Source organism: Bufo bufo, chromosome 6 (genome assembly GCF_905171765.1).
Source record: "Bufo bufo chromosome 6, aBufBuf1.1, whole genome shotgun sequence".
NCBI lineage: Eukaryota > Metazoa > Chordata > Amphibia > Anura > Bufonidae > Bufo > Bufo bufo.
In genome coordinates this window covers 295,798,407-295,870,495 of record NC_053394.1, presented here as the reverse complement: position 1 = coordinate 295,870,495, position 72,089 = coordinate 295,798,407, and the positions used below count along the sequence as shown (strand labels likewise).

The following is a 72,089-nucleotide window of genomic DNA, read 5'->3' as shown; positions in this document are numbered from 1 at the left end:
CCGATAAAAAAGGGAAGAGCCTCCCCCAGCAGCCCTTTTCGGGGACGCCCCAGACAGGAAAAGAAGGGCGGAGGTCGTCCTGGGCAGCAGTCTAGGCGCAGAGATTGGGGGGGGCCGTCTCGTAAATATCCGAGACGCCCCCGCAAACCCACCAGGGAGGCAAAACCCTCCTGACTATGGGCCTCCTCGAGGCTCTTGGATAAGCCCTGCTGCCCCTGCAGTGTCTCCTCTAGATTTTCCCGTACCCCTCCCCCAGATTCCCGTGGGGGGCCGTCTTACCCATTTCAAAGACTCTTGGAGCCGGTTGATTGCAGACCCCTGGGTCCAGGACATAGTTTCCGCCGGGTACCGGGTAGATCTTATCTCTCTCCCCCCAGAGAGATTCATCGCCACACGAAACTTCGGGTCTGCCAAACAGGTGGTCCTAGAATCTTACATTCAGGACTATATTTCCAAGGGAGCCCTAGAGGAAGTACCGGCAGGGGAGAGGGGCCTAGGGATTTATTCACCAGTGTTCCTGGTTCCCAAGAAGACAGGAGATCTCCGGATGATCATCGATTTGAGATTCCTCAATCGATTTATAAGGAAAACAAGGTTTCGCATGGAAACCATAAGGTCAGTCAGCCATATCCTCAATCCTGGGGACGTCATGGCTACTCTGGACCTCAAGGATGCGTACCTTCACATTCCGATCCATTCCGCTTACCGGAAACTCCTCAGGATCGCGGTCCAGATTTCAGGGGTTTGCAGGCACTTTCAGTTCGCCGTGCTTCCCTTCGGAATCTCTTCTGCCCCCCTTATCTTCACCAAGGTGGTGGTTTCGGTGGTGGCAGCTTTGAGACTCCAAGGACTGACTATTATTCCTTATCTGGACGATTGGCTTTTCATAGCCTCTTCAGTTCCGATCCTTACCCACCATCTTCAGGTCGCAATCTCTTTTCTCTTCCGCCTAGGCTGGATTATCAACTGGCAGAAGTCGAATGTGAGCCCATCGACTTCAATCCATTACTTAGGATTCGTGGTCGACTCTGTGGAGATGTCCCTCCGGTTGACTCCAGAAAGGAGAGCGCGGATTCAGGACCTGGCAAAGGTCCTTTATGTCCCTCGTCGAGTCTCTATCCGGACTCTCATGAAGATGCTGGGGCTCATGTCAGCGGCTGCGGATGCGGTCCCTTGGGCGCTATGGCACCTCCGTCCTCTTCAGTCGGAGGTCTTACACCTATGGAACGGCAGCCCTGCGGGGCTAGATTCCCTGTGCTCCCTGTCCGGTCAAACCCGAAATTCCCTCAGATGGTGGTTTCAGCTACCAGCAGGGAAGTCTATGACCCAACCAGCTTGGGTCATATTGACTACAGACGCGTCCCTTGTAGGCTGGGGCGCTCACCTGGACGGATCCCCAATTCAGGGATCTTGGTCTCCTCTGGAGCGGCATCTTTCCTCCAATCTTTGCGAAATGCAAGCTATCCGGCTAGCCCTCCTTCACTTTGCGCCTCAGATCTGGGGCAAAGCAGTGAAAGTCCAGTCAGACAATATGACTGCAGTTCTCTATATAAACAAACAGGGAGGCACAAGATCATTGCCCCTTCTGTCAGAGATCGGGGTGATTCTTCGGTGGGCAGAGACGAACCTTTCCCATCTATCTGCCGTTCATATTCGAGGCTCCCTCAATATGATAGCGGACCGCTTAAGTCGAGGATTACCGACCATGGAGTGGTCTCTGCATCCGGAGATCTTCAGGCAGCTAGTTCACAGATGGGGTATGCCAGAAGTGGATCTCATGGCAACCAGGTTCAACGCCAAAGTGATGAGGTTCTGTTCCCTTTACAGGGAAGACAACCCCCTGGCGATAGATGCTCTGTCAATACCGTGGAGGTTCAGGCTGGCTTACATCTTCCCTCCCTTTTCCATGATACCGAGGGTATTGATGAAAATCCATCAGGATCAGGCCTCGGTAATAGCCATCATACCGTTTTGGCCCAGAAGATCCTGTTTTACCCAGCTCATTCAGATGAGTCGGGGACAATACTGGAGACTCCCCCCGGAGCAGACCCTGGTGTCGTGGGACACTCACCTCTGCCTAGATCTGCACAGGTTCAACCTGACAGCCTGGAGGTTGATCAGTCCCTTCCCAACATAGAAGGGCTTTCCGAGTCGGTCCTGAGAACTTTGTCGCATTCCCGAGCAGAGTCTACAAAGAAGGCCTACTCCAGGATCATGAGAATCTTCGAGGCATGGTGTGATTCCAGACAGGTGGCGTCTGCAGATCCGCCCCTTCCTGCGATACTTCAATTTCTTCAGGATGGATTAGATAGAGGCCTATCTCCAGCTACCTTGAAGGTACAGGTTTATGCCATCTCGGCCTGTCTCAACAGGCCACATTCTCGGGACCCACTCATCAAACGCTTCCTGAAGGGAGCTGAAAGACTAAAGCCTACTATACTGAAACCTATCCCCCAGTGGGATCTTTCAGTAGTGCTCAGGGGGCTAGCATCTCCCCCCTTCGAGCCCTTGGAGGAGGTAAATTTTAAATTTTTGACTTTAAAGATGGTCTTTCTTCTGGCTATAGCTTCAGCCAAAAGAGTTTCTGAATTGCAGGCTTTTTCCGCGATTCACCCGTACATTATTTTTCTACAGGATAGAGTACTCCTGAAGTTTTTACCTTACTTCAGACCTAAGGTGCCTACTTTCCAGAACATCAATCAGGTAATATCTTTACCAGTTTTGTTTACAGCCTCCTCCTCTGATACTCCAGCTAGAGACCCGCTGGATATTTCAAGATGCCTCCAGATCTATGTGGATAGATCTAGTGAGTTCAGGATAGATGAGAATCTTCTTATCCTGTTTGCCGGTAAGTCTAAAGGCCGTAAAGCGTCTAAAGCCACCATTAGTCGCTGGATCAAGGAGGCCATTATGGAAGCTTTCGTCTCCCAATCCTTAGATCCTCCTGAGTTTGTGAGAGCCCATTCTACTAGGGCGGTCTCCACCTCGGTTGCGGAGAGAAGACTCCTCCCCTTAGAGTTGATCTGTAAGGCGGCCTCCTGGAGCTCTGAGTCAACCTTCATCTTCCATTATAGGATAGATGCTAGGATGGCAGAGTTTTCGGCTTTTGGGCAGACTGTTCTTAGTTCTGCCAGGCATGAGGACCCTCCCTAGGGGATTCTTCTTGCTATCTCCCCATCTGTGCTGCTGTTGAGGACGTAAGGGAATCGTTAATTTCTAACGATAATTTGTTTTCCCTTAGTCCTAACAGCAGCACACAAATATCCCACCCTAAATATATTATGCTTGTTAAAAACACGGTGGGCTGGGGGGTGATCTCCTCCCTTTCAGGGAGCTGAAGATCGTTTATTGGTTCTTGGGCTCATTAAAATTCCGCCGGTCCTACCAGTCCACAGGGGCAGTTAACCCCATCTGTGCTGCTGTTAGGACTAAGGGAAAACAAATTATCGTTAGAAATTAACGATTTTTGTTTGTGCTCAATTTGTATACTGACATTAAGGGGTATGGTGAACCGCTCTCTAGACATGTCCAGGCATGCATTATTCAGATTTGGGAGGGGGGTGAAGGGAGGTGGGGGACCTGTCAAGAGGACGGAAGGGGCGTGTTGACGAGAGGGTTTTTTGTAAACAATAAAAGGGGCGTGGTACCTGTCACTTTTTGATGACTAATATGTACGCTTCCTACTGCCTTGTATTGACTTTCTCTACATGATAAATGCCAATTGCTGAAGTCAGACAACCCCTTTAAGGGTGGATTCACACTAGCGTTATGGAGTCCTTTATGGCTTTCCGTTATAACATGGTTATAACGAAAAATAACGGAAGGACATATTATTATTATTTTTTGCTACCTATAGACTTGCATTATGACGGATTGCAAAACGGAAGCCTTTAAAAGGCATTCCATTTGCTCTCCGTCCTAATAGAAGTCTATGAGAAAGGATAACGGATCCTTCTGGGTCCCATTATGCAAGACGGAAAACAAAGTCCTGTCGACAGACGGTTCCGTTATGTTTTCCCATAGACTTCTATTAGGTCGGAGCAAAATGGTATGCCACTTAAAGGCTTCCGTTTTGCATTCCATCCTATGGATTCCGTTATTTTCTGTTATAACCAAACGGAAAGCCATAACGGAATCCCTAACGCTAGTGCTACACTTAATAGGGTTAGGCATAAGTGTCTTGGTGTGTGCATTGCGTGTTTCCTATGTGTGATTAGTGTGTGCTATATATGTTCTATGTATCAGTGGTGTATGTACAGTATGTGACATATGCATCAGTGGCATGTGAGCCATGTATAAGTTTCTTGTGTGCCACATGTGTCCAATGAGGTGCGCTGCATGTGTTTTGTTTATGACTGACTTCAAGGGGTTCTGCAGTTTGTTTAAACTGATGATATATCCTCTGGATAGATCATCAGCATCTGACCGGCGGGGTCCGACAACCGAATATTCAAATCGCGAATTTTAATTGCGAATATCACCACTTTGAGAATTTGCGAAGATTTAGAATATAAAACTATATATTCGTATTCTCGAATATTCTAGATTTTTTTTTCATCTGGACCCATGATCCCTCCCTGCTTCTTGCTTGTGGGCCAATGAGAAGGCTACAATGTCTTTGTCAGAGCTTAGCAACATCCCTAGCAACCAATAAGAAAGTTGCCTACCTCTTACTATATAAGAACCTCCCCAGCAGCCATTTTCTGCAGTATTTTGCAGTTCTGAGAGAGACAGCAGTGTCATTACTGTGCTCTGTTCTTTGCTGTGTCATCACATTAGATAGTTAGTTAGTTAGTTAGTTAGTTAGTTAGTTAGTTAGTTAGTTAGCTTATACACTATATATAATACAGATAGTTAGTGGGAAATAGTCAGTGTAGGTTATATCCTGATACAGTGTAGCTGTTAGGTAGTGTGATAGGTTCTGCTGTCCATACATACATGCTACAGACATAGTGCTGTGATATCACAAGTTCACAACAATACATAGTGCACCAATCAGTAATATGTAGTCAGACCTGCTAAAATGTGAAGTTGCACGTATTGCGTCAAAATATGCGCATCATTAGTTGCCGATTTGCGCAATCGCGAATATTTTGGAGAACTCTATCTGCATATAAAGCTATTGTAATATTATGCCGTGCCAACCATTTTCTCCAATCTCAGGAAACTTCTAGCAGCTTGGAAAATGTAGCAAAAGTGACCCACGCCTGTATTGCGTGCGCTACACACGCATATTACATTGCCTATTTTCGCAATCAAGAAAATAATGGCGAATTCTCAAATTCACAAATTTATGATGAATATTCGCCCAAATATTCACGAAATATCGCAAATTCGAATATTGCCTCACACCAAAAATGGGAATATGTCACCGTCTGCACTAACACACAGTCAGATTAACTATATTAATTTCCCTGTCACATATGCAGTGCACGTGTATCTCACACCAAAAAATGGGTATATGTCACCGGCCGAACTAACAGTCAGATTAACCATATTAATTTCCCTGTCACATATAAAGTACACGTGTATCTCAGAGCAAAAATGGGTATATGTAACCCATCGAACTAACAGACGGATTAACTATTATATTTTTGTGTCAGGGGTACAAAGATGGTGCATTGCACCCACAAAAAATCGCTATAGGTCACCCACAGAATTATCAGCCAGATTTATTATTATATTTCTGTGTCAGGGGTGCAAAGCTGGTGTATTGCACCCACAAAAAATAATTATAGGTCACCCAGAAAACAAATAGCCAGATTCCTAACACTCTCCCTCGCTTCAGCTGCCTGCTTCCTGTCCCTGCACTACTCAGAGCTGATGGGCGGTGCTACACGTGATCCAGCTTGTATAGTACATGATGCACCGGCCAATCACAGCCATGCCATTACTAGGCATGGCTGTAATGGCTTCTAAGTGCCCACAGCTCAAAAGCTTGTTCATTTCAAAAGCTTTATTAAATGCCCAAAGACCGAAGTTCGGGTTTGGGGCTGGGTAACGAACTCGCAAAGTTCGGTACGGACCCGAACTTTACAGTTCGGGTGCGCTCAAGTCAACACTATTAGTTACCCAACAGCTTACCACCTTTATCTCACTTAGGACAGATTTAAAAAACCTGCTAAACACATCCTCCCCAAAGTATTTTCTGTCATCACAACAGAAATTCTTCGCTCATGGTAACAAGGCTTCTAAGTTCATAATGAACAGAATCAAGAAACGTAGACACTCTAACTTTGTCCCTTTCTTCACTTCTCCTCGAACAACGTCTTTATGATTCTAAGACCATAGCGGAACAATTCAAACTCTTCTATAAGTCTCTTTATAATCTACAACCTGACACCCCAGACTCATGGATAAGTTCCTTGATAGCCTATGTCTACCTGCCCTATCCCCAGTGCAAATAGACGCCCTATCTAAACCTTTCACAATGGTTGAACTCAATTCTGCTATTAAACGTACTCCAAGAGGCAAATGCCCCGGTCCAGATAGACTACCTATTACTTATTACACCACATTTAAAGATGTTTTCCTGCCCCATCTCCTCCCTGTTTATAACCTCACACTACATAATGTAGCCTTATCTATAGTCATGACACGTGAAGAGACCCCTCCTTATGCACAAATTACAGCCTCATATCGTTGCTAAACATAGACCTTAAACTTCTAGTTAAAATGTTAGCAACAAGACTACAATCTTTCCTACTGGGACTGATCCATCCTGATAAAGTGGGCTTCGTACAGGAGAGGGAGGGAAAGGACAACACCACCAAAGTCTTAGAAGCCATGTTCTATGCCTCGCATAAAAACACCCCACTGGTCCTTCAAGCTTTTGACAGGGTGTATTGGCTATTTATTAAAAAGGTAATGCATAAATTTCAGATTTTAATTCCGTTTATCAATGCTACCTTTACAATGTATACTAACTCCTCAGCCTCTGTAGCAGTTAATAACACCATCTCCCCTCCATTCCTGATCCAGAATGGTACTAGACAGGGGTGCCCCCTATCCCCCTGATCTTCATCCTGGTGATGGAAACCCTTATGCAAGCAATAAGACAGGAATCAGCTATTAAGGGCATTGATATTGGAGGTCAGGAACATAAGCTAGCCACTTTTGCGGACGACCTATTTATCCTGATGACTAATTCCTTACAGGAGATGCCTTTGGTCACTGATTTACTTCAATCTTTTGGTTACATATCTCGCTTTAGGGTGAACCCACAAAAATCCCAGATTCTCCATTTTGGCCTCCCAACCTCCCATGTATCAGCACTTTCATTAGATTCCCCATTAAATTGGTCCACTCAATAACTGACTTACCTGGGCATTAAGCTCTCCCCTCACCTCCATGACTTATTTGCTCTTAACTTTAAACTTTTACTTCACTCTAATATCTCTCAGTTGGAGACACTGGACCTACCGTATCTATCCTGGTTTAGTAGGTTTGTCATGTCCCTGGTTTCCCCAGACTCACTAATCTTATACAGGCACTTTCTATTCCTAGCCAAAGGTCATACTTCCTCTCCTTGAATGGTTGCATCCGCAGATTCATTTTTGCAAGGGAAAAAGAGCCGCATCGCCTTCCAAACCCTGTGGCGAAATACAGCTCCAGTTTACATAGATTCGCTCCTGCACCTCATGTATAATCCCAAGTTTAATAAGGGATTTTCTAGGAATATATGAATTTTGCTTAAGCAATTTAGCACTAGGCATCATCTAACTTGGAAATATAATAATTGTTAAAATGTCATGTTTCAACAGGTTGTAGATTAGCAAATGATAACTCATTTACCTATCAGTAGAATTGAGCGAACACCTGGATGTTCGGGTTCGAGAAGTTCGGCCGAACTTCCCGAAAATGTTCGGGTTCGGGATCCGAACTCGACCCGAACTTCGCCCCGAACCCGAACCCCATTGAAGTCAATGGGGACCCAAACTTTTTGGCACTAAAAAGGCTGTAAAATAGCCCAGGAAAGGGCTAGAGGGCTTCAAAAGGCAGCAAAATGTAGGTAAATCCCCTGCAAACAAATGTGGATAGGGAAATGAATTTTAAAAAAATAATAATAAAAAAAATTAACCAATATCAATTGGAGAGAGGTCCCATAGCAGAGAATCAAGCTTCATGTCACCCACAACTGAAACAGGCCTCTGTCAGATATTTAGGCCCCGGCACCCAGACAGAGGAGAGAGGTCCCATAGCAGAGATTCAGGCTTCATGTCATAGCAGAGAATCAGGCTTCATGTCACCCACCACTGGAACAGGCCACTGTTCAGATATTTTTAGTCCCAGGAACCCAGACAGAGGAGAGAGTCCCCATAGCAGAGAATCAGGCTTCATGTCACAGCAGAGAATCAGACTTCATGTCACCCACCACTGGAACAGGCCACTGTTCAGATATTTTTAGTCCCAGGAACCCAGACAGAGGAGAGAGTCCCCATAGCAGAGAATCAGGCTTCATGTAACAGCAGAGAATCAGGCTTCATGTCACCCACCACTGGAACAGGCCACTGTTCAGATATTTTTAGTCCCCGGAACCCAGACAGAGGAGAGAGGCCCCATAGCAGAGATTCAGGCTTCATGTCATAGCAGAGAATCAGGCTACATGTCACCCAACACTGGAACAGGCCACTGTCAGATATTTTTAGGCCCCGGCACCCAGACAGAGGAGAGAGGTGCCATAGCAGAGAATCAGGCTTCATGTCATAGCAGAGAATCAGGCTTCATGTCACCCACCACTGGAACAGGCCACTGTTCAGATATTTTTAGTCCCCGGAACCCAGACAGAGGAGAGAGGCCCCATAGCAGAGATTCAGGCTTCATGTCATAGCAGAGAATCAGGCTTCATGTCACCCACCACTGGAACAGGCCATTGTCAGATATTTTTAGGCCCCGGCACCCAGACAGAGGAGAGAGGTCCCATAGCAGAGAATCAGGCTTCATGTCATAGCAGAGAATCAGGCTTCATGTCACCCACCACTGGAACAGGCCACTGTTCAGATATTTTTAGTCCCTGGAACCCAGACAGAGAAGAGAGGCCCCATAGATTCAGGCTTCATGTCATAGCAGAGAATCAGGCTTCATGTCACCCACCACTGGAACAGGCCACTGTCAGATATTTGTAGGCCCCGGCACCCAGACAGAGGAGAGGTCCCATAGCAGAGAATCAGGCTTCATGTCATAGCAGAGAATCAGGCTTCACGTCACCCACCACTGGAACAGGCCACTGTCAGATATTTTTAGGCCCCGGCACCCAGACAGAGGAGAGAGGTCCCATAGCAGAGAATCAGGCTTCATGTCATAGCAGAGAATCAGGCTTCACGTCACCCACCACTGGAACAGGCCATTGTCAGATATTTTTAGGCCCCGGCACCCAGACAGAGGAGAGGTTCATTCAACTTTGGGTTGCCCCGCTATATAATGGTAAAATTAAAAAAAGAGGATTGAATGAGGAAGTGCCCTGGTGTACATGAATATATGGTTAAGGGAAGGTAGTTATAAATGTATAATCTGCACAAGGGATGGACAGGTCCTGTGGGATCCATGCCTGGTTCATTTTTATGAACGTCAACTTGTCCACATTGGCTGTAGACAGGCGGCTGAGTTTGTCTGTAATGACGCCCCCTGCTGTGCTGAATACACGTTCAGACAAAACGCTGGCCGCCGGGCAGGCCAGCACCTCCAAGGCGTAAAAGGCTAGCTCTGGCCACGTGGACAATTTGGAGACCCAGAAGTTGAATGGGGCCGAACCATCAGTCAGTACGTAGAGGGGTGTGCACACGTACTGTTCCACCATGTTAGTGAAATGTTGCCTCCTGCTAACACGTTCCGTATCAGGTGGTGGTGCAGTTAGCTGTGGCGTGGTGACAAAACTTTTCCACATCTCTGCCATGCTAACCCTGCCCTCAGAGGAGCTGGCCGTGACACAGCTGCGTTGGCGACCTCTTGCTCCTCCTCTGCCTTCATCTTGGGCTTCCACTTGTTCCCCTGTGACATTTGGGAATGCTCTCAGTAGCGCGTCTACCAACGTGCGCTTGTACTCGCGCATCTTCCTATTACGCTCAAGTGCAAGAAGTAAGGTGGGCACATTGTCTTTGTCCCGGGGATCCAGCTGAGTGGCAACCCAGTAGTCCGCACACCAGTGATGGGCCCGAGCTGCGTTGGGTGCCACCCCGCTGTGAACATGCTTCATCCTCCTCCTCCTCCACCTCCTCCTCATCCTCGTCCTCCAGTAGTGGGCCCTGTCTGGCCACATTTGTACCTGGCCTCTGCTGTTGCAAAAAACCTCCCTCTGAGTCACTTCTAAGAGACTAGCTTGAAAGTGCTAAAAATGACCCCTCTTCCTCCTCCTCCTCCTCCTGGGCCACCTCCTCTTCCATCATCGCCCTAAGTGTTTTGTCAAGGAGACATAGAAGTGGTATTGTAACGCTGATAACGGCGTCATCGCCACTGGCCATGTTGGTGGAGTACTCGAAACAGCGCAACAGGGCACACAGGTCTCGCATGGAGGCCCAGTCATTGGTGGTGAAGTGGTGCTGTTCCGCAGTGCGACTGACCCGTGCGTGCTGCAGCTGAAAGTCCACTATAGCCTGCTGCTTCTCGCACAGTCTGTCCAGCATATGCAAGGTGGAGTTACACCTGGTGGGCACGTTGCATATGAGGCGATGAGCGAGAAGGCCGAAGTTACGCTGTAGCGCAGACAGGCGAGCAGCGACAGGATGTGAACGCCGGAAGCGCACAGACGGCCCGCACTTTATGCAGCAGCTCTGACATGTCGGGGTAGTTGTGAATGAACTTCTGCACCACCAAATTCAGCACATGCGCCAGGCAAGGGATGTGCGTCAAACCGGCTAGTCCCAGAGCTGCGACGAGATTTCGCCCATTATCGCACACCACCAGGCCGGGCTTGAGGCTCACTCGTCGGTCTGTTGTTCAATACCCCGCCACAACTCCTGCGCGGTGTGGGGCCTGTCCCCCAACAATATGAGTTTCAGAATGGCCTGCTGACGTTTACCCCGGGCTGTGCTGAAGTTGGTGGTGAAGGTGTGTGGCTGACTGGATGAGCAGGTGGAAGAAGAGTAGGAGGAAGCCGAGTAGGAGGCTACAGGAGGCAAAGAATGTTGCCCTGCGATCCTTGGCAGCGGAAGGACGTGCGCCAAACAGCTGTCCGCCTGGGGCCCAGCCGCCACTACATTTACCCAGTGTGCAGTTAGGGAGATATAGCGTCCCTGGCCGAGCTTACTTGTCCACGTATCTGTGGTTAGGTGGACCTTGCCACAAATAGCGTTGCGCAGTGCACACTTGATTTTATCGGATACTTGGTTGTGCAGGGAAGGCACGGCTCTCTTGGAGAAGTAGTGGCGGCTGGGAACAACATACTGTGGGACAGCAAGCGACATGAGCTGTTTGAAGCTGTCTGTGTCCACCAGCCTGAATGACAGCATTTCATAGGCCAGTAGTTTAGAAATGCTGGCATTCAGGGCCAGGGATCGAGGGTGGCTAGGTGGGAATTTACGCTTTCTCTCAAATGTTTGTGAGATGGAGAGCTGAACGCTGCCGTGTGACATGGTGGAGATGCTTGGTGACGGAGGTGGTGGTGTTGGTGGTACATCCTCTGTTTGCTGGGCGGCAGGTGCCAACGTTCCTCCCAAGGCGGAGGAAGAGGCCGAGGCGGCAGCAGCAGAAGAGGTAGCAGGGGGAGCCTGAGTGAGTTCCTTGTTTTTAAGGTGTTTACTCCACTGCAGTTCATGCTTTGCATGCAGATGCCTGGTCATGCAGGTTGTGCTAAGGTTCAGAACGTTAATGCCTCGCTTCAGGCTCTGATGGCACAGCTTGCAAACCACTCGGGTCTTGTCGTCAGCACATTGTTTGAAGAACTGCCTCGCCAGGGAACTCCTTAAAGCTGCCTTTGGGGTGCTCGGTCCCAGGTGGCGGTGGCCAGTAGCAGGCGAACTCTCTTGGCGGCAGGTGTTCTGCTTTTGCCCCCTGCTCCCTCTTTTGCTACGCTATTGGCTCGGTCTCACCACTGCCTCTTCTTCTGAACTCTGAAAGTCAGTGGCACGACCTTCATTCCATGTGGGGTCTATGACCTCATCGTCCCCTGCATCATCTTCCACCCAGTCTTCCTCCCTGTCCTCCTGTTCAGTCTGCACACTGCAGAAAGACGCAGCAGTTGGCACCTGTGTTTCATCATCATCAGAGACGTGCTGAGGTGGTATTCCCATGTCCTCATCATCAGGAAACATAAGTGGTTGTGCGTCAGTGCATTCTATGTCTATGGGGAAGGGCTAGGTGGATGCCCTTGGGAAACCCTGCCAGCAGAGTCTTCAAACAGCATAAGAGACTGCTGCATAACTTGAGGCTCAGACAGTTTCCCTGATATGCATGGGGGTGATGTGACAGACTGATGGGCTTGGTTTTCAGGCACCATCTGTGCGCTTTCTGCAGAAGACTGGGTGGGAGATAGTGTGAACGTGCTGGATCCACTGTCGGCCACCCAATTGACTAATGCCTGTACCTGCTCAGGCCTTACTATGCTTAGAACGGCATTGGGCCCCACCAAATATCGCTGTAAATTCTGGCGGCTACTGGGACCTGAGGTAGTTGGTTCACTTGGACGTGTGGCTGTGGCAGAACGGCCACGTCCTCTCCTAGCACCAGAGGGTCCACTAACACCACCACGACCATGTCCGCATCCGCGTCCCTTACTAGATGTTTTCCTCATTGTTACCGTTCACCACAATAAGAAAAAAATTATTTGGCCCAATGTATTGAATTCAAATTCAGGCCTTTTTTTTACAGGCACCTAACACTATCTGGCTATCTATTTAGGTACCGTATTACACTAATACAGGCACAGCAGTAACCACAGATTTAGCTGAATATAAATTGTAGGCCTAGTATTTAGGCCCTGGATGACAGGTATCCCTTTTACGGACAGAATTAGACTTGGAAATGCACGGTAGCGTGTGAAGTTATTGAGGATGACCCTATCAGCACCTTCAATGTAATATACCCTTTTATGGATAGATTTAAACTTGGCCTGCTACAGCAGAAACCACAGATTTAGGGAATTGCTAATTTGGGAATTGTATTTCAACCCAGAAAAAAATATATCCTTTGCCAGACAGCAGACAGTATTACAATTGGCTAGCCACAGCTGAAACACCAGATTTAGGGTACTGCTATTTTGGCAATTGTATTTCACCCCTCAATAAAATAGCAAGCACAGCCAAGCCCCTGATGTAGGATATAGCAACAAAAAAAACACACTATTGATGGTTAAATGGACTTGGTGGCAGCTTGTGCTGGCACACCACAAGACACAAAATGGCCGCCGATCACCCCAGAAAAAAGTCACAGAAAAACGCTCTGGGCAGCCTAAAAACAATGAGCAATTAACTAGCAGAAGTTGAATGATACACAGCTGTAGATGGATCACTTCAGTAAGTGTTTTTGATGAGTAAATCCCTGCCTAATCTGGCCCTAACAGCAGCAGCTGCATCCTATCCCTACACTGATCAGAGCAAAGTCACGTGCGGCGCTACGTGAATCCAGCTTAAGAGGCTGGGTCACATGCTGCACTGGCCAATCACAGCCATGCCAATAGTAGGCATGGCTGTGATGGCCTCTTGGGGTAAGTAGTATGACGCTTGTTGATTGGCTGCTTTGCAGCCTTTCAAAAAGTGGCAAGAAAGCGCCGAACACTGAACCCGAACCCAGACTTTTACGTAAATGTTCGGGTTTGGGTCCGTGTCACGAACACCCCAAAATTTGGTACGAACCCGAACTATACAGTTTGGGTTAGCTCATCCCTACCTATTAGTTACTTAAATCCTTGCATACATCGCATCTAAACCCTTTATAAGGGGTGTCCACCTTGTACAATCCCTTTTTATTCGAAGGCTTGCCCAAAGATAGATTACACAGTGTCTTGCTGCTCCATAGTGTTCAGCTGTAACCTATGGGGTGAACCATAAACCTCGTACTTGGTTTCCCTCTAGTGCCTCCACCACAGGAAAGTATTTTATGATTGCCATCAGAACCAATGGCTGTCCATTTAATGCACGACTTGCCATGTCAGGGAGATTTAGAAATTCTATTTATAGCAGACACCGCCCTCTGCTCTAGTTAAATGATGATGGTGGGAAGTGAGGGATTCCCATTTCAAGGAGGTAGGAGATGAGTCTAAATCCATATTAGATGGTTACCACAATAGCTTTTCTTTAATTTATTCAGATGAAAAGTAAGACTGTTAACATAACATATAGCAGAATATAGATATGCTAAAGTTAGCTTTAACACATAGGCTCCAGGCATAAATTCATTCAAGCCAAAGTGTGATTTCTAATAAGAATTTGTTTATTGAGTCTTATTAACCCTCACAATTATTTATTGCATGGTTGTAACCTAGAGTGATATGACTAAGTTATTATTGACCCTGACTCATGGTGGAAGATCTTTCTGACAGGTCTTTTTACATTAACATGTGAGAATAGTCAGCATGGTGCAGGTGGAAAACTATGGCTGTGAATGACTATTCAGAATGAGACATGTATTTATTCACCTTACTAATACATTATTTCATGTACTGTGCAGTGCCATCAGCTCCGTTCCCCCAGTGCCTTCAGCTCTCCCCCACCCCAGTGCCATCAGCTCCGTTCCCCCAGTGCCTTCAGCTCTCGGCCACCCCAGTGCCATCAACTCCACTCCCCCAGTGACTTCAGCTCTCCCCCACCCAATGTCTTCAGCTCTCCCCCCACCACAGAGCCATCAGCTCTCCCCCACCCCAGAGCCATCAGCTCTCCCCCTTGTGCCAGCAGCTCTCCCTCCTTGTGCCAGCATCTCTTCCCCCCTTGTGCCAGCAGCTCCCCCCTTGTGCCAACAGCTCCCACGCCTTGTGCCAGCAGCTCTCCCACCTTGTGCCATCAGCACCCCCCTTGTGCCATCATTTAACCCCCTTGTGCCAGAAGTTCTCCCCCCTTGTGCCAGCAGCTCCCCCCTTGTGCCAGCAGCTCTTCCCCTCTTGTGCCAGCAGCTCCCCCCTTGTGCCAACAGCTCCCACCCCTTTGTGCAAGCAGCTCTCCCCCCTTGTGCCAGAAGCTCTCCCCCCTTGTGCCAGCAGCTCCCCTCCTCCATGTGCCAGCAGCTCTCCCCCCTTGTGCCAGCAGCTCTCCCCCTTGTGCCAGCAGTTCCCCCCTTGTGCCAGCAGATCCCCCTCTTGTGAAATCATCTGACCCCCTTGTTCCAGCAGCTCTCCCCCCTTGTGCCAGCAGCTCCCCCCCCTTGTGCCAGCAGCTCTCCCCCATTGTGCCAGCAGCTCTCCCCCCTTGTGCCAGCAGCTCTCCCCCCCTTGTGTCATCATCTCACCCCCTTGTGCCAGTAGCTCTCCCCTATTGTGTCAGCAGCTTCCCCCTTGTGCCAGCAGCTCTCCCCCATTGTGCCAGAAGCTCTCCCCCTTGTGCCAGCAGGTCCCCCCCCCCCATTGTGCCAGCAGCTCTCCCCCTTTTTCCAGCAGCTCTCCCCCCCTTGTGCCAGCAGCTCTCCTCCCATTTGCCAGCAGCTCTCCCCCCTTGTGCCAGCAGCTCCCCCCCTTGTAAAATCATCTGACCCCCTTGTTCCAGCAGCTCTCCCCCCTTGTGCCAGCAGATCCCCCCTTGTGCCAGTAGCTCCCCCTCTTGTGCCAGCAGCTCCCCCCCTTGTGCCAGCAGCTCTCCCCCATTGTGCCAGCAGCTCTCCCCCCTTGTGCCAGCAGATCTCCCCCCATTGTGTCATCATCTCACCCCCTTGTGCCAGTAGCTCTCCCCTATTGTGTCAGCAGCTCCCCCCTTGTGCCAGCAGCTCTCCCCCATTGTGCCAAAAGCTCTCCCCCTTGTGCCAGCAGGCCCCCCCCCCCCCTTGTGCCAGCAGCTCTCCCCCCTTGTGCCAGCAGCTCTCCCCCCTTGTGCCAGCAGCTCTCCCCCCCTTGTGCCAGCAGGTCTCCCACCTTGTGCCAGCAGATCCCCCCTTGTGCCATCATCTAACCCCCTTGTGCCAGAAGCTCTCCCCCTTGTGCCAGCAGCTCCCCCCTCCTTGTGCCAGCAGCTCTCCCCCTTGTGCCAGCAAATCCACCTTGTGATAGCAGATCCCCCCTTGTGCCAGCAGATCCCCCCCTTGTGCCAGAAGATCCCCCCTTGTGCCAGCAGCTCCCCCCCCTTGTGCCAGAAGCTCCCCCACTTGTGCCAGCAGCTCCCCCCCTTGTGCCAACAGCTCCCACCCCTTGTGCCAGCAGCTCCCCCCTTGTGCCAACAGCTCCCACCCCTTGTGCCAGCAGCTCTCCCCCCTTATTCCAGCAGCTCTCCCATCCTTGTGCCAGCAGCTCTCCCCCCTTGTGCCAGCAGCTCCTACCCTTGTGCCAGCAGCTCCTACCCTTGTGCCATCATCTGACCCACTTGTGCCAGCAGCTCTCCCCCCTTGTGCCAGCATCTCTCCCCCCTTGTGCCAGCATCTCCCCCCCCCTTGTGCCATCATCTGACCCCCTTGTGCCATCATCTGACCCCCTTGTGCCAGCAGCTCTCCCCCCTTGTGCCAGCAGCTCCCCCCCTTGTGCCAGCAGCTCCCCCCTTGTGCCAGCAGCCCCCCCTTTGTGCCAGCAGCTCCCCCCCCCCTTGTGCCTGCAGCTCTCCCCCATTGCGCCAGCAGCTCTCGCCCCCTTGTGCCGGGAGCTCTCCCCCCCTTGTGCCTTCATCTCACCCCCTTGTGCCAACAGCTCTCCCCCATTGTGCCAGCAGCTCTCCCCCATTGTGCCAGCAGCTCTCCCCATTGTGCCATCAGCCCCCCCCCCCTTGTGCCAGCAGCTCTCCCCGATTGTGCCAGTAGCTCTCCCTCTTGTGCCAGCAGGTCTCCCCCATTGTGCCAGCAGATCCCCCTTGTGCCAGCAGATCCCCCCTTGTGCCAGAAGATCCCCCCCTTGTGCCATCAGCTCCCCTATTGTGTCAGCAGCTCCCCCCTTGTGCCAGCAGCTCTCCCCCATTGTGCCAGAAGCTCTCCCCCTTGTGCCAGCAGGTCCCCCCCCCCATTGTGCAAGCAGCTCTCCCCCTTTTTCCAGCAGCTCTCCCCCCCTTGTGCCAGCAGCTCTCCTCCCTTTTGCCAGCAGCTCTCCCCCCTTGTGCCAGCAGCTCCCCCCCTTGTAAAATCATCTGACCCCCTTGTTCCAGCAGCTCTCCCCCCTTGTGCCAGCAGATCCCCCCTTGTGCCAGTAGCTCCCCCTCTTGTGCCAGCAGCTCCCCCCCTTGTGCCAGCAGCTCTCCCCCATTGTGCCAGCAGCTATCCCCCCTTGTGCCAGCAGATCTCCCCCCATTGTGTCATCATCTCACCCCCTTGTGCCAGTAGCTCTCCCCTATTGTGTCAGCAGCTCCCACCTTGTGCCAGCAGCTCTCCCCCATTGTGCCAGAAGCTCTCCCCCTTGTGCCAGCAGGTCCCCCCCATTGTGCCAGCAGCTCTCCTCCCTTGTGCCAGCAGCTCTCCCCCCTTGTGCCAGCAGCTCTCCCCCCCTTGTGCCAGCAGGTCTCCCACCTTGTGCCAGCAGATCCCCCCTTGTGCCATCATCTAACCCCTTGTGCCAGAAGCTCTCCCCCTTGTGCCAGCAGCTCCCCCCTCCTTGTGCCAGCAGCTCTCCCCCTTGTGCCAGCAAATCCACCTTGTGCCAGCAGATCCCCCCTTGTGCCAACAGATCCCCCCTTGTGCCAGAAGATCCCCCCCTTGTGCCAGCAGCTCCCCCCCTTGTGCCAGAAGCTCCCCCTCTTGTGCCAGCAGCTCCCCCCCCTTGTGCCAACAGCTCCCACCCCTTGTGCCAGCAGCTCCCCTCTGTGCCAACAGCTCCCACCCCTTGTGCCAGCAGCTCTCTCCCCTTATTCCAGCAGCTCTCCCATCCTTGTGCCAGCAGCTCTCCTCCCTTGTGCCAGCAGCTCTCCCCCCTTGTGCCAGCAGCTCCTACCCTTGTGCCATCATCTGACCCACTTGTGCCAGCAGCTCTCCCCCCTTGTGCCAGCATCTCCCCCCCCTTGTGCCATCATCTGACCCCCTTGTGCCAGCAGCTCTCCCCCCTTGTGCCAGCAGCTCCCCCCCTTGTGCCAGCAGCTCCCCCCTTGTGCCAGCAGCCCCCCCTTGTGCCAGCAGCTCCCCCCCCCTTGTGCCTGCAGCTCTCCCCCATTGCGCCAGCAGCTCTTGCCCCCTTGTGCCGGGAGCTCTCCCCCCCTTGTGCCATCATCTCACCCCCTTGTGCCAACAGCTCTCCCCCATTGTGCCAGCAGCTCTCCCTTATTGTGCCAACAGCTCTCCCCCATTGTGCCAGCAGCTCTCCCCATTGTGCCATCAGCCCCCCCCCTTGTGCCAGCAGCTCTCCCCGATTGTGCCAGTAGCTCTCCCTCTTGAGCCAGCAGGTCTCCCCCATTGTGCCAGCAGCTTTCCCCCCTTGTGTCAGCAGCTCTCCTCCTTGTGCCAGCAGCTCTCCCCCATTGTTCCAGAAGCTCTCCCCCTTGTGCCAGCAGCCCCCCCCTTGTGCCAGCAGCTCCCCCCCCCCCCCCTTGTGCCTGCAGCTCTCCCCCATTGCGCCAGCAGCTCTTGCTCCCTTGTGCCGGGAGCTCCCCCCCCCTTGTGCCATCATCTCACCCCCTTGTGCCAGCAGCTCTCCCCCATTGTGCCAGCAGCTCTCCCCCATTGTGCCAGCAGCTCTCCCCATTGTGCCATCAGCCCCCCCCCTTGTGCCAGCAGCTCTCCCCGATTGTGCCAGTAGCTCTCCCTCTTGTGCCAGCAGGTCTCCCCCATTGTGCCAGCAGCTTTCCCCCCCTTGTGTCAGCAGCTCTCCTCCTTGTGCCAGCAGCTCTCCCCCATTGTTCCAGAAGCTCTCCCCCTTGTGCCAGCAGCTCCTCCCCCTTGTGCCAGCAGCTCTCCCCCTTTGTGCCAGCAGCTCTCCCCCATTGCGCCAGCAGCTCTCGCCCCCTTGTGCCGGGAGCTCTCCCCCCCTTGTGCCATCATCTCACCCCCTTGTGCCAGCAGCTCTCCCCCATTGTGCCAGCAGCTCTCCCCCCTTGTGCCAGCAGCTCTCCCCGATTGTGCCAGTAGCTCTCCCTCTTGTGCCAGCAGGTCTCCCCCATTGTGCCAGCAGCTTTCCCCCCTTGTGTCAGCAGCTCTCCTCCTTGTGCCAGCAGCTCTCCCCCATTGTTCCAGAAGCTCTCCCCCTTGTGCCAGCAGCTCCTCCCCCTTGTGCCAGCAGCTCTCCCCCTTTGTGCCAGCAGCTCTTCCCCCCTGTGCCAGCAGCTCTCCCCCCTTGTGCCAGCAGCTCTCCTCCCTTGTGCCAGCAGCTTCCCCCCCCTTGCGCCAGCAGCTCCCCCCTCTTGTGCCAGCAGGTCTCCCACCTTGTGCCTGCAGCTCCCCCCATGTCCCATCATCTAACCCCCTTGTGCCTGAAGCTCTCTCCCCTTGTGCCAGAAGATCCCCCCCCCCTCCTTGTGCCAGCAGCTCTCCCCCTTGTGCCAGCAGATCCCCCCTTATGCCAGCATCTCTCCCCCTTGTGCCAGCAGCTCCCCCTCCTTGTGTCAGCAGCTCTCCCCCTTGTGCCAGCAGATCCCCCCTTGTGCCAGCAGCTCTCCCCCTTGTGCCAGCAGATCCCCCCTTGTGCCAGAAGATCCCCCCTTGTGCCAGCAGCTCCCCCCCTTGTGCCAGCAGATCCCCCCTTGTGCCAACAGCTCCCACCCCTTGTGCCAGCAGCTCTCCCCCCTTGTTCCAGCAGCTCTCCCCCCCTTGTGCCAGCAGCTCTCCTCCTTGTGCCAGCAGCTCTCCCCCATTGTTCCAGAAGCTCTCCCCCTTGTGCCAGCAGCTCCTCCCCCTTGTGCCAGCAGCTCTCCCCCTTTGTGCCAGCAGCTCTCCCCCATTGCGCCAGCAGCTCTCGCCCCCTTGTGCCGGGAGCTCTCCCCCCCTTGTGCCATCATCTCACCCCCTTGTGCCAGCAGCTCTCCCCCATTGTGCCAGCAGCTCTCCCCCCTTGTGCCAGCAGCTCTCCCCGATTGTGCCAGTAGCTCTCCCTCTTGTGCCAGCAGGTCTCCCCCATTGTGCCAGCAGCTTTCCCCCCTTGTGTCAGCAGCTCTCCTCCTTGTGCCAGCAGCTCTCCCCCATTGTTCCAGAAGCTCTCCCCCTTGTGCCAGCAGCTCTCCCCCTTTGTGCCAGCAGCTCTTCCCCCCTGTGCCAGCAGCTCTCCCCCTTTGTGCCAGCAGCTCTCCTCCCTTGTGCCAGCAGCTTCCCCCCCCCTTGCGCCAGCAGCTCCCCCCTCTTGTGCCAGCAGGTCTCCCACCTTGTGCCTGCAGCTCCCCCCATGTCCCATCATCTAACCCCCTTGTGCCTGAAGCTCTCTCCCCTTGTGCCAGAAGCTCCCCCCCCCCTCCTTGTGCCAGCAGCTCTCCCCCTTGTGCCAGCAGATCCCCCCTTATGCCAGCATCTCTCCCCCCTTGTGCCAGCAGCTCCCCCTCCTTGTGTCAGCAGCTCTCCCCCTTGTGCCAGCAGATCCCCCCTTGTGCCAGCAGATCCCCCCTTGTGCCAGCAGCTCCCCCCTTGTGCCAGCAGCTCTCCCCCTTGTGCCAGCAGATCCCCCCTTGTGCCAGAAGATTCCCCCTTGTGCCAGCAGCTCCCCCCCTTGTGCCAGCAGATCCCCCTTGTGCCAACAGCTCCCACCCCTTGTGCCAGCAGCTCTCCCCCCTTGTTCCAGCAGCTCTCCCCCCCTTGTGCCAGCAGCTCTCCTCCCTTGTGCCAGCAGCTCTCCTACCTTGTGCCAGCAGATCCCCACTTGTACCATCATCTGACCCACTTGTGCCAGCAGCTCTCCCCCCTTGTGCCAGCAGCTCTCCCCCCTTGTGCCAGCAGCTCTCCCCCCTTGTGCCAGCAGCTCTCCCCCCTTGTGCCAGCAGCTCCCCCCCTTGTGCCAGCAGCTCCCCCACTTGTGCCAGCAGATCCCCCCTTGTGCCAACAGCTCCCTCCCCTTGTGCCAGCAGCTCTCCCCCCTTGTTCCAGCAGCTCTCCCCCCCCCCCTTGTGCCAGCAGCTCTCCTCCCTTGTGCCAGCAGCTCTCCACCTTGTGCCAGCAGCTCTCCCCACTTGTGCCATCCTCTCTCCCCCCTTGCCCCAGCAGCTCTCCCCCTTGTGCCAGCAGCTTTCCCCCCTTGTGTCAGCAGCAGCCCCCCCCCCTTGTGCCAGCAGCTTTCCCCATTGTGCCAGTAGCTCTCCCCCTTGTGCGAGCAGGTCTCCCCCATTGTGCCAGCAGCTTTCCCCACTTGTGTCAGCAGGTCCCACCCTTGTGCCAGCAGCTCTCCCCCATTGTGCCAGCAGCTCTCCCCCTTGTGCCAGCAGGTCCCCCCCCCATTGTGCCAGCAGTTCTCCCCCCCTGTGCCAGCAGCTCTCCCCCTTGTGCCAGCCGCTCTCCCCCCTTGTACCATCATCTCACCCCCTTGTGCCAGCAGCTCTCCCCCCCTTGTGCCAGCAGCTCTCCCCCCTTGTGCCAGCAGCTCTCCCCCTTGTGCCAGCAGCTCTCCCCTCCCATTGTGCCAGAAGCTCTACCCCCCCTTGTGCCAGCAGCTCTTCCCCTTGTGCCAGCAGCTCTCCCCCCTTGTGAAATTATCTCCCCCCCTGCTCCCCCTGACACCCGGAGTGCACAGCGTCATTGGTTTCTATGACACTGTGCATTCCGGGCACCATGACTTAGTCGCACCAACTTACCTTTCCAGCAGGGGCGCCACCGACACTCCGTCGTTCCGTGCTGCTCTGCGTCTGACGTCACAAAGCATGTCAGGTCGCGGCGTGCGTACGTCAGAAGGTCAGTGCAGCGCGGGACCATGGATGTGCTATGGAGTGTCTGGAGGCCCCTTGCTGGAAAGGTGAGTATTGCAGGCCAGCGGGAGACCACAGAGCGGGAGTAATAGCAAACTCTTCACTCCCGCTCCGTGGTCATGTGACACAAATGAATCTTCGATGCAAAAAATTTTCATCAAGGATTTTTTGGTGTCAAATTACTCGATTTCATTGAGTAATCGTATCAGCCCTAACGTGCACATGTTCTCCATAGACCAGTAGTGTAACTTCAGAGTATCTCCTCTGGTGGGTTAAAGGCAGGGGCGGCCTGGCTATAGACTCCATAGGGAAATTTACCGGTTGGTAGATGCTCTGGGGGTCACTCAACCCTTCTTTACTGCCGTCGGCTGGGTATATAAGGATCTAATACTCACAGCATTAATTAATGCTAGGAGCGTCAGGCACTAATGCCTTTGGCCAGCGCCCACAGGTGATCTTCTGAATTCATATGTATCACTGTCCTGAGGACAGTGATATAGTAGAATACTGTGACAATGGTGGCAGTATTTTATGCTGCACTGTGGTGTTTTGTTCTGCTGGAGCAATATTTTGTACTGCACTAAGATACTGCTGGCAACTGCCTACTTGTGTTGCCTCTCCTTCTGCCAATCAGACATAGGGACAGTTTTTTTCCAGGGCCATTTTAAGTTCCTAGTCTGCCCTTGATCAAAAGAACCCTACTCTGCCTCTTGACCATAGTATATGAAATCATTCAGATGATACTTAGGAACTGAGATGAAAATAAAATCTTCAATCTTCAGCTTCATGTAAAAATATATGTCCACATGGAAAGCGGTAACTCAACCAATGTGTTTCGATCTAACAGATCTTCATCATGATATGCCTGCATCTAACTCATAACATGACTAAGATCTGTTAGATCCAAACGTGTTGTTTGTGTTACCGCTTTCCACATGGAGATGTATTTTTTACAAGAAGCCAAATAAAGATTGCAGATTTTATTTTCATCTCCGTGCTGAACATCTTTTCCTTTTTTCTCCTGGAACCACCTCCCCTCCGCCCATAGACTAAAAACGTCCGGGAGGTGGTTCTCTATTTCTGAATGGACTTTCCTGAACGTCCATTCAGAAACTGCAGCTGCACGCTAATCGTGCAGCTGCTGATCGGTTTGCCCGCTGTCAGTGACAGCAGGGCAACCCTTAGAGAAGGCAGGGACAGTGCCCAGGTTTCCCTGCCTTCTAGATCGCTGTATACACAGCGCTTCCTGTTCCGGCCCGGCGGTCATGTGATCGACGGGACCGGAGAGTGCAGGAGCTGTGTGAGGTCTTTCAGAGACCTCGATCAGCCCTGCACTGAGGCTGTACAGTGCTGTATTGCGCTGTACAGCCTCTCTGTTAGATCGAAACACATTGGTTGAGTTACCGCTTTCCATGTGGACATATATTTTTACATGAAGCTGAAGATTGAAGATTTTATTTCCATCTCAGTTCCTAAGTATCATCTGAATGATTTCATATACTATGGTCAAGAGGCAGAGTAGGGTTCTTTTGATCAAGGGCAGACTAGGAACTTAAAATGGCCCTGGAAAAAAACTGGCCCTATGTCTGATTGTCAGCCCCAGTTACAGGAGAAATCAACAGTGAAAAAAAAAAATAAGTGAAGTAAATGTCCCCCAGAGGTCTTGTATGACCTTATGGGGGACGAAATGTGTAAAATAAAAAATAAAGTGTTAAAAAAAAAAAAAAAAGTTTCACATGTAAATTTTTTTTTACCCAAGTAAGGAATAAAAAAAAATGTTAAAAATAGAAAAATTAAATAAAATAGACATATTTGGTATTGCCGCGTCCGTGACGGTCGGCTCTATGAGTATATCACATGATCTACCCAGTCCGATAAACACCATAAAAATAAAACTGTCAAAAAAAGCAATTTTTGTCACCTTACATCACAAAAAGTGTAGCACCAAGTGATCAAAAAGGCGTATGTCCCACAAAATAATACCAATAAAACCGTCACCTCATTCTGCAAAAAATTAGCCCCTATATAAGAAAATCTCTCAAAAAATAAAAAACTATAGCTCTCAGAACATGGAGACACTAAAATAAAAAAATTTTGGCTTCAAAAATGCTATTATTGTGTTAAAGTGAAACAAATTTAAAAAAGTATACATATTAGGCATTGCCGCGTCCGTAACAACCAGCTCTACAAAAATATCACATGACCTAACCCCTCGGGTGAACACCGTAAAAAAAAAAAAAACGGTGTCAAAACAAGCAATTTTTGTCACCTTACATCACAAAAAGTGCAACACTAAGTGATCAAAAATGCGTATGTCCCAGAAAATTGTACCAATAAAACCGTCACCTCATCCCGCTAAAAATTAGGCCCTACATAAAAAAATATCTCAAAAATAAAAAAAACTATAGCTCTCAGAACATGGACATATTAAAACATAATTTTTTGTTTCAAAAATGCTATTATTGTGTAAAACTTAAATAAATAAGAAAAAGTATACATATTAGGTATCGCCACATCCATAACGATCTGCTCTATAAAAATGTCACTTGACTGAACCCCTCAGGTGAACGCTGTAAAAATAAATAAATAAAAACTGTTCTAAAACAACCAATTTTTTGGTCATCTTGCCCCATAAAGTGTTATAATGAATGAACAAAAAATCATATGTACCCCAAAATAGTAGCAATAAAACTGGCACCTTATCCCCTAGTTTCCAAAATGGGGTCACTTCTTGGGAGTTTCTACTGTAAGGGTGCATCAGGGGGCTTCAAATGGGACATGGCATCTAAAAACCATGTGGAGTTCCTTTTCTTCTGCGCCCTGCCGTGTGCCCATGCAGCAGTTTATGACCACATGTGGGGTGTTTCTGTAAACCGCAGAAACACCGCAGTTTTGTTTGACTGTTAACCATCGATGTGCTAAAAAATTTGATCTCCATCTCCATTTTCCTTTAATTCTTATGGAACGCCTAAAGGGTTAACAAAGTTTGTGTTTTAAGTGACTTGAGGGGTGTAGTTTCTACAATGGGGTAATTTATGGGGGTATCCATGTAGGCCCCACAAAGTGACTTCAGACCTGAACTGGTCCTTGAAAAGTGGGTTTTGGCAATTTTCTTAAAAATTTGAAGAATTGCTTCTAAACTTCTAAGCCTTCTAACGTCCTAAAAAAATAAAATGACATTTCCAAAATGATGCCAACATGAAGTAGACATATGGGGAATGTTAAGTAATAAATTTTTTATGAGGTATCACTTTTTGTTTTAAAAGCAGAGAAATTGAAATTTAGAAAATTGCGAATTTTTCCAAATGTTTGGTAAATTTGGGATTTTTTCATAAATAAAGGTGCAATATATTGACTCAAATTTATGACTATCATGAAGTACAATGTGTCACGAGAAAACAATCTCTGAATGACTTGGATAAGTAAAGGCGTTCCAAAGTTATTACCACATAAAGTGAGATATGTCAGATTTGTAAAATTAGGCCTGGTCAGGAATGTGGCAAATGGCCCAGATGGGAAGTGGTTAGGGACTGGATCAGGTCCTTGCATGAAAGATTATTCGGGTAGTGGTGGCTTGACTCCTGATTCACACAGTATGCTTCTCTAGGTCCCTTTTTTAGGAAATCCCCAGGAAAGAGGGGACCAAGGAAATTATCCATTCTCTAATACTGGTCCCTGAGGAATTGTCACCCTGAATGGAATATAAATCTGTGTTCTTATCCACAATTACCCACAATTATGAATAAATTACCAATTTTCCTTATTGGGACAGCTTATGAATACCAATATTTAATGAGGTCTGTCCATGTGATAACAGTCCTTTAATACAGGAAACTCCCCTCCATACAATATTCATGATTTGCTTACTCGTCATCAGCACAATCATACAGATGAATACCATTCAGTATATTTCATATTTGATTTTCATGTTTATTACACATGGATTAAAAAAATCAATTACAGGATTTTATATACACAACAAGAAAATTTAGACTAGCACATTCATATACATAGTCACAGGTGCATATCCATCAAGCAAACACGGTTGTTAAAAATTTTTTTTTAATGGCTGCACATTTCACATAAAAACAATAGAACTGAGAAATGGGGATCATTCTAAATTAAAGTGGTATTATACCTACTATAAATGGAAAAATAGAAGCTCTTTGCGCACATTTTTGATCAAACATGTGTCGGGCCCATCTACTAGGCGTCAAGGTGGCTTCCGCAGATGGGTACCTAACACTAATATACCACCTCTCTTGGACTTACTTAAGCCTACATTTTCAGGGCAGTGTAGGAACCAACTACATTTATACTCTGCTCAGAAGCCACAGGCAGACAGACAATGCTCAGTCTAAAAGAGGCACTACCCTCAATATATACTACAAGAAAATTTAGACTAGCACATTCATATACATAGCCACAGGTGCATATCCATCAAACAAACATGATTTCATACACAAATATATTTACATAAATGAATAGTCAATGCTGGAAATATTAAAAAGAATGTGTCATCAGAAAATGAACTATTGTTTAAATCACGTTTTTTATGTTAAACATATTTTTAAATAATTTTTGGTGAGGTTTCTTTAACTTTGCATGTCACAATCTAGATTTTAAAAAAAATGTATATAATCCTGCAATTTTGCACTAGGCCTAATAATAGGTCAAGATTTCCTGTTCTGTACAGGTAACTTTTCAGTAGCTAACTCATTATCACCGCCATCTGAATTACAATGACAAGTAACACCTCTATATGGATAACACAGGATCCACCATTGACAGTTATAGATATCACTGCTTATCCGCTCCCTTCAGACCTCTATACAGTTCACAGAGCATACCTAGAATACTCTCCCACAGAGGTCAATGAAGCCCTCTCTTGTCCATTGTGTCTATGGCCCATGTAGCTGCTCTCAAAAGACAGGAACATATTAACATATTTTAGGACCAGTCACCAGTGTCGAAACTGTATGATTTTTTTTTTTTTTAGATAGTGACATGAAAATTTGAAATAAATTCACCAACAATTGTAAAAAAAAATGCTTATTATAAAAACATGGTAACTATAGGTAATTTCCATATGTTATATGTGCCTTTCAGAACAGATGAAAGAGACATCATCAATATTATAACAGAGTAAAAATCAAGTAATATTAAATCACACCAATGTTGTAGAGAATCTGGAGATGCCATATTACTGCAAGTAAATACAATTCCGGGTCCTGTATCGGTGAAGGGTGACCATGGCCAGACAATTCAAAAATATAGGAGTCAGGAGGAGTGATAGTGTATTGGGACTAGTGACAAGAAGCATATATAGGAGTAAAAAATCTAGCTTCAACCATCCATTAAAAGAGTTCTCCACGATTTATGATATTTTTACAGGCAGCTGAGAGCTTTGTAAAGTGAAAAAAAAAACGTATTCACCATTAAAATGTCTCACCGGTCCCACCTCAACACGTGTGGCCCCTGAGACCAGTGATTGGCTGTATATCAGGAGAATGATGAACTTGATGTAACTTGATGTCATGACTACAGGCTCAGGGTTTCTCTTCCTTCCCTTACTGTGTCAATGCCATGTGTGAAGGGCCTGGATATCTGGCACACACTATGAGCTTATCAGCTTAGCTAGCCCCTTCTCTGTCTCTGTACAAGCCATAATGGAGAAGGAGGCTGTCTTGGCTAGTGAACTGAGTCAGGCAGCCCCTATTAGGTACATCAACAACGCATGAGAGAGGAAGTTCTCTGCTGTGTCAGAATATATGTAAAAGTGATGTTTTCTTGACCATGGGATCAGCGCTGGAATTGTAACAATGTGCAACTTTTATAACTAGTAAGTTTTATTAAATAATATTTGCAAACTAACCAAATAACTCTTTATATCCCTAAACAATCCCTTTAATTTCTTAATATACTGTATCTTTAAAACTGCCAAAGATACAGTTATCTGATACAGAGTTGCAAATCCCCAGCATTGACTGAGTGTAAAACTAAAGTTTAAGTTGCTTCTGGTAACCACTAGGGGGAGCACATGAGTTTGCTGCATACCATTTTATTTTTTAGTATAGACAATATGCATTTTGTTTCTATGTTCCTGCTAGATGTAACAGTGGCAGCCAAATACTAACAGTGTTCTGAAAATCTTGGAAGAAATATTGTATGTAGGTTTGATTTTTCCCCCCCCCATACATATCAATACATAACATGCATACATTTCATCTGCTGATTCATTAGGAATCCCACCATATAAGTAGTGCATTTCTATGTATAAGGAGAGGAATATATAATAATTGACATTATTTGTTGGTGTTTTTCCACTATTGTAAAGCTTTACAATATGTAATTAACACTTCTATACATTTCTCGTTCCCTTCCACGGAGCCTAAAGATGATGAATCTGTTCATGCTTTGATACAACTTTCCCATCTTCGAATTCTTCTGTGATTGACACAATCTTTAAACCTATCCGTGAACCTAAGTACAGAAGGGGGCAGAATTAAAAATCTGAGATCGTACACTTAACACACAATGCCTGTGGCCTGCATAAGAAGAGGAAGGCAGCCATACAGAGGCAAACTTAAAGATCCAGGGTTCCATTACAAAATCTGTAATAGGGCCCTCACCTTCCATGTGTCTTACGCTGGGTTCACACCTGAGCGTACTCTGTATGCGCTCTGTATGCGCGATTTTATCGGGCGTTTACATACGCGGGAGGGAAACAAGCAAACGTCCATTATCGCGCGTTCCCGGAAGTCTATGTGCGGGATCACGCGACAATACGCCCCAAAGAAGCTCCTGTACTTCTTGGGGCGTAGGGCATTTTACAGCGCATTCGTACGCGCTGTAAAACGCTCAGGTGAGAATCATGCCCATAGTGGATCATTGGTTTTTGCCTGTTGAGCGTTTTACAGCGTTTAGGAACGCGCTGTAAAACGCTCAGGTGTGAACCCAGCCTTACAATACTGGTATCTTCTTAGGTGGCAAAGGGGTCTTTGGGCCTACTCAGGCACCAGGCTTTGGGTGGTACTATTATCTCTGAATCCCTTATAGCTACACTTCTGTTCTCATAGCTCAGATCAAACTGTGCTCCACCTCAGACAGTAACGCCTGGTGTATTTTCTCCCCTTTTCAGTAAACCTTTTGACAATGCCCTACTTTTGCCATTTGGGACTATATAAAATAATCAATTTGTGTGTCTAATGCATTTATTAAACTGAAATCAAACTATATATAAATTCTGGTCTAACATTGCAGAAAATAATGACAGACTATTGCAGAAATAATGAGAATAGACCACGGCACTCGTTATATGTAGTTGAATCAATTATGCTTTTTTATCCATCCAGAAATTAATTGTAGAAACTGGCCAGTTTCTACAATTAATTTCTGGATGGATAAAAAATAAAAAAGCATGATTGATTCAACTACATATAACGAGTGCCGTGGTCTATTCTCACTATATTGATCATAATTACCATTGAGCCCCGTGCTGAAATACCGAGGAGTGCCGTCCAATTAACTCTAAATATTGCAGAAATAGGACTTCTACAGGTTTCTCACCACTATTAGCAAAGTGAATGGGATAAAAAAGGACTAATCAATGTTTCTCCAGAAAACGTGGGCTGCCTCTATGATATATATATATATATATATATATACAGTACAGACCAAAAGTTTGGACACACCTTCTCATTCAAAGAGTTTTCTTTATTATCATGACTATGAAAATTGTAGATTCACACTGAAGGCATCAAAACTATGAATTAACACATGTGGAATTATATACATAACAAACAAGTGTGAAACAACTGAAAATATGTCATATTCTAGGTTCTTCAAAGTAGCCACCTTTTGCTTTGATTACTGCTTTGCACACTCTTGGCATTCTCTTGATGAGCTTCAAGAGGTAGTCCCCTGAAATGGTTTTCACTTCAAAGGTGTGCCCTGTCAGGTTTAATAAGTGGGATTTCTTGCCTTATAAATGGTGTTGGGACCATCAGTTGCGTTGAGGAGAAGTCAGGTGGATACACAGCTGATAGTCCTACTGAATAGACTGTTAGAATTTGTATTATGGCAAGAAAAAAGCAGCTAAGTAAAGAAAAACGAGTGGCCATCATTACTTTAAGAAATGAAGGTCAGTCAGTCAGCCGAAAAATTGGGAAAACTTTGAAAGTAAGGGCTATTTGACCATGAAGGAGAGTGATGGGGTGCTGCGCCAGATGACCTGGCCTCCACAGTCACCGGACCTGAACCCAATCGAGATGGTTTGGGGTGAGCTGGACCGCAGAGTGAAGGCAAAAGGGCCAACAAGTGCTAAGCATCTCTGGGAACTCCTTCAAGACTGTTGGAAGACCATTTCAGGGGACTACCTCTTGAAGCTCATCAAGAGAATGCCAAGAGTGTGCAAAGCAGTAATCAAAGCAAAAGGTGGCTACTTTGAAGAACCTAGAATATGACATATTTTCAGTTGTTTCACACTTGTTTGTTATGTATATAATTCCACATGTGTTAATTCATAGTTTTGATGCCTTCATAGTCATGAAAATAAAGAAAACTCTGTGAATGAGAAGGTGTGTCCAAACTTTTGGTCTGTACTGTATATATATATATATATATATATAAAATTATATATATATATATATAATTATATATTCACAATCCATACACATTCCATTTTTTTTTTCAGGCAGTAAGTTAATGTTTATGCCTATTGCTACACCCCTTGCAGCTCCACTGTTGTCTATATGACTACTCTAATCGCATTAGGAAAAGTTACTACTGCAGGTTAAAAGTAGTACAACACCCTTTAAAACAAATTATTCATATTTTTTATGTCTAAATCACTCTCTGCCGGAACAGCCTGCTAGACTTCAAACTGGAGATCTGAAAGTAGCCTTAGTTGAATGAATTAATTACCAAAGTAAAGCCATTTTCACTTGCCTTTTTGTTGTTTAGATTCGGTCTGTGGAATGCTATGTTAGGAAAGAAGAGAAATGTAACTGGGTTATTCCCAAAGATTAGAAGACAGGCCATCAATATTAAAATTCTTAAAATCCGCTTTAAACTTGGTTATTAAGGGAAGCCCTAAAGTTGAGATAAAAATTGACAGTTTGGTAACTGGTTCAGATCATAATTTCATGTTTAAGAAGGGCCTCCTGACTGCTGCCCATCGACAAATCTAATGAGAAAGAGGGGTCAGGCAGAATCGATTTCAATATGTCTTATCTCTTGTTCCCACAGATCCTTTAACAAGGATATTTTGGGGCAGACGTGAACAATCCATGCTAGGGAGAGTTCACATCTCCGTTTCATTTTCCATTCTTGTGAACTGTTTCTTTAGATGGAAAAAATAGTCCTACATTCAGTACTTTCTTCCATCTCAGACGGAAATGTCTCAAACGGATGCCAAATGTGTTTTTTTACAGGATCCTGTGCTTTTTCCTGTTCTGATGGATCAGAAGAATGGAAAATGAAACAGAGATGTAAATCCCCCCTAACTTCCATTCTTGGGGCCGCTCAAATGCATGCAAATGATATCACTTGGATAGCATGCATCAGTGTTGGTATAATGTAACCATGTGAAACCTCTTGGTCAGTCAGTTTATGAGGTACCTATCAAGGACTGTAGGACATTTCATATTCTCCATTGTTGCCCTGCATATCCCAACACCCTACTATTATCAAACAAGGAAAACTGATAAGAACTGTGAGCCATCAGCCCATTTTATAGACACAATAGATGCTTCTTTCTACATACATGTCTTCTTCTTGCAGGAGTCGACGATATGCAATGATTTCTATTTCCAGACGTGTTCTTGCATCCATCAGAATCTTATATTCATGGTGGTGGCGCTCCAGATCATATCGTAACAGGGACAATTCAGCTTCTGCATTGTTAACCAGCTCTTGTATGTAAGCTAACTGAATCAAAAAATCCTCTTGTGTCTCTGCCAAGGTTCCTTCAAGAGCCAATTTCTGCAACAGATCAAGGCAATATTTAAAGGTGAAATGCAGATTATAATTGCTACAAAATTAGTCAGAGATTATCAAAGTAAAGGCCCACATTTACTACATTGCTGACGCCATTTTTTGCTCCCTAAAAAATGCAAATGTGACTTTTTTCATCACTAATTTGACATAGACATAGAGGTGACCGGTGTTATGTAGGCCAGTTTTCAGTTTTCCTGTAGCGGTGTGAGATGCGCCACAATTACTAAGAGGTTCACTCATCTCTGGAGCCAAAGAGGCTCCCTCTGCCATTGCTCTGCTAATTGAAGCAGCGGCGCAGTCAGAAAATCGTCATGGCCAGGGTTAAATGTCTAGCCCTGTCAATTTAGCGGCAGGTGGGTGCGCCTTCACCTACTGGGACACTAGAATCAATTCACTCATCTCTAGCGCAGACTCATTTCTTTATCCTGCCTCACAATATAAGAACGTACTTTGTTTAATTCAGTCTGCAGATCAATCTCTAACATCTCTGTTGTGTGCCATAACTCAATGACTTCAGGTTTCAACGTGCTCAGCTGCTCCTTTCTAGAAATCACTTGGTGGCTCAACTCTTCACTCTATGGAGACAAAAAGAGCATGAAAGATAATACTTCATTATCCCAGGATCTTAGGACCAATACATAACAAGCCTCTGTAAAGGCCACCATACATAGATGCTTTAGAGCCCAACCTACGGCCCACGGGCCTCATGCGGCCAACAGAGCCATGGTTTACAGCCCCGTCCTGCTGGACAGAAACACATCTGGTTGTGCTATCAGCTGTGTTTCTGACCAAAGCATGGACAGTGCTGGATTAAATAAATGTCCTGTTCCTGCACTCTAGCAGGAGCGAGTCGGGTTCCCAGCTGTCAGTGACAGCTGGGGACCCGCGGAAAAGACAAAAGCAGTTTATTACCGCTATTTATCTACCTTCTCCTCAGATAGGTACATTGTTCTCAATGAGCGCTATGCAGTGAATAGAGGAACTGGCTATGTCAAATGATCGCCGGGTGTCTATGGAGAAGAGCGGAGCTGCCCAGTCTGATCAGCACTGCCTGTATACACTGCCCATACAGGGAGCTGTTTTCCCCTGTAACCTTTGGATGCCCCAGGTACAGTGGAAATAGTGCCAAATGCAAAAAGAAAAGTGCCAGGGTCCCCCTAGGTCTTTTAATGCCCTTTTAAGCAACATATTAGGTGACACAAATATATTTAAAAAATAGGTAAAATTGATTAAAAAAATATATATATACAAATAAAATAAAAAATAAAAATGCCCACGCCAACCAAAACCATTGTCATTGTCGCCCGTTTACGTAAAACTATACATATTATATATCAAAGCGACCAATGCAAAATAGGGAACTCATTTTAATAATTTATTTTGGTTTCAGTTTGCATATTGAAAACATGGCTTTCTAAAAATGTTTTGCACATTTTCTCCAAATAAAACAAAATAATAAGTATTCAGAAGCCCTGTGTGTCATGAAAAATATTTTGGGAAAATTATTTTGGTAGTCTAATAACTAAAAATGTAACAACTGTTGAACCACCACGTGCGCTAAATAATGAAAAAGTGGTCATTAAATGGTTGTCTCACTTTAGCAAGTGGCATTTATCATGTAGAGAAAGTTAATATAAGGCACTTAACTAATGTACTGTGATTGTCCATATTGTCTGGCTTGATTCATTTTTCCATCACATTATACACTGCTCGTGTCCATGGTTAAGACCACCCTGAAATGCAGCAGTGGTGGTCATGTTTGCACACTATAGGAAAAAACGCTGACCTCTCTGGTTGCCGATACCACGAGAGTGCGCATAGGATGACGCTTTTACCTACAGTGTGCAAGCACGGCCACCAATGCTGGATTACAGGGTGGTCGTAACCATGGAAATGAGACATGTATAATGCGATGGAAAAATGAATCAAGCCAGCAAAAGAGGCAATATGGACAATCATAATATATTACAAAGTGTTGTGTAATAAAGGGGTTGTCCCACAAAAAATATTCTACAGTTTTCAAACTAGCATCTGGATCTGAATACTTTTGTAATTGCATGTAATTAAAAATGTATTATAGCTACTGAGTTATTCAATAAAATGTATCTGTTTAGCGCCACCTGCTTTTATTTTATTTTTTCTTATTTCTTTGACCTGCTCACTGAGAAGGCCGCACATGCTCAGTTTCATCCTTCAACTGTCTCCTGAACTGTGATAGGCAGAGCATGGACACGCCCCCTTAGCTGCAGCAGAAAAGACACTCCCCCTGAGCTGTCAGCTTGATATAAATCTAGCAGAGCAATGAATGGGGAGATCTCTGGATCCATGTGAGGTACAGGGCTGGTTCTAGTTTTGTTAGAAATAAAATTTAATGTACTATATGATGTCTGATTTTCAATTTTTACATTAGTCATGGGATAACCCCTTTAACTTTGTCTACATGATTAATTCAATTTGCTCAAGTGAGACAAACTCTTTAAGCCCTTTTCAGGCCTGGTCATTAAAGGGTTTACCAAGGACCGCTTTCCTTTTAATAAGGGAAAGTGCTTACTGGTTATTGCTGGGCGCCGTTCACACAGATATACCCATAACTAGGGGGCAGGAGGCAGTAATAACCAATGCGTGCCATCCTCTGCAGTGGAGGAAAGCTCTAATTTATGAATAGGAAGCAGGATGGAAGGAAATGTAGCCACTTAAGTCCTTATTACGCTGCTCGATTTTTGGGCCAATAACTGAGAACAAATTTTCATAGGAATGCTCATTCCTAATAACTTGCCTGTATAATCGTGCCGCCAATAAATGAGCAATCTCAAATTTTTCGGTTGATTATGGTTAACACATCTTTTTGTGTAATCAGGGATGTGCTAATGAGAATCAACAGAACTGAATGTTGGAGGGGACTAGGTTAGCGATAATTTCTCCCTATTCACTTTGCATCAGCCTCTGTAATAGGTCGATGCAAACAAGTGCTGATCAAAATTGAAAAAGAGCAATGCGATATTGTGGCCCCCAGACCAAAAAAGGTTCTGCACCCCTCCATTAGAGTACTGTTAGCCAGTACCATTTTCTGCTAAGCTGGCTAACAATATTATGGGGGTCATTTATTAAGACCGGTGTATTAGATGCTGGTCTTAATAACCCCTTGCGCTGGAGGTGGATCTACCGCCGGTTTAAATGTAAGACAGCTTCCTTGCTGGCTTAAAGGATAACTGTCATATTTTTTTATTTTATTTGCTAGTTTATTAGAGCTAGGCATGTATACCTGAGTTAGTCTGTCAATGATTGTCAAAAGATCTGCAATTACCTTATAATAACAGCTTTCATTAATGTCCTCTGTCCCTTTCCACTGCTCCCTTAAAAGACTGCTTGCTATGGCTTGTCTGTCTCTGGCTAAGAAGACAGGAAGACGGAGGGGCGGTCCTTCACACTGCATGCCTGCATTAGGCTTCAGAGTGAGGAGGTGTGTCTCTCAGTAATCCAATCTGATTGGCTGGCAGAGAGCTGCTGGCTACAGTAAGTGTGTATGGGAAGTGAGGGAAAGCAGTTTTGGCCTCAGAGAACTGGCAGAGGAGCCATCTTGAGAAGGTCCTCATATTGAAAATGTTTAAACAGCCGTAACTAAAGTAAAAACTCAAGGAAAACAGTGGTATGTGAAGAAACTAAAAATTGCTTTATGCATAATGCTACTGCAGCAGTAACATTAACATATGCTAAAATTGATTCTTTTGATAAAAGCATGACAGTTACCCTTTATATTTAGACCGTTTTATACTCCTAAAAGAGGCGTAGAGCATTAAAAAAGGGATGGGCCTATTGGCATACCCCCTTTTTTAGACCTGGCTTGAGGAAAAAGTCGCAGATTGTGGCGCCAAGGTGACAGAAATCTGGTGTATATAATTTAATAAATAACCCCCCTATGTGGATAAGGAGTTTTTTTCACTCAACAGATGTTGGGGGATAAAAGAATTGGATGTACTGAATTTCAACACCTAGAAAGTCATTTATCATTTAAAGGGGTTGGGCACTTTCTGATTACTATTGACCAATGTGTTTGTAATATGGTTATGTGGCATTTACAAATTTAGCCTTTGTTGATATTCAGTACCATTTTCTATATTTCATAAGGTATGCCCCCTTGTTTGCAAAGTCTTTTGTGCTGTCCACACAGAGGTCCTGTCCATAAAATGGCAGCTGATAGAGGGCCACATGACCAGTTAAATGACCTCCATGTGATGTTGCCTCCATTTAGATGCATCTGCCATCTACACTTGCACTGTTGGTAGTTCAGTGCAGGTATAGTGTGTTGTGTTAGAATAGGGGAGACTTTGCATGGAGATCATTTGTCTGGTCACATGACTCTCCAACAGTGGTCATATTATGGACAGGACCTCTGTGTGTTGACAGCACAGAAGATGTGCCTAACAAGGGGGCATGGCTTATGAAATACAGCAAACGGCACAGAATATCAACAAAGGCTGCATTAGTAAATGCCATATAGTCATCTGATCTACGCATTGGTCACAAGTAACCAGAAAGTGCCAACCCTTTTAAGGTTGTTTTTGTGTCAGTTTTAAGTTAGGCTTTGCTTTGTGTGCCTGCAGCAAATGAGTTAACTCGCACATCTTAATAATATATCTGGTGTAAGTGTAATGTGGTTTACACCTTTATGTGTAAAAGAACACCAGGGTGTTGCCTAGCAAAGGTTGGAACATTTTTGTGACTTCTGCAAAAGTCACACATAGTAAATGAGCCATAATCCAGGCCTAATCTCACTTTTAGCTCTTAAACATAGACCATTGTGAAAATCGGTGAGGATCACGAAAAGTTGCAAAAATGTCACAGTTGCCATAGAAATGTTGCAGTTGCTATGACTTGCGACTTTTTAACGTCACAAAAGTGACATATCTGATTTCATAAATGACCTCCCCCCCCCCCCCCCCCGCCCACGGTCCTTTGTTCTCCTGAGAGATCTCCTTATTAACAACATATACACTCTCAGCCAAACGGAGGTATGTATGCATGGGGTTCTATTGAAGGTGTATGAGAAACTTTAAAGGGGCCACAGCACCCTGGGAAATGTTGTTCGGCCTGTTACGTCACATCCATTGGTCACATGATCTTTCTGCAGCTCAGTCACAGTCAAATGAATGGGACTGAACTGCAATACAACATACGGAGCAGTGCTTGGTAAGCTGTGAATAAGCCACATCACTTGTCCATGGCCCCTTTATCAACTGATCTAGGTCATTTAACTGATAAAATCCCTTACAGTTGGCTATTCGTGTGGAAATGTGATTAAGCAATTGTTTGGAATTGTCTAAATAGCACATAGTACAGCTATTCCTATATTGCTGAACTGAAGTCATGTATCTGAGCAAACATCAGTGGGTTTGCAGATGAGGTTTCATTTTTATCTTGTGGGGCTGAGCCTCCTTTGGTCTTTCAAAATGGCTTTCTATTTCCCCTATGCTTCCACTGTAGTGTACTAAAATAATACAGCCCGCAATTGGCCTTTGTACAATTTTTTTTATGGATTTTCTTGGAATCCATGATAAAAAAAAACTTTGCATGCCAAAGAATAAATCAGAAACACAGAGTTCATTGGAGCCCACAGAAGCCTATAGGTGCCATATTTAACACCCTGAATGTGAAGGAGGATGCACAGGGACTGGCTATAGACCCTACAGGGAAATTTCCTGGTGAGCTGATGCCCAGGGGAGGGACCCTCCTAACAGCTGCAGGCTGGGTACATAACGATCTGATGCGCTCAGTATTGATTAATGATAGAAGCATCAGGTACTTATGCACCTGCTTGGTGGCCATAGGTCCTCTTATGACTTTAACCATATCGCCATCCTCAGGACAGAGATGCAGTTGAATTCTTTGGACCCGCCTTCAACATGGGGCCACTTCTATAAGTTTTTTTTTTCCAGGGCCACATTAAGTTCCCATTCCGTCCCTGAGGACGCATCATGATTTTTATTTTAGTTGGAAAAACTCTTTAATAAAAAAAAAAAGGTCACAATCGCGAAATAATCAAAAGCTAACTATCCAAACAACTGTCTCCACCCAGAAGATCCTCAAAGATCTAGGTGCACATTTATTAAGACCGGTGTTTTAGACGCCCATCTTAACAACCTCTATAGCTGGCAGTGGATCAGCAAAGTTATGTAGAGGCCCCATTCTCTACATAACTTCAGCGCATCCAGTGCCTATTCTAAATGTACGCCAGCTTCCTTGTTGTCTTACATTTAGCCAATTTTCTATGCCTAAACCAGGTGTAGAAAATAACCACACCATGGCGAGCAGCAGAACCTGTGCCAGATATAGGCCACAGAAGTGGCCTATATGTGGTCATAAATGACCCCCCTAGTGTTTTTACTTGAACCCATGTATTTTGCTTAGAGAACAGTACCTTAGTCATGAACCATCTCTCCACATCTTTTTGGTTCTGCTCCATCAAGCTTTCATATTCATTTCGGATTTCTAACAAAATCTTACTCAGGTCGACTGAGGGTGCGGCATCCACTTCCACGTTGACTCTGGCTCCCACTTGGGTTTCAAGACAGTTTACCTCCTGAGGAAACACCAAACTGGAATTGTAATATATATATATATATATATATATATATATATATATGTGAAAGTAGATTCTAATGAACATTTAGACTAGCCCTGACTAATTCCTGTCTGCGCCGCTGCTCTGATTAGCAGAGCAAGAGCAGCTTTGGAGCAGGATCTGTGCTCCAAAGCTGAAGCAGAGTTCTTGCTCTGCTAATCGGAGCAGCAGAGCAGGCAGGAAATTGTCAGAGACAGACTAAATGTTAAGCCTTGTCAATATTGCGGTAGGTGGGTGCTTTTTTACGTGAAGGGACAGCCTCCCACAGGTGAAGCCCTGCTGATGAGACAAATAGATTTGTCAGAATCGATTCTTTCATCTCTAATATGAATCAAAATTTTTAATCAAATTTACTGTACAGCCTTCAATTGATCCGCTGCATGTCATTTCTTTATATCTGTGCGTAAAGGGAAAGATCAGTTGGTACAAGTGAAGGTAAAAAAATTGCAATATATCCTAATAGAGAAAAATGACACTTCTAGATCATGTACATAATGCCCATAGCTAGAGATAAGCAAAGTTCTCAGAAATTCGATTCGGCTGCTTCGCTGAATTTCACAAGGAAATTTGCTTTGTGATTAATTACTTAGTCACAAATCGCATTTCTTTGTGAGTAGCTGGCGCAATAATGGGGAATGGTGATGGTGCTGCCCCCGTCATTGAACCCCTCAGATGCCACATTCATCGCTGATCGCAGCATCTGAGATGACCATTGAGGGCTTTCAGGAATTAATCAGAAAAAAAAATAAAAAAATCTAAAATACTCACCTTATCTATTTGATTGCGAAGAGTACGCAGCTGCGCGAAATATCTCGCAGTGCATAATGTCCTCGCACTGGGCAGCATGGGGACATCATACGTCACTGCGCACAAGATTTTGCGCGGGATCTTCAATCAAGATGGCCGAGGCAGACTCTTCGAGCAAATGGATGAGGCGAGTATGATTTTTTTTACCGCCATTTTAGGGAAAATTGATTCATTACCACAAAGCATGAGGAAATTTGACTTTGCGGCGCATCAAATTTTTCCTGAAATTCATATTGAAGTCCACTTCGTGAACTTCAATTCACTCAACACTACCCATAGCAGTCTATGGACACAGTGAGGAGATGAAGCAGATGTAGAATGAGAGACAGTGAGAATTAGAGACTGTGCTGCAGCTTCTAGTATGGTTTCTAACACACCCTGGTGCTCAGTATTGCTGTATAATGTCCGCTATGCTGCTGCTCTGAGAGTATAATACAGAGAGATAAAGGAGCAGATTCACCTCTTTTCTTTGTATGGTGTGTATAAGAGACATCACAGCTAGAGTTGAGCGAACCCGAACTGTAAAGTTCGGGTTCGTAACGAACTTTAGGGTTTTCGGCACCTGGACCCGAACCAGAACATTTACGTAAAAGTTCAGGTTCGGTGTTCGGTGTTTTTATGGCGCTTTTTGAAAGGCTGCAAAGCAGCCAATCAACAAGCGTCGTACTACTTGCCCCAAAAGGCCATTACAGCCATGCCTACTATTGGCATGGCTGTGATTGCCCAACTGCAGCATGTGACCCAGCCTCTATTTAAGCTGGAGTCACGTAGCGCCGCCCGTCACTCTGCTCGGATTAGTGTAGGGAGAGGCTACAGCTGCTGTGAGGGAGAGATCAGGGAGAAATCTTATCAAGAACTGGTTTATGTACTCAGCGATCTACAGAAATAGTGTTTTGTGGGTGCAGTGCACAATTTTTTTAAGCCTGCCCTGAGCCAACTATTGCTGAAAACGAACTTTTTTTTCTTCAGTTAGTCAATATCAATACATGATCGGCAGCCATTTTATGCAACGATAGTGCACCAGCATAGGCTATCTGCAAGTCCAGAAATACAGCTTTGGCATACTAGGGTGAAAAAAACCTCTAATATACTGCACATCTGGGATTAGACAAGCATAAGTCACTGTCACATTTAGGACATAAATACAGCTTTTTGGTTAGGGTGAGAAAACCCTCTAATATACTGCACATCTGAGATTACACGTGCATAAGTGACTGTCACATTTAGGACAGAAATACAGCTTTTTGGTTTGGGTGAAAAAACCCTATAATATACTGCACATCTGGGATTAGACGTGCATAAGTGACTGTCACATTTAGGCCATAAATACGGCTTTGGCATACTAGGGTGAAAAAAGCCTCTCATATACTGCACATCTGGGATTACACTTGCATAAGTGACTGTCACATTTAGGACAGAAATACAGCTTTTTGGTTAGGGTGAAAAAACCCTCTAATATACTGCACATCTGGGATTACACATGCATAAGTCACTGTCACATTTAGGACAGAAATACAGCTTTTTAGTTAGGGTGAAAAAACCCTCTAATATACTGCAGATATGGGATTACACGTTGATAAGTCACTGTCACATTTAGGACATAAATACAGCGTTTTGGTTAGGGTGAAAAAACCCTCTGATATACTGCACATCTGGGATAAGACGTGCATAAGTGAGTGTCACATTTAGGCCACAAATACCGCTGTCATTTAGAGTTTAAAAAAATAAAATAGAGTGCAATATCCTACATCAGGGTTTATATTGGCGGTTAATTATTTTTAACATACTGAACCACTTTTTACGTTGCTTTGTGAACGCTAATTATGAGGCAAACGTCTAATAAGGGACGCGGTCATGGTCATGGTGGTGGTGTTGGTGGAGCCTCTGGTGCAGGGAGAGGACGTGGCCGTTCTGCCACAGCTACAAGTCCTACTGAACCTACTACCTCAGGTCCCAGTAGCCGCCAGAATCTACAGCGATATTTTGTCGGGCCTAATGCCGTTCTAAGGATGGTAAGGCCTGAGCAAGTACAGGCGCTAGTCAATTGGGTGGCCGACAGTGGATCCAGCACGTTCACATTATCTCCCACCCAGTCTTCTGCAGAAAGCGCACAGGTGGCGCCTGAAATCCATGCCCATCAGTCTGTTACATCACCCCCATGCATATCGGGGAACCTGTCTGAGCCTCAAGTCATGCAGCAGTCTCTTATGCTGTTTGAAGACTCTGCTGGCAGGGTTTCCCAAGGGCATCCACCTAGCCCTTCCCCAGGGGCGCAAGACATAGAATGCACTGACGCACAACCACTTATGTTTCCTGATGAGGACATGGGAATACCACCTCAGCACGTCTCTGATGATGACGAAACACAGGTGCCAACTGCTGCGTCTTTCTGCAGTGTGCAGACCGAAAAGGAGGTCAGGGAGGAAGACTGGGTGGAAGACGATGCAGGGGACGATGAGGTCCTAGAACCCACATGGAATGAAGGTTGTGCCACTGACTTTCAGAGTTCGGAGGAAGAGGCAGTGGTGAGACCGAGCCAACAGCGTAGCAAAAGCGGGAGCAGGGTGCAAAAGCAGAGCAGCCGTCGCCAAAACAGTTCGCCTGCTACTGGCCACTAGAGATGTCCCGAACTATTCGCTGGCGAACAGTTCCCGGCGAACATTGCATGTTCGCGTTCGCCGCGGCGGGCGAACATATGCGATGTTCGGTCCACCCCCTATACATCATCATTGAACAAACTTTGACCCTGTACCTCACAGTCAGCAGACACATTCCAGCCAATCAACATACCCTCCCTCCCAGACCCTCCCACCTCCTATCAAAAAGCAAGGACAGCATCCATCTTAGATTCATTCGGAAGCTGCAGTTTCACAAATTGAACTAACTTGTAATCGCAAAGCGATTAATACAGGTTATATTAATCGCATTTCGAATTCAACTTAGAGCTGGGTTCCTAACGGTTGTATTGCTAGAATATAACGAAGATTGAGAATATAGTGCTATATTCGTCAATTCTAGCAATACAACCATTAGGAACTCAGATCTAAGTTGTAATCACATTGCGATTAATGCAGGTTATATTAATCGCATTGCGAATTCAACTTACCACACTCTGCGTCAACTACGTAATTTTCCATGGGAGTTTTGCCATGGATCCCCCTCGGGCATGCCACAGTCTAGGTGTTAGTCCCCTTGAAACAACTTTTCCATCACTATTGTGGCCAGAAAGAGTCCATGTGGGTTTTAAAATTCGCCTGTCTATTGAAGTCTATGGCGGTTCACCCGGTTCGCCCGTTTGCGAACATTTGCGGAAATTTACGTTCGCCGTTCGCGAACGGAAATTTTATGTTCGCGACATCTCTACGGGCCACCGTCCACAGGGACCGAGCACACCAAAGGCAGCTTCAAGGAGTTCCCTGGCATGGCACTTCTTCACACAATGTGCTGACGAAAAGACCCGAGTGGTTTGCACGCTGTGCCATCAGAGCCTGAAGCGAGGCATTAACGTTCTGAACCTTAGCACAACCTGCATGACCAGGCATCTACATGCGAGACACGGGCTGCAGTGGAGTAAGCACCTTCAAAACCAAGAAAGGGCCCCTCCTGCTCCCTCTTCTGCTGCTGCCTTGGCCTCTTCTTCCGCCTCTGGAGGAATGTTGGCACCTGCCGCCCAGCAAACAGAGGATGTGCCACCAACAACACCACCACCTCCGTCACCAAGCATCTCCACCATGTCACACGGAAGCGTTCAGCTCTCCATCTCACAAACCTTTGAGAGAAAGCGTAAATTCCCACCTGGCATTAACGTTCTGAACCTTAGCACAACCTGCATGACCAGGCATCTACATGCGAGACACGGGCTGCAGTGGAGTAAGCACCTTCAAAACCAAGAAAGGGCCCCTCCTGCTCCCTCTTCTGCTGCTGCCTTGGCCTCTTCTTCCGCCTCTGGAGGAATGTTGGCACCTGCCGCCCAGCAAACAGAGGATGTGCCACCAACAACACCACCACCTCCGTCACCAAGCATCTCCACCATGTCACACGGAAGCGTTCAGCTCTCCATCTCACAAACCTTTGAGAGAAAGCGTAAATTCCCACCTAGCCAGCATTTCTAAACTACTGGCCTTTGAAATGCTGTCATTCAGGCTGGTGGACACAGACAGCTTCAAACAGCTCATGTCGCTTGCTGTCCCACAGTATGTTGCTCCCAGCCGCCACTACTTCTCCAGGAGAGCCGTGACCTTCCTGCACAACCAAGTATCAGATAAAATCAAGTGTGCACTGCGCAACGCCATCTGTGGCAAGGTCCACCTAACCACAGATATGTGGACCAGTAAGCACGGCCAGGGACGCTATATCTCTCTAACTGCACACTGGGTAAATGTAGTGGCGGCTGGGCCCCAGGCGGAGAGCTGTTTGGCGCACGTCCTTCCGCCGCCAAGGATCGCAGGGCATCATTCTTTGTCTCCTGTTGCCTCCTCTTCCTACTCGGCTTCCTCCTCCTCTTCTACCACCTCCTCATCCAGTCAGCGACAGACCTTCACCACCAACTTCAGCACAGCCAGGGGTAAACGACAGCAGGCAGTTTTAAAACTTATCTGTTAGTGTACTGCAAATAACTTTGATATACTACTTAAGCAGTTGGGGAATAAGCTATCTCTATCAGAAATCTACAAGCACTTGAGAGATAGAGAGATTAATAAGGCCTATGCCCAATTATGTAAGGGATGGAAGACGTTGTTGGGAGAGGAGGATTGGAAGGATAAAATCATGCATGGATGGTTGAAAACAAGGAAAGCAGTGGCATGTGAGGGATGGAGAGAGTCTTAACTAAAATTAATACATAGAGCAATATACGCCTTTAACATCCCGTCATCGGATGCTAATAAGAATAGGATAACTGAATGCCCTAAGTGTGGTACGCCAAAAGCTACCCTAGATCACTGTATATGGCTTTGTTCAAAAGTTCGGTTATATTGGGAGTGGGTTTTATCCTGGATCAAAAACACTTGGCAAATAGTTCTGCCCTGTGAGCCAAAGGTGGTGCTGTTTCATATCTTTCCAGAAAATGTTAAGGTTCCAGGGTTAGTAGATGGAGCGTTACTTGTAGCTGTGAGAAGTTTATTACGAAACTGGCTAGATTCACGGACACCGTCTGAGAGGGAATTCCAGGGTCAAATGAGACACTTTTTGCTTATGGACCAGTTGGAGGCGGAAGCACATAAAAATCAAAAGTCAACCAGGTTTTTAGACAAATGGAATGTATTTATGTCTAGACATCTATCTGCAGAGGACATTAACTCCCTTATGACAAATTTTCAACACACAGAGTGGTATTTGTTGAAAGACCTGAAAGGGACACTGGGGAAATTGAAAGTAGGTTAAAGACATAACTACGGTATGTAGCAGCACACAAACAGATATAGAAATTTAAGATTAGTGGGTCATATCCAGATGGAAAAAAGTTGGCGGGAGGGGGGAGGGAAAGATGTTGTGGGCTTAACATAAATGTATCTTTATATCTATGTCAGAGATACTTTTTCAACTCATGTATATTGATGATTACTGTACATGTAAAAATGTCCATATGCATATGAATACTTTCAACTGAAACTTTCAATAAAATGTTGAATAAAAAAAAAAAACTTAGCTGTTTGGGGGACAGGCCCCACACCGCGCAGGAGTTGTGGCGGGGTATAGAACAACAAACCGACGAGTGGTTGCTGCCAGTGAGCCTCAAGCCCGGCCTGGTGGTGTGCGATAATGGGCGAAATCTTGTTGCAGCTCTGGGACTAGCCGGTTTGATGCGCATCCCTTGCCTGGCGCATGTGCTGAATTTGGTGGTGCAGAAATTCATTCACAACTACCCCGACATGTCTGAGCTGCTGCATAAAGTGTGGGCCGTCTGTGCGCGCTTCCGGCGTTCACATCCTGCCGCCGCTCGGCTGTCTGCTCTACAGCGTAACTTCAGCCTTCCCGCTCACCGCCTCATATGCGACGTGCCCACCAGGTGGAACTCCACCTTGCACATGCTGGAGAGACTGTGCGAGCAGCAGCAGGCCATAGTGGAGTTTCAGCTGCAGCACACACGGGTGAGTCGCACAGCGGAACAGCACCACTTCACCACCAATGACTGGGCCTCCATACGAGACCTTTGTGCCCTGTTGCGCTGTTTCGAGTACTCCACCAACATGGCCAGTGGCGATGACGCCGTTATCAGCGTTACAATACCACTTCTATGTCTCCTTGAGAAAACACTTAGGGCGATAATGGAAGAGGATGTGGCCCAGGACGAGGAGGGGGAAAAGGGGTCATCTCTAACACTTTCAGGCCAGTCTTTTAGAAGTGGCTCAGAAAGAGGATTTTTGCAACAGCAGAGGCCAGGTACAAATTTGGCCAGCCAGGGCCCACTACTGGAGGATGAGGAGGATGAGGAGGAGAAGAAGGATGGGGATGAAGCATGTTCACAGCGGGGTGGCATCCAACGCAGCTCGGGCCCATAACTGGTGCATGGCTAGGGGGATACGGAGGACGCAGACGATATGCCTCCCACAGAGGACAGCTTGTCCTTACCTCTGGGCAGCCTGGCACACATAAGCGACTACATGCTGCAGTGCCTGTGCAACGACTGCAGAGTTGCCCACATTTTAACGTGTGCTGACTACTGGGTGGCCATCCTGCAGGATCTCCGTTACAAAGACAATGTGCCGTCCTTAATTCCCTCACTGGAGCGTGATCGGAAGATGCGCGACTATCGGCGTACCCTGGTAGACGCGCTCCTCAGAGCATTCCTGACTGACGCCGGGGGACAAGTGGAAGCACAAGGCGAAGGCAGGGGAGGAGGAAGAGGTCGCCAACGCAGCTGTGTCAGCGCCAGCACCTCAGAAGGCAGGGTTAGCATGGCCGACATGTGGAAAAGCTTTGTCACCTCGCCGCAACAACCGGCCCCAACTGCTGATATGGAGCGTGTTAGCAGGAGGCAGCGTTTGAACAACATGGTGGAACAGTACCTGTGCACACGACTACACGTACTGACTGATGGTTCTGCCCCATTCAACTTCTGGGTCTCCAAATTGTCCACATGGCCAGAGCTTGCCTTGTATGCCTTTGAGGTGCTGGCCTTTCCTGCAGCCAGTGTACTCTCTGAACGTGTATTTAGCACGGCAGGAGGCGTCATTACAGACAGACGCAGCTGCCTGTCCACAGCCAACGTGGACAAGCTCACGTTCATTAAAATGAACCAGGCTTGGATCCCACAAGACTTGTCTGTACCTTGTGCAGAATAGACATTTTTACCACCATCAAACATACATTCTTGTACTCAAGTCAAGTGCAATGATTCTTTGTTTTATTTTTTTTATTTGTCCCAATATTTTGGGGGCTACCCCAATAAAAAAAAACATTGTTGGCTACCTGTTCCTCCTCCATTGCTGCCTCCACCTACAACACCACATTCACCGCCTCCTCAACCTCCGACTCCATATCCACCTCCTTCTCTGAGTTGCAGGTTAATAATTTGTAATTTTTCGTTATTCTATTTCATTTTAAGTTATTTCCCTATCCACATTTGTTTGCAGAGCAGTTGCCATGCTCTTAAGCACATTTTACTGCCTTTTACATCCCTCTAGCCTTTTCAAGGACTATTTTAGAGCCATTTTAATTTTAAAAAGTGCCAATTTTAGTGCCCTAAATTGAAAAAATTCTTATTTTCAATTGTCGGGTGACATTTTACCATTTTCGGCGTACACAAACCCCTGCTGTGCCTGGGTGACAGGGGCCTAAATCTCTCAAAATCCTCTGTTGTATTGCTGGGTGACATGAACCCCCTTTTGCCGTGAATTAACCCCTGCTCTGCATTGCTGACAGGGGCCTAAATCTCTCAAAATCCCCTGTTGTATTGCTGACAGGGGCCTAAATCTCTCAAAATCCTCTGTTGTGATGCTGGATGACATGAACTCCCGTTTGCCGTGAATGAACCCCTGCTGTGCCTGGGTGACAGGGGCCTAAATCTCTCAAAATCCTCTGTTGTATTGCTGGATGACATGAACTCCCTTTTGCCGTGAATGAACCCCTGCTGAGCCTGGGTGACAGGGGCCTAAATCTCTCAAAATCCTCTGTTGTATTGCTGTCACGAGGGTGTCAAGACCCACACCTGACTCCGTTATACCCGGGGTCAGGAAGTCACAGCGGTTGGCTGCGCGCTCTATGTAAGATAGGGCTGTTTCCTTATGGTAGCTTTCTGGGTTTGCTTTGCAACCCTTTTTGGCTCACTCAGGGATCTGTAGCTCTTTCTCCTCAGCTGTTCCCTGTCCAGCACTTCCAACCTCCTTATATTCCCCTCTCACACTTCTCTGGTTGCCAGATATAGAGCTTCCTGCCTGGACATCTATACTGACCCTCTGGAGCTGTGTTGCTGCGTTCTCTGGTTGTTGGTCCAGAACGTTACCCTCCGGATCCCTGTTGGACCTTTGTGGTCTGCTGTGGCCGCCCACCTGGGTGTATGTGTTTGTCTGTATTGTCTGTCCTCTCCCTGGTGTTTCCCTCTTAGTGTCAGTGGTGCGGACTAGCGATCCCACCGGCCTGTTCACTATCTAGGGCTCATTCTAGGGAAAGCCAGGGTTTAGGCACGTGATCGCCGCACGGGTGAGGAACCCGTCTAGGGACGTCAGGTCAGTCAGGTGCCAGCCGCAAGGTGAGTCAGGGGTCACCACCTTTCCCTCTCCCTTGGGCAGGGCTTTCCCTTTTACCTCCCTGTGCGTGACGCCAGTCATTACAATTGCTGGGTGACATGAACCCCCTTTTGCCGTGAATGAACCCCTGCTCTGCATTGCTGACAGGGGCCTAAATCTCTCAAAATCCTCTGTTGTATTGCTGGGTGACATGAACTCCCTTTTGCCATGAATGAACCCTTGCTGTGCCTGGGTGACAGGGGCCTAAATCTCTCAAAATCCCCTGTTGTATTGCTGGGTGACATGAACCCCCTTTTTGCCGCGAATGAACCCCTGCTCTGCATTGCTGACAGGGGCCTAAATCTCTCAAAATCCTCTGTTGTATTGCTGGGTGACATGAACCCCTTTTTGCCGTGAACGAACCCCTGCTCTGCATTGCTGACAGGGAACTAAATTTAGTGAAAACATCTGTTACTGATCGAAAGATGCGCGACTACAAGCGCACGCTGCTGATAGCATTCCCACCTGACAGCGGGGGCACAGTGGAAGCACAAGGCGAAGGCAGAGGAGGAGGAAGAGGTCGCCAATGCAGCTTGGGCACCGCCAGCACCTGAGAAGGCAGGGTTAGCAAGGCCAAAATGTGGAAAAGCTTTGTCAGCCTTGGAGGTGCTGACCTGCCCTGCAGCCAGTGTATAGTGTGAACGTGTGTTTAGTACGGCAGAGAGCATTATCACAGGCCACAGCCAATGTGGACAAGCTTACGTTTATTAAAATGAACCAGGCATGGATCCCTCAGGACCTTGTGCAGAATAGACATTTATACCAGCCTCAACCATCCATTCTTGTACTCAAGTGCACTTATTCTTTGTTTTATTTTGTTATATGTCCCAATATTTTGGGGGAAACCCCAATTTAAAAATATAAAATAACACAAATCAGTGTTGGCTACCTATTCCGCTTCCACCTACACCACCACGTCAACCTACACCACCACATACACCCCTCCACCGCCTCCTCAACCTCCTACTCCTAGATCCAGATTGTTATTTTTTATTTTTCTGTATTTTATGTTATTTTAAGTCATTTCCCTATCCACAGTTGCTGGCAGAACAGTTGTCATGCTCTTAAGCACATTTTGATGCCTTTTGCAGCCCTCTAGCCCTTTCCAGGACTATTTTAGAGCCATTTTAGTGCCCAAAAGTTCGGGTCCCCATTGACTTCAATGGGGTTCGGGTTCGGGGTCAAGTTCGGGTACCGAACTCAAACTTTTTTTTCAAGTTCGGCCGAACCTGCCGAACCCGAACATCCAGGTGTCCGCTCAACTCTAATCACAGCAGCTAGTCTCCAGCTCAAGTATTGTAGTATTGTATAGTGTAGTGAGGCATAGCATTGTACAGTGTAGTACTGTGTAGTGAGGTGTGGTATAGTGTAATACTGTTTAGTGAAGTGTAGCATTGTATAGCATAGTGCAGTGAGGGGAAGCATTGTACAGTGTAGTACAGTGTAGTGAGGCGTAGCACTGAATACTGTAGTACAGTGTAATGAGGTGTAGCATTTTATAGTGTAGTATAGTGCAGTGAGGTGTAGCATTTTATAGCGTAGTACTATGTAGCAAAGTGTGACATTGTATAGTTTAGTACTGTGTAGTGAGGTGTAGCATTGTATAGAGTAGTATAGTATAGTACTGTGTGGTGAGGTGTAGTATTGTACAGTGTAATATAGTGTAGTGAGGTGTTGCATTATACAGTGTAGTACTGTGTAGTGACATGTAGCATTGTGTGGTGTAGTGAGTTGTTACATTGTACAGTGTAGTACTGTGTAGTGAGGTGTAGCATTGCACAGTGTAGTGAGGTGTAGTGTTGTGCAGTGTGGTACTGTGTAGCATTCTATAGTGCAGAGAGGCATAGCATTGTACAGTATAGTACTGTGTAGTGAGCTATAGCATTGTACAGTGTAGTATAGTGTAGTGAGGTGTAACATTGTACAGTATAGTACAGTGTAATGAGGTGTAGCATTGTACCGTGTATTGAGATGTAGCACTGAATAGTGTAGTGCAGTGTAGTGAGGTGCAGTATTGTATAGTGTAGTGAAGTTTGCATTGTACAGTGTAGTACTTGTAGTGAGGTGTAGCATTGTACAGTGTAGTATAGTGTAGGGAGGTGTAGCATTGTACAGTGTAGTATAGTGTAGGGAGGTGTAGCATTGTACAGTGTAGTACTTGTAGTGAGGTGTAGCATTGTACAGTGTAGTACTTGTAGTGAGGTGTAGCATTGTACAGTGTTGTATAGTGTAGTAAGGTGTAGCATTGTACAGTGTAGTACTGTGTAGTGAGGTGTAGCATTGTACAGTGTAGTACTGTGTTGGGAGATGTAGCATTGTATTGTGTAGTTTTATGTAGTGAGGTGTAACATTGTACAGTGTAGTATAGTGTAGTGAGGTGTAGCATTGTACAGTGTTGTATAGTGTAGTGAGGTGTAGCATTGTACAGTGTAGTACTGTGTAGTGAGGTGTAGCATTGTACAGTGTAGTACTGTGTTGGGAGATGTAGCATTGTATTGTGTAGTTTTATGTAGTGAGGTGTAGCATTGTACAGTGTAGTACTTGTAGTAAGGTGTAGCATTGTACAGTGTAGTACTGTGTAGTGAGGTGTAACATTGAACAGTGTAGTATAGTGTAGCGAGGTGTAACATTGTACAGTGTAGTATAGTGTAGTGAGGTGTAGCATTGTACAGTGTAGTATAGTGTAGCGAGGTGTAACATTGTACAGTGTAGTACTGTGTAGCGAGGTGTAACATTGTACAGTGTAGTACTTGTAGTGAGGTGTAGCATTGTACAGTGTAGTATAGTGTACAGAAACTATTACTCAAATAATCATAATTATCAGTCATTTTACCTCAGTATGGTTCTTCTTTAATGATTCCAGGTCATCCATGAGGAATTCAATCTGAAATTCAAGGTCACATTTTTCCAGGGTCATTCCATCAAGACCGCTCCGTAAGGCTTGTATGTCTGCTTCTATGTGATTACGTAGAATTAGTTCCATATTATATCTTGAAAAGAATTTTATTACATAAATTTAGCAAATTGTATTGGTACCAGTTTGAGCTAAATTGAAACATATTTTTTTTACATATTTCTGATTTCAATGCTAATCAGTAAGGGTCCAAAAACTAGGACCCCTCACTAATTGCTAGAATGGCCTGTGCAGAAGCTGTGAAAGTACTGCATTTAAATCCATTCATTCTTATGATCAATGGGGTCCCATCAATATGGTGTCACTTGATATATAGTACCCAAGAAAAGGGCGCTAGCAAACTGTTCTTGTTATGTATTGCTTCCTCTCCTCTGGGACTTGTGGCATAATATTCTGGCGTTATACCGCAAGCTCCAGAGGAGAGGAGTGGAGGACGGGAATGGTAGTGGCTCTGGATGCAATAATTTTTCACAGTGGCAATCTTGACACCAATGCTTCCAACGGCCAAGGCAGTGTTAGCAGGGCGCACCATTTTTTCCTTTAGAGCATACCCTAATGTTGAGGCTCCTGCCTGATGGTAGTTGGGTGCTCTCTGTGTTGTGGTTGGTGCCAGTGCAAGGCAAGAGATGTAGGTGCTGTGGCGGGCATATGGTGCTGGAGTCAGTCACCAGGCCAGTTGTCAAAAATGAACAAATCTCTTTTTACTAAAGTCCAGAATAGGAGTCACACATCTTCCCAGATAGCAATGTATGGATATAGACCAAGATGGGGAATGTAGTACTCCTTCCCTCTGTCTCTCTAAAGTTTCTCTCTGCAGAATTTAAGGCTGGCAATATTATTCTTGCAATGGTGGCTGTAATTCCCAGCTGAGGGGTACAGGATTAAGATATGGCAGGCCAGACCATGATCGAGTGTGAAAGGTGTTTTAGCAATGTCCCTCTCACTGCAGTAAAGTCTCTATCAGCCTTAAACAGCAAATACCTTACTGACTGGCTCTAATGCTTGGCCTTGCAGGTTCTGGACCTTGTAGTTAATTTCTTTCTCTTTTCTGTCTGTAAATTTCTCAGACATAGTGATTCTCTGGGAGGAAGGCCTAGTTCTATGAGTGAGCACATGTAGCTTCCTCTCACTTCCTCCATTAGCACACAACTGAGTTTCGGGGATGTGGATGCTAACACAAGGGGAAGTGCTGCTAATAAGCAGTGATCTTTATGCTTGTATAAAAAACGCAATCAGCCGACAAACCAGTGGTTGGTCATTTGTTGGCTAAAAGCTGGGCATGTTTACATGCGGCAATGATCAAGAATGAGTGTTTGTGCTAATGTGTGTTCCTCTGAACATCGGCCTTAACAGGTATATATAAGGATTATTCTTGTATAGTCACTTTGAAGGGCCTCATACTTTGTCATCTTGTTCCAGACTCTCAGTCACCTTTTATCTTCCATCTACTAGACCGGTTGTCTCCACCAGTAATGACAGGGTGTTGAGAGTAAACAGCAACATAGCAACTGATAAGCCCTGAAACATTGCATATTAGCATATTTATCACCACAGAGGTCATAGTCTCCAGTGTAAATGTTCTCCACACTAGTTGTATAAATGCATTCTGCATAAGCAGCCATATACAGAACATGTTTGGTTTGGCAAAATGCAGGAGTGTAGTTATGGGTGCAGAGGTGAAAGCTACACGTTCAGGAAGCCCAAAGATTTCTCTACCACATAAACAGACATTATATATAGGTGGACACCACATGGCAGGCAGGGAAGGGATGGGTTACAAATTTTGCGTTGAGCCCCAAGAACTTTAAGTTAAGAGATGAGGCAATATGCTAGTGCCAGCTCCTGCTTATTTCCATGAAGGATACACGATTATAATAATTTTGAAATCCAGCATGTCTGGTGATTTCCTCCAATCCTCTGCCACTGACAGCTAGGCTGCCATCATATTCATTAGACTGTTGGCCAGTTCAGCCTAAACTGTTGCTCCACTAACCAATATCTATTACCTTTACAATACATCATAAATATCTTGACAGCGTTATGCCTTTCTTGTTCTACATGTATGGTTCTTACTTGCTTAGGAGGTCATCCCCTGCAAGACGGGCATTGTCAATGTGTAGAATAGCCTGGGAATTCACAATAGTAGCCTTCAAAATCTGCAAAGGATGGCAGAAACTGAAGTTGAAAATTTCTTATAAAAATGTAGAGTTTGTTTTAACCGGGACATCCTAAAACAATTAATGTGGAAATGGCTTAGTGTAGCTTAAAGGGATTCTGTCACCAGGATTAACGCTATAGCGATATTTATATATGTGCCCATCAGTCTCCTTGCTATGTTTAAAATGATCCCACTGTTATTGCTCTGTGTGTGTTAGATTCTTAAAAAAACCGATCGTATTGATATGTAACTTACCTTGGTCAGGAGCCCAAGGGGTTGTCCCACATCTGTTGGTGCCCAGCCACGCCCATCGATCCGGAGCCCAGCACCACCTACCACTTAATTTATTCACTCCACTTGCCCTGTTGTAATTTCTTCTCAGTGCCGTAGTCTCGCACAGGCGCAGTGGACACTGTAGTCTGCGCCCGTGCGGACTACTGGCACCGGCAGAGAAAGAGACGCTCCTGTGTAGCTGTTTTTTGCTCTGACTATTAGATGGGACTCCTAAGTGGGGGAAACCTAACCCTTAGTAACTCTGAATTATCCCATAGATACTTTGAAAAGACTCTTTAAGAATCTTTATAGATTCTGAGTGAAAATCTCAGAGTGTCAAAGGTGGTATTTCAACAGCCCCATTATTATCTCAACTCACACTTTCACCAATTGATGTTAATTTCTGCCATGTCTATCAGATAGAAAATAAATTAATGTGCAAACCTAACATCTGACATTAACCTTAATCTGCAGGCTTTATTTACCTCCTTCTGAAGTTCCTCAGTGGTTCTGAAGTAGTAGTCGAAGTTGGGTAGTTCCTTAGGAGCATTTTTTTCATACCATTCCTGTACTTTTCTTTCCAGTCGATTATTTTCTTCTTCCAATTCTGCTACTTGCTCTAAATAGTCTGCGAGTCGATCATTTAGGTACTTCATAGTTTCTTTAGAATTTTTACTGAATAAGCCTTCATTCTTCCACCCATTTGGACTTCCAAAGCTATTTTTAAGACTGTAGCCGCCGTGTAGACTCAAAGATCTAAAAACATAATCACAAGAGTCCTGAGCTGGTCTCTTAAGCTTTGTTCCACCATGTACACCAAATGTCCCTGAGGAGTTTCTATGGCATGGCGAGGACAAATGCCTGGAGAGATTTTTAGGTTCACCACCAAAATTATAGGTTCCTTTGAGAGAGCCAGCTGAAGACCAAGCTTTCGTGCCACTGCAATTCATTGTAATGGGATAGTTAGGTCCAGTTAGGTTGATTGGGACACTTCTTTTTAACGTATGGAAAGGGTAAAACTTCAAGGTATACTTCTTTTATAGGACACAATGTGGGTGGAGAGTAGAGCACTTTAATGGAAATTTTACAGGCGTCTAAGCCTATGTTAGAACTACAATATTCCCAGCTTCATCAAAGGTTTTTTTTTTTACAATATAAAACCCATTGTGTGCATGTGAATGGCAGGAAGGTGAACATCACATGGACCCACATACCACACCCTGTGAGACATAACTCTAAAGACTAGTTGTATTTGTCAAAAAAAATACACATTACTACACACTACTCACTTAGTATACAATGCTCACAGTTTAAGGATCTAGGTGTCTATGAAAAATTTAACAGTGCGATAAAACAAAGTTTACCTGGGTGAGGTTCACCATACAATGAATATATTATTCACTAATTATATGATGAGTGTGTTTGTGTGTGTGTAGGAAGATGCAAAATCTATCAGAGAATCCACAATTAGCATATGCCACTGACTAGTTGCTCTTTTATGTAGGAAGGAGCCTATAAAATATGAAAGGGGTTGCCCAGTATGTTCACCCTTATTGGGATCTGCAACAGGGGGTTGCAGAGGTATCATTCACAACTATGCCCTAGTGCCTGAGCCCATATGGCACTGGACAATTTAGGACCTCCCAGTATTATAAATGAAACATGGTAGTTGGGTGGCCCTGTTCCAGATTTTACATCTGGCCCAGGAGGTTGAAGTTACGCCTCTTACCCTCCATTGGAACAGTGCCCTTCCTTTCTCATATATCAATTCAGCAAGAGGAATGAAGCATTATGCAAAGTCCATTGAAATAAATGGGTTTCCAGTTAATGCACACAAGACTTGAGCCCTTCATAAGAAGAAGCACCCATTGCAGTGGCTCTTCATTCAGGTCAAAGGGGTATTCGGCATTCAGATGAGAAACTTGAAACAACAGTACTACATCCTAAACATGAAAGTATATAATTGCTTTTTTGTCACACTGTAATCCCCCTGTCTTCCTTTCCAGGATAGCAAGAACAGGCTTTGCCATTTGGGTGACTACAATTTGTTGCCAAGCATTGCTGACATCTATTCCAGGCAGTTCTCCTCCCCATGTATTCCCCTGGAACCCTCTTGCACAATTCCTATTTTGCTGCCTCACCACTGAGCATCTCAAGCTATGCTGCCTGAAGAGTTTTACATAGCTATTTTCTGAGTATATGACAATGTCCTCATGAGCAGGTTACAGAGATATGCGCTCAATCAGTCTGAGAAATATACATATGTGCTGCCTGCTGCACACAGCCATGTACTGTATATACTGAACAAAATATAGCTCTGCATAGTAGAGATTATACAAACATGTTACATATATGCAATTTTGACTGCAAGGAAGGCTGTTTCCTCACCTCCAAAGTTATGGGCAGGTCATCCACTATGTCTTCATGCTGAGATCCCAAGTAATGAGTATAATGACCAATCCAGGAACTACTTGGAATCTGACTTTGAGCATGGAATCAGCACCTTCCCTAAAGGCAAAAACGGTGTTTTCCCAGATAGGCAGTTTCAGTTCAAGTTAATGGTAGCTTTGCTTTCAAATTCAATTGACTATCCATCTCCATATAAGATAGGACCAGTCATTGAAAAATATATGTACCATTCAGAGTTGAATGAGAAGATCATCAGGTTTCAGACACGATCATATGCCCTGCCACAATAATGCCTATGAAGACCACAAGAGAACAACCCAATCTAAATTGGAAAATGGGATAATCCATTTACTGTTGGGTAAATTGCTAAATAACTTGATGGTATGAATATGATGTGTAATTTTAACAGTAAACTTTATAATGGACATGCTCTCAAAATTATTTCCCTAGATCAGTGGTATCAAACTCATTTTCACCGAGGGCCACATCAGCATTATGGATGCCTTCAAAGGGCCATTTGTAATTGTAAGAATGTATGTGTTTGGATACACGGCAACACTGGTCACGCTACAGCTGTTGTGCCCAAGTATCACTGGTAGAGTTGAGCGGACACCTGGATGTTCGGGTTCGACGGGTTAGGCCGTACCTCACAAAAAAGTTCGCGTTCCGGACCCAAACTTGACCCCGAACCCGAACCCCATTGAAGTCAATAGGGACCCGAACTTTTGAGCACTAAAATAGCTCTAAAAATGTAATGGAAAGGGCTAGAGGGCTGCAAATTGCATCACAATTAAGAGGTTAAGAGCATGGCAAGTGCTCTGCAAACAAATGTGGATAGGGAAATGACTTTAAATAACATAAAATACGTAAAAATAAAAAATAATAATCTTGATCTAGAAGGACCAGATCCATATGGAGTAGGAGGTTGAGGAGGCGGTGGATGTGGCGGTGTAGGTGGAAGCGGTGGTGGAGGAGGAGGAGGTAGCCTACACTGCTTTTTGGTTTGAAATGTATTTTTATTTTTTTAAATTAGGGTACCCCCCAAAACATTGGGAAAAATAACCTGTGATAACCCCCTCCAGTCGTGCTAAACACACGTTCAGACAATACACTGGCTGCAGGGCAGGCCAGCACCTCCAAGGCGTAAAGGGCAAGCTCAGGCCATGTGCCCAATTTGGAGACCCAGAAGTTGAAGGGGGCAGACCCATCAGTCTGTACGTGTAGGTGTGTGCACACATACTGCCCCACCATGTCGCACGTCCCCGTGATGTTTACGATCCTATTGGATATCTGCTCTATCATCTTTCGATGTTCTTTTCTGTGCCTACCATGTTGATCGCGGTTAGCGGCGAATCAGAGTTCCACGCCGGAGAGGGAGCACGAGAAAGGGATACCACATCCAAGGGAGATCAAAGGATGAAATGTAATTGTGTGGAAATTGAGTGGAAATGTGGGAGAAGCTATTAAAACAGAAGAATCTAAGGAAAGGAGGGGGCGCGGTAATTACCCACTCCCGACTCGGGGAGGTAGTGACGATAAATAACAATACAGGACTCTTAAGATGCCCTGTTATTGGAATGATTATTAAAAAATTATAGGGAATGTCACTGGGGTATTTTGGATTAGGAAACATTAGACAGGAGAGGCCCTGTGCTGCTTTGTTGACTCTTAGATAACTTCTGCCTGATCGCACGTCCCTGTGATGTCCACCATCCATTTTGTATATCTTCTCTATCAACTTTCGATGTTCTTTTCTGAGCCTACCATGTTGATCACGGTTATCGGCGAATCAGGGTTTCACGTCGGAGAGGGAGAATGAGAAAGAGAGACCACATCCAAGGGAGGTTAATTGTTTGAAATTAAATATGATCGAGCGGAAAAGTGGGACAAATTATTGAAGCGAAAATGTGGGACAAGTTGTTAACGTTTAACCCCTTCAACCCCGGGCCTGTTTTCACCTTCCTGCCCAGGCCATTTTTTGCAAATCTGACATGTGTCACTTTATGTGGTGATAACTTTAAAATGCTTTTACTTATACAGGCCATTCTGGATTTGTATGGAAGCAAATCTTGAAATTTTTCTGAAAATTTCCAAAACCCACTTTTTAAAGACCAGTTCAGGTCTGAAGTCACTTTGTGAAGCTTACATAATAGAAACCACCCAAAAATGACCCCATTTTAGAAACTACACCCCTCAAGGTATACAAAACAGATTTTACAAACTTTCTTGGCTACTTTCACACCTGCGTTAGGTGCGGATCCGACTGGTATCTGCACAGACGGATCCGCACCTATAATGCAAACGCTTGTATCCGTTCAGAACGGATCCGTTTGCATTACCATGAACAAAAAAAAAAAACTGATCCGTTTTGACTTACACTGAAAGTCATTGGGAGGCGGATCCGTTTTAAATTGCACCATATTGTGTCAGTGAAAACGGATCCGTCCCCATTGACTTACATTGTAAGTCAGGACGGATCCGTTTGGCTCAGTTTCGTCAGACGGACATCAAAATGCTTTAAGCAGCGTTTTGGTGTCCGCCTCCACAGTGAAATGGAAGCTGAATGGAGGCAAACTGATGCATTCTGAACGGATCCTTATCCATTCAGAATGCATTGGGGCTAAACTGATCCGTTTTGGGCCGCTTGTGAGAGCCCTGAAACGGATCTCACAAGCGGACCCAGAAACGCCAGTGTGAAAGTAGCCTTAACCCTTTAAGTGTTCCACAAGAATTGATGGAAAATGGAGATGAAATTTCAGAATTTCACTTTTTGGGCAGATTTTACATATTAATAAATTTTTCTAGTAACAAAGCAAGGGTTTAACAGCCAAATAAAACTCAATATTTATTACCCTGATTCTGCGGTATACAGAAACACCCCACATGTGATCGTAAACTGCTGTACGGGCACACGGCAGGGCGCAGAAGGAAAGGAACGCCATATGGTATTTGGAAGGCAAATTTAGCTGAACTGGTTTTTAGATGCCATGTCCCATTTGAAGCCCCCCTGATGCACCCCTACATTAGAAACTCAAAAAAGTGACCACATTTTGGAAACTACGGGATAAGGTGCCAGTTTTATTGGTACTATTTTGGGGTACATATGATTTTTTATTGCTCTATATTATGTTTTTTGTGAGGCAAGGTAACAAAAAAATTGATGTTTTGGCACCCAAAAATTAGTGAATTTCACCCAAATATGTAACAGACAAATTAGTGATTTTTTTCTTACCTGTCTACTAGGTATAGCAGTGGTATATCACACCCAAAAATTGGTAAATTTCACCATAAAATGTAACAGACAAATTAGTGAAATGTATTTACCTGTCTACTAGGTCTAGTAGTGGTATATCACAACCAAACATTGGTGAATTTCACCCGAATATGTCACAGACAAATTAGTGAAATGTTTTTACCTGTCTACTAGGTACAGCCGGGGTATATCACACCCAAAAATTTGTGAATTTCACCCGAATATGTCACAGACAAATGAATGAAATTTTTTAACCTGTTTACTAAGTATAGCAGTGGTATATCACACCCAAAAATTTGTGAATTTCACCCGAAAATGTAACAGACAAATTAGTGAAATGTATTTACCTGTCTACTAGGTGTAGCAGGGGTATACCACACCCAACAATTTGTGAATTTTACCCGAATATGTAACAGACAAATTAGTGATTTTTTTTTTACCTGTCTACTAGGTATAGCAGTGGTATATCACACCCAAAAATTTGTGAATTTCACCATAAAATGTAACAGACAAATTAGTGAAATGTATTTACCTGTCTACTAGGTATAGCAGTGATATATCACACACAAACATTGGTGAATTTCACCTGAATATGTAACAGACAAATTAGTAAAAATTCTTTACCTGTCTACTAGGTATAGCAGTGGTATATCACACCTAAAAATAGGTGAATTTCACCCGAAAATGTAAGACAAATTAGTGAAATGTTTTTACCTGTCTACTAGGTACAGCCGGGGTATATCACCCCCAAAAATTGGTGAATTTCACCAGAAAATGGTAAAACAAAATTAGAGCAGCTCTCACCTGCTTGGCGACTCCAACATAAGGACACGGACCGCTCCCTCACCCGGACATGGAGCAATATGTAGACAAGTAAAGAGAGGTTGTCCAGCCTTTTCTTGTGAAGCTCCAAAAGCACTTTATTTGATATCCAATAGTAAAAACATCCAGGTACAGGTTACATCAGTCTACGCGTTTCGGGCTGAGAACAATTTTAGCCCTTACTCATGACCGCTAAAACTACACTTAATCTTCACCTTTATAGGAGGAGAAAACCACACCTGAACCAATCAAGCGGTCATGTGGTTGCTCCCTCCTGCAAAGGTGCATAACGACATAACAAGCATAAAATATCATCACAAATTACACTTGAAGAAGCGGGGAATTCATTTTTTAGTATTGTAAAATCAGGTCTAACCTTTTGTTTAACCCTTGGGGTTGGCGACTTTCTAACCGGAAAATCCAATAGGATTCTCTATTCAGAAGTTTCCTTTTTCAGTCACCTCCCCTCACTGGTTTATTGACCCTTTCAATACCTTGCACATGCATGTCTGAAGTGTCACCACCATGAACTATCGCAAAATGAAGACTCGCCACTGAAACATTGCAGCTTTCATGGTGTGGCACATCAGAAATGTGTTTCCTTATCTGTGTCTTTATAGCATTTGTCGTGCAGCCCACGTATTGTAACAAACACTTAGTGCAGGTGATCAAATATATGGCGTAAGTTGTATTGCAATTTACAAATGATTTTATTGCAAAACTTTGGCCATTCACACAAGATTCAAAAGATCTGGAAACTTTCATGTATTTACAACATGTACATATAGAATGCCCACATTTGTAATTACCTTTGGTCGATAACCAAGAACTTTGTGTTGGCAGTATTTTTTTATTTTTTTGAAAAAGGCTCGGACTCACTGTATTCGCAACAGTGGGAGCCTTGCGTGCCGCACATTTCACACCATTCAGTGCCACTTCCATCCAGTTTTTATCACAAGCTAGCACTGGAAAATGTTTTTTAACAATATTGCAGATCTGTGCAAACTCACTGCTAAACTGTGTGACAAAGACATTCTTTTTTGTATAGTCTCTACCACGATCCGTTGCAGTTCTTTTCTTCACACCAGTTTTCTTGGGGCAAGCTGAAATCAGTTTGTCCCTATTCATACCTAGTACCAGGGCCGTCTTTGCCGCAGGCCAAAAGGGGCAGCTGCCCCGGGCCCAGTTGCTCCAGGGGGCCCAAGGGAGCTCCGTTTCCCGACTCCCATTCACTAGTGCCAGGGGCGTCGCTAGGTTAAAACATTCGGGGATGTTTTGTCCCATGCCCCGAATGTCCTGCCTGCCTGCTAGATACAACTGTATTGCCGTACACAGAACGGCAATACAATTGAATCTAATACACTGGGAAGAGGTGAAGGACCTGTGGTGACATCACAGGTCATGAGATCAGCAAAACAGGCTGTGATAGGATGACCTGGATGATGTCACCATCATGTGACCAGTGCAGGATTTGACCGGAGTGAAGAGGAGAAGGAGCCTAATGGTGATGTCTGTACATGAGGAGAGGTAAGTTAAGGGAGAGGCAGAGCAATGCTGGGAGCTGTAGTTATTTAACTAGGATGTATGTTAGGGCTGAAGGGAGGGATGTTATTGACATGGAACTGTGTGCTTGAGGTGGCTGGGGGAGGGAGTGACGTTATTTACATGGGACTGTATGTTGAATGTGGATGGTGGGGGGGGAATGATGTTTATGTACATGGGACTTAATGTTTAGGCTACGTTCACACTTGCGTTTGGGGATCCGCTTGTGAGATCCGTTTCAAGGCTCTCACAAGCAGCCCCAAATGCATCAGTTTAACCCCAATGCATTCTGAATGGATGCGGATCCATTCAGAATACATTTGTTCGGCTCCGTACGGCCCCCCGTTCCGTTTTGGAGGCGGACCCCAAAATGCTGCAAGCAGCGTTTTTGTGTCCGCATGGCCTTGCGGAGCCAAACGGATCCGTCCTGACTTACAATATAAGTAAATGGGGACGGATCCCTTTGCATTGACACAAAATGGTGCAATTGTAAACAGATCCGTCCCCCATTGACTTTCAATGTAAGTCAGGATGGATCCGTATTGGGACTTAGAAATTCAAATCTAATGCAAACGAATCGGTCCTGAACGGATGCATTTGTTTGTATTATCGGTGTGGATCCGTCCTGTACAAGTACAGGACAGATCCGCACGAACGCAAGTGTGAAAGTAGCCTTAGGGGGTGATGTTTACATGGGATTGTGCGTTGGAGGCGGCTGGGGAGGAGGTGATGTTATTTACATGGGACTGTATGGTGGAGGAAGGATTATAACTGCAGGGGGCACTGCAGATCCAGGGGACATTATAGGCGGTCTTATTACTACTGGGGGCTCTATAGGAGGGTCTTATAGATCCGCCTTATTTCTACTAAGCGCACTATGGGGGCCTTATTACTACTGAGGGGTCTGTAGGGAGCTTTATTACCACTGGGTGAACAATAGGGGGCCTTATTTCTACTGGGGGGCTCTGTGAGGGTATTATTAATATGGGAGGGCTCTTCTAATAATGGGGGCATTGTTTAGGAGCATTATCACAGTTGGGGCAGTGTTACTAATGAGGGCATTCTAGAAGGGAATTACTATTGGTGGGACTATGAGGAGCACTATTACTATGGGGGGCAGTAATGTTTCTTCAGTAGGGGGGGCGGGATCCAGGGGGCCCAAGAAAATTCTTGCCATGGGTCCAATCAATATTAAAGACAGCCCTGCCTAGAACCTCTTTGTTATATTTTACCATCATCTGTTTGGAATATGCTCTACAAGACAATCTATTAATAATGTCTTGTGCCTCAGTTTCATAGGTTTCTATTTGGCTGCAATTTCTTCTAGCTCTAATAAGTTCCCCTTTGGGTATATTCCAGACTGTGTGAATAGGGTGGCACGACATGGCATGTAACAATGTGTTGCCTGCTGTGGGTTTCCTATATGTACTGGTGTGTATGGAGGCTGTGGAGGAGACCTCCTCAAGTGAAGATCCAAAAACACTACGTTGAAGATATCATGGTGAACAGTAAATTTAATGCTGTTCACACGTGTGTTAATTGGAAAAAAGGGGTATGGCTGCCACATCACCAGACCAAATAAAGATCAGGTCATCGATGTAACGGCCATAACACCTGATGTTATCCACAAATGGGTGGGTGTCGATGAGGAGAAAGTTTCTCTCCCACCATCCCATAAAAATATTGGCTATGGAGGAAGAGAACATGGCCCCCATCGACACCCCTGACATTGTCTAAAGAAAAAACATTTCATCAAACATAAAAAAAATTCGCCTAAGGAGGAAGTCCACCACAGCCACCACATATTTCACCAGTTGGTCAGTAAAATTCCCCAAATTTTCCAAAAACCACGTCAAAGAAGTAACAACCAAATGCTGGGATATAGTGCAATAACATCTGCTGTCATCCAAGAATATTTGTTAGACCACTCCAACTCCTTTATTTCTTGTAAAACTGATTTAGTATCCCTCAAAAAAAACTGGAATAAGGGGAATTAATGGTTGCAATAGTGAGTCAACCCATTGACATAGGTGCTCAGAATACGACCCTATTCCCGATACAATAGGTCTGAGGGATGGAGGAAAGTTCTGTTTATGCACTTTAGGGAGGGCGTGTAGAATATAGATGACAGAGTGGTCAACATAAATATAATCATATTCCTTTTGATTGAGAGCACCAATATTTAACCCTTGAAGTAACAATTCCCTAAGTACTGCTTGAAAAGTAGGGAGCGGGTTACCAGGTAAAACCATGTATGTTTTTTCATCTTGTACTGTAGCATCTGGTGAATCGAAAGCCTATATAGTTCACTATCTAAGATAACCACCGCTCCCCCCTTGTCAGCCTGTTTGACCACAATGTCAGCCCTGTCACCTAATCCCCGAAGTGCTACAAATTCATTTTTGGATAGATTATTAGATCTAAAATCTTTATTCTGGGATACAATCTTATTGTTCAACAGCACTAAGTCCCTTTCAACCAATTCTTGGAACCTGTCCAACGCATGAGATCTTGACTGAACTGGATAAAAATCCCGGTTAGAGGGATGGAAGTGCTGTGTGAGCAATAAGTCAATTGTGAAGGAGGACTCATATTGTGTAATTCCTGTAGATCATAAACGTGTATCATCTCTGCAAATGACATTTGCTGAATCGTGTGATTTAATAAGGGTGTTTGGCATATTGTTGTCACTGATGTTTATTTCTATATTGGAGGTAATAGATCTGGTCCCCATGTCACTTATAGCTTCCATACAGGAGTTAGATAATTGGAAATGTTGTCGTAGAGTTAGATTTCGAGCCAGCCTGTTTACGTCCAATATAGTTTTATAAAGATCAAAATGACATGTTGGTGAGAATGTCAATCCTCTTTCCAATACATTTAACTCATGTTGCGACAATATGCTGGCAGATAAATTCATTATTTGTAATTCATTTTTCCCCTCTTGAATCTCGAGGGATAACGGCGATTTGTGGTATCTTCGGCCCGCCCAGCGTTTTTTGCCGCTTGTTTATGTGAACTAGGCTCTTGTGCAGGGGGGTTTGTAGTTTCCTTCGCCTGTGGTTGATCCAAATCACACTCTGACTCCAAAGAGTCAGCCTCCGTAGAACTAAAGGAAACCCTACGGCGATTTGTCTTTTTAGATCGTAAACCTCTTAATATGGAGCGGGGTGTATTGGCTCTCATTTCTACCCATATGTAGACTTCTTTGCGACTATAGTCCAGCAAATCACGATTAAATTTAGATTGCTTCATTTGAATGAGCGCATCTTAGGTTTGTTTAAGCTCCTCCTTTAGTTTATCATCAAACTTTAACCTCTTCAGGACACAGGGCGTACAGGTACGCCCTGATGTCCTGGTACTTAAGGACACAGGGCGTACGCGCGGCGGGCGGTGATCGGATGCCGGTGCCTGCTCAAATCATTGAGCAGGCACCTCGGCCAAATGCGCGGGGGGCTCCCGTGACCCCCCCATGTCGGCGATCGCCGCAAACCACAGGTCAATTCAGACCTGCGGTTTGCGGCTTTTACTTATTGCGGTGGCGGCGGTGCCATCGGGTCCCCATGCGGCTGTAGGGGGGACCCGATGGCATGGAAGGCAGTGCGATGCCTAAGGAAGGCATCGCGCTGCCTTCCGGTGACGAGCCTGTGAGATCCAGCCCCCTGGATCTCACAGGCCGGAAGCTGTATGAGTAATACACACAGTATTACTCATACAGCCAATGCATTCCAATACAGAAGTATTGGAATGCATTGTAAAGGATCAGACCCCCAAAAGTTCAAGTCCCAAAGTGGTCCAAAAAATAAAGTGAAAAAAAGTTGCAAAATTAAGTTTTCCCCCCAAAAATTAAAAGTTTCAAGTAAAAATAAACAAAAATGTCATTTTCCCCAAATAAAGTTAAAATAAATTGGCAAAAAATAGGGAAAAAAAAATAGACATATTAGGTATCGCTGCGTGCATATAGACCAGATCTATAAACATTCACACTCAGATGAACACCGTAAAAAAAAACTGTGCTAAATAAACCATTTTTTTTGTCACCTTACACCACAAAATGTACAACAGCAAGAGCGATCAAATAGGTTATGCCCACCTAAATAGTACCAATCTAACTGTCACCTCATCCCGCAAAAAATTAGCCCCTACCTGAGACAATCGCCCAAAAAATAAAAAAACTATGGCTCAAAATATGGAGACACTAAAACATCATTTTTTTTGTTTTAAAAAAGCTGTTATTGTGTAAAACTTACATAAATAAAAAAAGTATACATATTAGGTATCGCTGCGTCTGTATCGACCGTCTCTATAAACATATCACATGACCGAACCCCTCAGATGAACACCGTAAAAAAATAAAAAATAAAAACTGTGCTAAATAAAAAGTGTAATAGCAAGCTATCAAAAAGTCATATGCACCCCAAAATAGTGCCAATCAAACCGTCATTTCATCGCACAAAAATCATACCCTACCCAAGATAATCGCCCAAAAACTAAAAAAACTATGATCTCAGACTATGGGAGACACTAAAACATGATTTTTTTTGTTTCAAAATGATATTATTGTGTAAAACTTACATAAATAAACAAAAAGTATACATAATAGGTATCGCCGCGTCCGTATCGACCGGCTCTATAAAAATATCACATGACCTAACCCCTCAGATGAACACCGTTAAAAAATAAAAATAAAAACTGTGCTAAATAAGCCATTTTTTGTCACCTTACATCACAAAAAAGTGTAATAGCAAGCGATCAAAAAGTCATATGCACCCCAAAATAGTGCCAATCAAACCATCATCTCATCCCGCAAAAATCATATTCTACCCAAGATAATCGCCCAAAAACTGAAAAAACTATGGATCTCAGACTATGGAAACAATAAAACATGATATTTTTTTTGTTTCAAAAATGATATTATTGTGTAAAACTTACATAAATAAAAAAAAGTATACATATTAGGTATCGCCGCGTCCGTAATAAGTTATTCTATAAAAAATATCATATGAACTAACTCCTCAGGTGAACACCGTAAAAAAATATGTCATCTTACATCACAAAAAGAGGTAATAGCAAGCAATCAAAAAGTCATATGCACCCAAAATAGTGGCAATCAAACGTAATGCATCCACAAAAAATGAGACCCTACCTGAGAAAATCTCCTAAAACTGAAAAAACGATGGCTCTCAGACTATGGAGTCACTACAACATGATTTTTTTTGTTCATAAATGAAATCATTGTGTAAAACTTACATAAATTAAAAAATTGTATACATATTAGGCATCGCCGCGTCCGTTGACAACTGCTCTATAAAAATACCACATGATCTAACCTGTTAAATGAATGTTGTAAATAACAAAAAAAAATGGTGCCAAAACAGCTATTTCTTGTTACCTTGCCTCACAAAAAGTGTAATATAGAGCAATCAAAAATCATATGTACCCTAAACTAGTACAAACAAAACTTCCACCCTATCCCGTAGTTTCTAAAATGGGGTCACTTTTATGGAGTTTCTAAAGTAAAATTTTTTAATTGTATCTCTATTTTCCATTAATTCTTGTGGAACACCTAAAGGGTTAAGAGATGTTTGTAAAATCAGTTTTGAATACCTTGAGGGGTGTAGTTTCTTAGATGGGGTCACTTTTATGGAGTTTCTACTCTAAGGGTGCATCAGGGGGGCTTCAAATGGGACATGGTGTCAAAAAAAACTGTCTAGCAAAATCTGCCTTCCAAAAACCGTATGACATTCCTTTCGTTCTGTGCCCTGCCGTGTGCCCGTACAGCGGTTTACGACCACATATGGGGTGTTTCTTTAAACTACAGAATCAGGGCCATAAATATTGAGTTTTGTTTGGCTGTTAACCCTTGCTTTGTAACTGGAAAAAATATATAAAAATGGAAAATCTGCCAAAAATGAGATTTTTTTTTATTGTATCTCTATTTTCCATTAATTCTTGAGGAACACCTAAAGGGTTAACAACGTTTGTAAAAATCTGTTTTGAATACCTTGAGGGGTGGTTTCTATTATGTAAGCCTCACAAAGTGACTTTAGACCTGAACTGGTCCTTAAAAAGTTGGTTTTTGAACATTTCTGAGAAATTTCAAGATTTACTTCTAAACTTCTAAGCCTTGTAACGTCCCCCAAAAATAAAATGCAATCCCAAAATTATCCTAACATGAAGTAGACATATGGGGAATGTAAATTAATAACTATTTTTGTAGGTATTATTATGTATTATAGAAGTAGAAAAATTGAAACTTGGAAATTTGCCTAATTTCTCCAAATTTTGGGCAAATTTGTATTTTTTTATAAATAAAAATGATTTTTTATTTACTCCATTTTACCAGTGTCATGAAGTACAATATGTGACGAAAAAACTATCTCAGAATGGCCTGGATAAGTCAAAGTGTTTTATCACCACTTAAAGTGACACTGGTCAGATTTGCAAAAAATGGCCTGGTCCTTAAGGTAAAATAAGGCTGTTGACATAATTTAGAAGTGAGTCTTGTGTAGTTTTAATCTCCTTTCTAAGATCATCATAGTTCATGGTGGTGACACTTCAGACATGCATGTGCAAGGTATTGAAAGGGTCAATAAACCAGTGAGGGGAGGTGACCGAAAAAGGAAACTTCTGAATAGAGAATCCTATTGGATTTTCCGGTTAGAAAGTCGCCAACCCCAAGGGTTAAACAAAAGTTTAGACCTGATTTTACGATACAAAAAAATGAATTCCCGCTTCTTCAAGTGTAATTTGTGATGATATTTTATGCTTGCTATGTCGTTATGCATCTTTGCAGGAGGGAGCATTACATGACCGCTTGATTGGTTCAGGTGTGGTTTTCTCCTCCTATAAAGGTGAAGATTAAGTGTAGTTTTAGCAGTCATGAGTAAGGGCTAAAATTGTTCTCAGTCCGAAACGCGTAGATTGATGTAACCTGTACCTGGATGTTTTTACTATTGGATATCAAATAAAGTGCTTTTGGAGCTTCACAAGAAAGGCTGACAACCTCTCTTTACTTGTTCACCAGAAAATGTAACAGACAAATTAGCGAAATGTATTTTCCTGTCTACTAGGGTATAACAGGGTATACAACACCCAAAAATTGGTAAATTTCACCCGAATATACAACAGACAAATTAGTGATTTTTTTTTTACCTGTGTATTACGTATAGTAGTGGTATATCACATTCAAAAATGGGAGAATTTCACCCGAAAATGTAAGACAAATTAGTGAAATGTTTTTACCTGTCAACTAGGTACAGCCGGGGTATATCACACCCAAAAATTGGTGTATTTCACCCGAATATGTAACAGACAAATTAGTGAAATGTTACCTGTCTACTAGGTAGAGCAGGGGTATATCACACCCAAAAATTGGTGAATTTCACCACAATATGTAATAGACAAATTAATGAAATTTTTTTACCTGTCTACTAGGTATAGCAGTGGTATATCACACCCCAAAATTGGTGAATTTCACCAGAAAATGTAACAGACAAATTAGTGAAATGACATAAAATAAAATACGTACAAATAAAAAAAACATAAACTTGATTTATGAGGTGGAGGTCCATATGGAGTAGGAGTTTGAGGAGGCGGTGTAGGTTGAAGCGGCGGTGGAGGAGGACGAGGTAGCCAACACTGTTTTTTGGCTTTAATTTTACATATTTTATTTTTTATTAGGGTACACTCCAAAAGAGTGTGAAATATCCAAAATACAACAATGAGCAATTGCGCTGTAGTATAACAATGTCTGGTTAAGGCCGGTATACATGTCTACTCTGCACAAGGTACGGACAAGTCCTGTGGGATCCATGCCTGGTTCATTTTAATGAACGTGAGCTTGTCCACAATGGCTGTGGACAGGCGGCTGCACTTGTCTGTAATGACGCCCCCTGCCGTGCTAAACACACGTTCAGACAATACACTGGCTGCAGGGCAGGTCAGCACCTCCAAGGCGTAAAGGGCAAGCACAGGCCATGTGCCCAATTTGGAGACCCAGAAGTTGAAGGGGGCAGACCCGTCATTCAGTACGTGTAGCCATGTGCACACATACTGCTCCACCATGTTGCTGAAATGCTGCCTCCTGCTAAGACTTTCCATATCAGCTGGTGGTGCTGGTTGTTGTGGCGTGCTGACAAAGCTTTTCCACATTTCGGCCATGCTAACCCTGCCTTCTGAGGTGCTGGTGGTGCCCCAGCTGCGTTGGCGACCTTTTCCTCCTCCTCTGCCTTCGCCTTGTGCTGCCACTGTGCCCCCACTGTCAGGTGGGAATGCGCTACGCTTGTACTCGAGCATCTTACGATCACGCTCCAGTGATGGAATTAAGGATGGTACGTTGTCCTTGTAACAGGGATCCAGCAGCGTGGCCACCCAGTAATCAGCACAAGTTAGAATGTAGGCAACTCAGCAGTCGTTGCGGAGACACTGCAGCATGTAATCGCTCTTGTGTGCCAGGCTGCCCAGAGGCAAAGAAAAGCTGTCTTCTGTGGGAGGTGTATCATCTGTGTCCTCTGTATCCCCCCAGCCACGCACAAGTGATGGCCATGAGCTGGTTTTGGTGCCATCCTGCTGTGAACACGGTTCCTCCTCCTCCATCTCCTTCTTCTCATCCTCCACCTTGTTATTCTTAAGAACTGTGCCCTGGCTGGATAATTGTGTACCTGGTGTTTGTGGGTGCAGGAACCCACCCTCGGAGTCACTTGGGAATGACTGGCCAGAAACCCTATGAAATGATCCCTCTTCCTCCTCCTCCTCCTCCTGTGCCACATCCTCTTCCATCATCGCAAGCAGCGTTTTTTCAAGGAGGCATAGAAGTGGGATAGTAACGCTGAGAATGGCGTTATCGGCACTAGCCATGTTGGTGGAGTATTCAAAACAGCGCAACAAGTAACACAGGTCTCGCATGGAGGCCCAGTCATTGGTGGTGAAGTGGTGCTGTTCTGCAGAGAGACTCACCTGTGCGTGCAGCAGCTGAAACTCTACTATCGCCTACTGCTGCTCGCACAGTCTGGCCAGCATGTGCAAGGTGGGGTTTCACCTTGTGGGCACGTCGCATATGAGGCAGTGAGCGGGAAGGCCGAAATTACGCTGCAGCGCTGACAGGCGAGCAGCAGCAGGGTGAGAAAGCCGAAAGTGCGCACAGATTGCCCGCACTTTATGCAGCAGCTCTGACATATCAGGGTTATTTTAAAGGAACCTCTGCACCACCAAATTCAGCACATGCGCCAGGCAAGGGATGTGCGTCAAACCGGCTAGTCCCAGAGTTGCTAAAAAATTTCGCCCATTATCGCACACCACCAGGCTGGGCTTGAGGCTCACTGGCACCAACCACTCATCCGTCTGTTGTTCAAGGCCCGTTCACAGCTCCTGCGCGGTGTGGGGTTTGTCCCCCAAACAGATAAGTTTTAAAACTGCCTGCTGTCGCTTACCCCTGGCTGTGCTTAAGTTGGTGGTGAAGGTGTTACGCTGACCGGAGGAGGAGGTAGAGGATGAGGAAGCGGAGTAGGAGGAGGAAGCAACAGAAGGCAAACTGAAGTGCCCTGCAATCCTTGGTAGTGGAAGGACATGCGCCAAACTGCTATCCACCTCAGGCCCAGCCGCCACTGCATTTACCCAGTGTGCTGTTATGGAGATATAACGTCCCTGACCGTGCTTACTGGTCCACGTAGCCGTAGTTAGGTTGACCTTGCCACAGATGGCGTTGCGCAGTGCACACCTGATTTTGTCCCCCACTTGGTTGTGCAGGGAAGGGATTGCACGCCTAGAAAAGTAGTGGCGGCTGGGCACGACGTGCTGTGGGAAAGCCACCGCCATAAGGCTTTTAAAACGCTCCGTCTCCACCAGACGAAATGACAGCATTTCAAAGGCCAGTAATTTAGAAATGCTGGCATTCAGGGCCAGGGATCGCGGGTGGGTATGGGGGTACTTCCTCTCCCTCTCCAGTGTTTGGGAGATGGAGAGCTGAACTCTTCCGTGGGACATTGTGGAGATGCTTGGTGACCTAGGTGGTGGTATTGCTGGCAGATCCTCTGTTTGCGGGGTGGCAAGTGGCACTGTCACTCCAGAGGTGGATGAAGAGGCCGAGACTGAAGCAGAAGAGGAAGCAGGAGGAGCCAGAGACCTTTCTTGGTTTTTGAGGTTTCTACTGCCCTGCAGCTTGTGCTTTGCACTTAGATGCCTGGTCATGCAGGTTGTGCTCAGGTTGAGAAAGTTTATGCCTCGCTTCAGGCTCTCGTGTCTTGTCGTCAGCACATTTTCTGAAGAACTGCCACGCCAGGGAACTCCTTGGAACTGGATTTGGTGTGCTTGGTCCCTTGCTGCGGTGGGAAGTAGCAGGCGTACTGTCTAGGGGATGGCCGCTCCGCTTTTGCACCCTGCTCCCTCTTCTGATGTGCTGGTGGCTCTGTGCGACCACCGCCTCTTCCTCTGAACTACACAGGTCACTCGCATGACCTTGATTCCATGTGAGGTCAAGGACCTCATCGTCCTCCACATCATCTTCCACCCAGTCTTCACCCCTGCCCTCCTTGTCAGTCTGCACACTGCAGAAAGCCACAGCAGTTTGCACCTGTGTTTCGTCATCATCCGAGATGTGCTGCGGTGGTCCTCCCATGTACTCATCTTTAAAGATAAGTGGTTGAGCATCGGTGCACTCAATCTCTTCCACTTCTGGGGCAGGGCTAGGTGGATGGCACTGGGAAACTCTGCTAGCAG

The 72,089-nt window shown here is 45.6% G+C and overlaps 1 protein-coding gene across 1 annotated transcript; it reads right to left on the bottom strand.

Moving 5' to 3' along the window:
• Positions 1–31,574: 31,574 nt before the first annotated feature.
• LOC121005668 (keratin, type I cytoskeletal 19-like) lies at positions 31,575–54,297 on the bottom strand. The gene is made up of 6 exons (XM_040438442.1): positions 53,833–54,297; positions 52,990–53,072; positions 50,836–50,992; positions 38,266–38,427; positions 32,300–32,425; positions 31,575–31,835 (listed from the first exon to the last, which is right to left on the bottom strand). Exons 1-6 carry the CDS (start codon positions 54,295–54,297, stop codon positions 31,575–31,577), a joined length of 1,254 nt encoding a protein of 417 aa, XP_040294376.1.
• Positions 54,298–72,089: the final 17,792 nt, after the last annotated feature.

What these genes read in the sequence shown, in the direction of transcription:
- LOC121005668 (XM_040438442.1), bottom strand. Translation starts at nt 54,297, where the DNA reads ATGAATTGCAGTGGCACGAAAGCTTGGTCTTCAGCTGGCTCTCTCAAA. An exon ending in TAAAGAAGAACCATACTGAG is followed by an intron (nt 38,428 to 50,835) that starts GTAAAATGACTG and finishes GTGTTTCCTCAG; the next exon opens with GAGGTAAACTGTCTTGAAAC. An exon ending in AGAGATGGTTCATGACTAAG is followed by an intron (nt 32,426 to 38,265) that starts GTACTGTTCTCT and finishes TTGTCTCCATAG; the next exon opens with AGTGAAGAGTTGAGCCACCA.